Source organism: Hypomesus nipponensis, chromosome 6 (assembly GCF_054491055.1).
Source record: "Hypomesus nipponensis isolate SF chromosome 6, ASM5449105v1, whole genome shotgun sequence".
Classification (NCBI taxonomy): Eukaryota; Metazoa; Chordata; class Actinopteri; order Osmeriformes; family Osmeridae; genus Hypomesus; species Hypomesus nipponensis.
The window spans coordinates 18,237,501-18,291,677 of NC_140366.1; the positions used below are offsets into that span (position 1 = coordinate 18,237,501).

At 48.1% G+C, this 54,177-nt stretch overlaps 1 protein-coding gene and 2 long non-coding RNA genes across 8 annotated transcripts in view; all 3 read right to left on the reverse strand.

Annotated features, from left to right (window-relative positions):
• The window catches only part of lama4 (laminin, alpha 4), a 35,501-nt gene extending 26,883 nt beyond the window's left edge, over positions 1-8,618 (reverse strand). For 2 of the 3 annotated variants that reach the window (XR_014758534.1, XM_084700736.1), the window contains exons 1-2: positions 8,512-8,618; positions 8,333-8,408 (exon numbers count right to left, since the gene is read on the reverse strand). Coding sequence is in view for 2 of the 3 variants with exons in the window: in XM_084700736.1 (XP_084556862.1) it covers positions 8,333-8,408; positions 8,512-8,603 (168 nt within the window). In the remaining variant the exon portion in view is untranslated. Of the gene's footprint in view, positions 1-4,525; positions 4,609-8,332; positions 8,409-8,511 lie in introns of those variants that run through there. The other variant, XM_084700737.1, reaches the window with a different exon arrangement.
• Positions 8,619-20,986: 12,368 nt separating this feature from the next.
• Positions 20,987-25,718, reverse strand: LOC146287465 (uncharacterized). Its single transcript, XR_014758377.1, has 2 exons — positions 22,007-25,718; positions 20,987-21,591 (listed from the first exon to the last, which is right to left on the reverse strand). It is a non-coding gene; the product is annotated as an uncharacterized LOC146287465 (long non-coding RNA).
• Positions 25,719-25,766: 48 nt separating this feature from the next.
• Positions 25,767-35,772, reverse strand: LOC146287466 (uncharacterized). 4 transcript variants are annotated; one of them, XR_014758537.1, is made up of 5 exons: positions 35,037-35,772; positions 26,797-27,968; positions 26,351-26,606; positions 26,151-26,239; positions 25,767-25,938 (listed from the first exon to the last, which is right to left on the reverse strand). It is a non-coding gene; the product is annotated as an uncharacterized LOC146287466 (long non-coding RNA). The 4 variants fall into 4 exon arrangements; XR_014758536.1 differs by having other exon boundaries at positions 26,351-26,975; positions 27,871-27,968; positions 35,037-35,762; XR_014758538.1 differs by having other exon boundaries at positions 26,351-26,975; positions 27,895-27,968; positions 35,037-35,761.
• Positions 35,773-54,177: the final 18,405 nt, after the last annotated feature.

The window sequence follows — 54,177 nt, forward strand, 5'->3', positions numbered from 1 at the left end:
AGCTAATCCCAGAGTGCTTTGCTTCGCATCGGGCAGGATGGAGCTCTCTCCCACGGAGACGCCCTGTTCCATCCATCAACCCTCTGCCACCGCCGCAGCACGCCATCCCAAAAGATGGATGACAAACCAAGTGTGCTCACTGCTGGAGCGCGCCGCTGAGTCGAAGCTCACTGCGCCGCGCTTCAAAGGGATTTGCTTCTGTCTCGTGTGCCGGGCGCTGAGGCGGCAGGAGACAGAAGATTCATCTAATCGTCGTGGCAGAGTGATCAAAGCCCAGCTACACAGGAGCTGCCAGTAGCCTGCCTTCCGCAGACGCACTCTCATCCTGGAGTAAGTCAATAAATGACCTTCGATTTCCTCGGAGGACCGACAATAACTATGTTGGGCTTCGCTCTCTGACTAATGGGAACACCTGCAGTAAAGTATGTCACTGGATTAATGATTATCTCCTGGTTCCTGAGATAACCTTATTCTATCCTATCACATACCTTCATTGCCTTCCAAGTTTCATTTCTGTAAAAAATTGCTACAAAGAAGCATAAACCTCCCAGCCAGGGTTTTGACCCTGGGTCACATGGTGTGAGTCACATCACACACGCACTCACATTCACTCACTCACTCACTCACTCACTCACACACACACACACACACACACATACCACCACTGCTGGCATGTCAACATCTGCATGAGTAAATGAGTAAACAAAACAGTAAATTCAACAGCATGATGAAAGGCCTGATTAGTCATCATCAGCAAACACAGCCTGCTGTCCCAGCAGTGCCAGCCTACAACAGCAGCTCTGGTCAAGCTGGCTGTCTGGCCCAGAAACCCTGTCTCGCCCTGCAGTAACCTGCTAGACACTCTAGGGGGCAGCGTTGCTTACAGATTGACACAGAAGCCGACATGGCTTCTCCCAGAGGCCCTGCCTTTATGGAGAACTAGACAAACCAAGGCAGTCTTCTTATATTGTTTTCCATTTGCTGCATGACGGGAGCTCCTACCTGCATGTTCACTAAACACTAAACACTAGTATGAGAAGGAGCGACAACCTTACAAAGCAGACAAAACAGACCTACAAACTCCTCAGATCGAGACAGACAGCACTTGTCTTTGAGCCTTCAGGAGCCAGGCGCTTTTGAATGCGTCATCGTAAACACTACAACATGCTGGGGGAAGAACGTAGGGGACGGCCACCTACAGAGGACCGTCCCTGCCTTACTGCATCAACGGACTCTCCTGAAGGTGTTCACACGGTGAGAACACAAGCGAAAGAGAACTAGGAGTCGGCGTTCAGGAAGGACGACCAAGACTTAAGATAGATCGCTTTATCTTTGAAGGCAAATGTATGTCAGAGCCTTCACAAGTCAGAAGTCCATCCATCCATCCATCCATCCATCCATCCATCGAAATATTCATTAAAAAAACAGGCAGCATTTCCTGTCTGGTCTCTCAGGATGCAGGGAGCCGTGGGGGTGTGTTGAAAGTGAGGGCGGTGTGCAGGCCGAGGTGCAGCTGTCCTGGGCTGGGCTGTGTGATTGACAGGAACATTTCCATCCATACTATAAGCTGTCCCGTGACACACCAGGCCTGTCAGGGTCCAGATGTAAATCAGACGTCTCCACCCCCTCCTGGATCTGCACCCTGGGATTCTAGCCTTCCTCCCGTCTCTGGAACATAATAACCAAAACGTATTTCAATATGTCACTCCTGTCTAATATTTATTCTAATATTTCAGAGGAGACTGAAAAGGTGAAGGTTGAGGTGAAAGCAACCAGGCGAAGACTGCTGGGAAATCCTGATAAGAATTTATAACTAAGTTCATCAATCATGTTTGGTGAATTCCAAATGAGTAAAATAAATAAATGAATCAATGACTTGTGTGGTTGCAAAAACAAACAAACAGAAGCAGACGCCATACAGCTCCCAAAAGAAATGCTTTGTCGTATAATCATTGGTTTCCGGTTTCAGACCTGGAATATTTAATCTGTAAATGTGTTCCCTGTAGTGACACCTCCTCCCTCTTCACACACACACACACACACTCACACACTCACACACACACTCACACACACACACACACACTCACACACACACACCAACATTGAAGTGTCTGGGGCACGCATGAAGACACTGTTAAAACAAGCAGAGCTGAGTCATCTGTGCACCAGCATGCAGGCTCTGCATCATCAGAGTGATCCCACTCCTGCCTGGAGAAGACCAGTCTGCTTAGAGTGAGACCAGTCTGCTTAGAGTGAGACCAGTCTGCTTAGAGTGAGACCAGTCTGCTCAGAGTAAGACCAGTCTGCTTAGAGTGAGACCAGTCTGCTTAGAGTGAGACCAGTCTGCTCAGAGTGAGACCAGTCTGCTTAGAGTGAGACCAGTCTGCTCAGAGTGAGACCAGTCTGCTTAGAGTGAGAGAGAGAGAGAGAGAGAGAGAGAGAGAGAGAGAGAGAGACCGAGAGACCGAGAGACCGAGAGACCGAGAGACCGAGAGACCGAGAGAGAGGAAAGAGGGAGAGGGGAAAGAGGGAGAGAGACAAGGAGAAAGAGAGAGAGAGAGAAGGGAAAGAGGGAGATGAATGGGAGATGAAGAGAGAGAGAGAAAAAGAGAGCAAGAGAGAAAGAAAGAGATCGGACATCAAAACATCTGCTGCCCTACTTGTCAATATTTGCTCTAATAATTGCGAGTGCGGCAATGTGGTATCCTCCAACCCAGTGTAATAACTCACTACCAGAGCTCCACAAACAAGCAGGTCTGCTTTCCTAGCACCGAGGCAAGTCCTGTGTTTTTGTTTGCAATAGGCTTTAACGTTTCCAGGTTATTCTATCGTCAAAGATTATTTTTTGAAGAGGGAGTACAGAATTCCTCTCCTTCACAAACAGAGAAGCTTGCACGCCTCATGCCTGGTTAGTTTAGAACAGGAAGCCATTATACAACCATTACAGCGTTGCTTGACTATGCCTGCGCTCGCAAGCAGAAAATGGAACCCCAATCTCAAAGGCTAGAAATCCCTTGATGGATAAGGAGACATGACAGTGTCGAACGACCGCAACTCCCCAACCCTCCACTAGAGGTGACACCTTCTCCACTGAGCCAACATCTCTAGAACATGTCTTCTTCTAATGGGTCCTGAGGTGAAAGGACCGTGAGAAGGCACTCACACAGCACGCCAGAGGAGGTGTCCAGATCTACAGAGCACTGCAGAGGCCACAAGTACCACAGCTGGCCTGCCTTAAATCACAGACGTCTCAACACACGGAACTCAAACTGAAAGAATCATGCGGGGGCTGCTTGAACAGAAACAGTGTGATTCTGCAGAAATATTAGCCTTTACGCGTAGCCTTGGATAAATCGTCTGATGGGGTTTGAGAGAGCGCATACTGCTTGTGTGACAAACAGCACTGAGAGGAGGGCAGTTTGGGCACAGAGGAGAGAACTTCAGCGAGCAACAACCACAGATTCATTATTCCTCCTCCTTCTCCCTTTCGTTCCAAGAGACCGTTTTTTGCTTCGGCCCTCGAGGGCTGATCTCAGAAGAAGACACGTCGTAAAATACAATAACCGCAGTGTTGACGTTATTACAAAACACTCGCAAAATATGGAGCTTAGTGATTTATGAAGCCCCTTATTAAATTAGGGATGGTTTCTTTACTTTCTTCAAGACAGGCTCCCCACGGTCCTGACGCTTCTGTTGGCCAGCTCTTCTCTCTCTCGACGCTTGTGTGACACGGGTGGCAAGAACTGTCCTCTCTCTCTCTCTCTCTGCATCTCAGCTTGGACTCTCCTCAGATAACACCATCTAACACGGCCATCTGTTTCTCCACCCAAACTTGATACGTCTTTACCTAATCTGTTACGCCCAGAATCCCTGAACGTGACATAACAACATTCAATATGAGGTGAACTGACATGTTATAAATTCCAATGTGCTAGTCACACCCTCAAATGTTTTCTTTTTTCCTCTGCGTTCCTTCTCCTCTAAAGGAGATGTGCAGTTTTAAAGCAGGAGCCTCTGAGTGAGAGAATGTTAATGACAGTAAATAATGTGTTTCCAGTGAGTGGCCCTGCTCTCACCCCAGCCAGGGCGGTGAAGGGTGAGGCGTGGCTGGCCTGGTGCTGCACTGGAGCGGGGTTCCTGGGGCCCCTGTGGGGGTCCCCACACACGAGAGCACCATTAACACACACACAGCTGCTGGTTATTATAACGCCTCGCTCTCCAGACAAACACCATCGTAAAAGCGAGGGAGTCTGATGGCTGAGCGGTGAGGGAGTCGGGCTAGTAATCAGAAGGTTGCCAGATCGATTCCCCGCTGTGCCAAATGACTTCACCCTACTTGCCTCGGGGGGAATGTCCCTGTACTTACTATAAGTCGCTCTGGATAAGAGCGTCTGCTAAATGACTACATATAAATGTAAAAGCGGCTTTTATGACAGAGGCTCTTAACGAAGCAAATACCCATCCTGGATGATTTCTGAAATAAATATAAAAATTGCATGTCTGGTATGCTCGTCACCGTACTGGCCTTGGTCAGCCCGGACAGTCCAACACAGCAGCACCTGCGTCTGATCATGTCTGTGGACAAGCAACATGACACACCAGCCTCTGAGATCCTGGCCGGGCCTGTGGACAGAGGGAGCAACATGACACACCAGCCTCTGAGATCCTGGCCAGGGTCCAACAAGTTGCACTTGTGATTAGGCCGTTTGAAGGACTCCTGCTACACCAATTCCCTGGCTCAGTGACCCTCTAATGGGATTATTCTACCAGCGCGGCCAGATAAACAGGATCCCCATATCACTGCTGGCAGGAGGGGGCTGAGGTTATTAACACTGACCAATGGGAGGGAGGGAGGGAGGGGGTGACGTCTGGGGTAGAGGCCATTGCCACAGTCGAAGTGATCAGGAGTCAGGTGGCTGAGCGGTTAGGGAATCGGGCTGGTAATCAGAAGGTTGCCTGTTCGATTCCTGGCCGTGAAAAAATGACATTGTGTCCTTAGGCAAGGCACTTAACCCTACTTGCCTCGGGGGAATGTCCCTGTACTTACTGTAAGTCTCTCCGGATAAGAGCGTCTGCTAAATGACTACATGTAAATGATTAGTAGCAGATTAGACTGGTGTTGCATCCCGTCTCATCCCTAATCATCCTGGGATGAGTTCAACAGCGTGGTCATGAGCCAGCAGGGGGACAGACCGTCAGAGATCCATCTGGCTCCCTGCACAGCTGAGTGAGAGCTGCTGTGCACATGCTGAACACAGTCATCACTCTCGCCCTGCAATCACAACCAAACCTCAAGCACAACTACACACAGTCAGGACACATGAGAAAAGTATTAAGTCTTGAAGAAAATCCCAAATCTTCAGCACACAGGACATCAGCACACAGGACTACAGTCTACCCAGCAGAGCCTCACTGGCCCTTAAATGTTAGTCCTTTGTGACATAGTACCAGTGCATAATCCTATTCAACGGTTGCCTTTCCAAATTCTTTCCATCACGGCTCTCAGCTGTAAACCCCCTCCCTCCCTCCCTCCCTCCCTCCCTCCCTCCCTCCCTCCCTCCCTCCCTCCCTCCCTCCCTCCCTCCCTCCCTCCCTCCCTCCCTCCCTCCCTCCCTCCCTCCCTCCCTCCCTCCCTCCATCCCTCCCTCCCTCCCTCCCTCCCTCCCTCCCTCCCTCCCTCCCTCCCTCACCCCTGGACAGTAGAGGAAGTGGCCCTGTAGCCAGGCCTCTCACAGATAACAGGGAGTGTGTCTGCGGGCCCAGCTGCTCCTGTTGTGCCTCTGCACAGCCAGGCCCAGAAAGGCTCTCACACACCCAGTCAGACTGGCCAGTCACGGAGGCACGCAGCCAAACCCTGATCCTGGCCCCCCCGCATGTGGCCTCCTCGCAGACTCCCTGCCCATCTGCTTCCTGGCCCGGCCGATCCTGGAGGCTGACCCCTGGACGGAGGTCGGGGCTGGGATGAGAGGAGAGAAGGGGGCAGCTCTGGGGCTGGAGGCCTGCGATCCTACTGTGATGGAGACAGGGTTACAACTGACCGGAGGCATGGAGCTGGACATCAACATGCAGTGGGGCAGCACAAGTTGCTTAAAAGTCAGTCCTCAATATCTACAAAACAACAGCCTGTCTGCACTGCAGTCTACATGGGAGAGCTTCAAAGAGCCAAACTGAAACGTTGAAAACTCTGGGTTACCCTAATGAGCGTCATGTCACAGGCAGACTGCCAAGACGCAGCTATTGACCGAGTTTAATGAAACTGCCAGGAGCTGTTCTGTGGCCCTGTCAGGGTGTGAACAGCCCAGAGTGACACACAGTGTCCCAGAAGCCGTCTCCCTGGGATACCACGGCAGTGGATGTACACAGACAACATCACCAACACATCAACACACAAGCCAAGTCAACACAGAGCCAAGTCAACACAGAGCGAAAGTGACAAACTATCAAAACGTGACACTCTGGCAGGGAGGCTGGGGGTGGGGGGGCTGTGAGTGGGAGGCTGAGGGAGGCTGAGGGAGGCTGTGAGAGATTGAGGGAGGCTGGGGGAGGCTGAGGGAGGCTGTGAGAGGCTGAGGGAGGCTGGGGGAGGCTGAGGGAGGCTGAGGGAGGCTGGGGGAGGCTGAGGGGGGCTGAGGGATGCTGAGGGAGGCTGGGGGAGGCTGAGGGAGGCTGAGGGAGGCTGGGGGAGGCTTTGGGAGGCTGAGGGAGGCTGTGAGAGGCTGAGGGAGGCTTTGGGAGGCTGAGGGAGGCTGTGAGAGGCTGAGGGAGGCTGGGGGAGGCTTTGGGAGGCTGAGGGAGGCTGAGGGAGGCTGAGGGAGGATGGGGGAGGCTGAGGGAGGCTGGGGGAGACTGAGGGAGGCTGGGGGAGGTTGGGGAGGCTTTGGGAGGCTGAGGGAGGCTGTGAGAGGCTGATGGAGGCTGGGGGAGGCTTTGGGAGGCTGAGGGAGGATGGGGGAGGCTGAGGGAAGCTGGGGGAGACTGAGGGAGGCTGTGGGAGGCTGAGGGAGGCTGAAGGAGGCTGTGGGAGACTGAGGGAGAATGAGGGAGGCTGGGGGAGGCTGAGGGAGGCTGTGGGAGGCTGAGGGAGGCTTTGGGAGGCTGAGGGAGGCTGAGGGAGGCTGAGGGAGGATGGGGGAGGCTGAGGGAGGCTGGGGGAGACTGAGGGAGGCTGGGGGAGGTTGGGGAGGCTTTGGGAGGCTGAGGGAGGCTGTGAGAGGCTGATGGAGGCTGGGGGAGGCTTTGGGAGGCTGAGGGAGGATGGGGGAGGCTGAGGGAAGCTGGGGGAGACTGAGGGAGGCTGTGGGAGGCTGAGGGAGGCTGAAGGAGGCTGTGGGAGACTGAGGGAGAATGAGGGAGGCTGGGGGAGGCTGAGGGAGGCTGTGGGAGGCTGAGGGAGGCTGAGGGAGGCTGAAGGAGCATGGGGGAGGCTGAGGGAGGCTGGGGGAGACTGAGGGAGGCTGTGGGAAGCTGAGGGAGGCTGAGGGAGGCTGGGGGAGGCTGAGGGAGGCTGAGCGAGGCTGAGGGAGGCTGGGGGAGGCTGAGGGAGGCTGTGGGAGGCTGAGGGAGGCTGAAGGAGCATGGGGAGGCTGAGGGAGGCTGGGGGAGACTGAGGGAGGCTGTGGGAAGCTGAGGGAGGCTGGGGGAGGCTGAGGGAGGCTGGGGGAGACTGAGGGAGGCTGTGGGAAGCTGAGGGAGGCTGAGGGAGGCTGAGGGAGGCTGAGGGAGGCTGGGGGAGGCTGAGGGAGGCTGAGTGAGGCTGAGCGAGGCCAGGAGTGGGAGAGTGTCAAAGGGGCTGGTGAGGAGCCTTGTGCGGTTTAGGTTGGACACAAACAAAACAATAAATCACAGAGGCATAAACATCCACACGCCTGGCGCAGGTGGTAGGAGGGCAGAGTTGTAACCAAGCCATGCTGCGGAGAGGGAGGGCAGAGGAGGGGGTTAGTTATGAGTCATGCATGAATGGATGCGAGGAAGGTGGGGGTGTATATAAGCGAGGGTGGGGGTTGAAGTAAAAGATGAAAAGAAGGTAGGGTGGGAGGGTTGTGGTTAAGGGAAAGCAGAGGGTGGTTGGTGGCTAAGGCAGGTGGGTGCGTGGTTCTACATGAATGGAGAAGTGATGGTGGAATATGTGTGGGAATGGAGGGGTGCAGGGGTGGAGGGGGTGAGAGCTGGCCAGGAATGAGAGGCAGTGTGGTTGGGGTGTGTGAGGGTGGGGGGGTGGAGGAGGGTGAGGAGAGAGGGTGGGGTGAGGGGGGGTGGGAAGGGGGGGTGTAGAGGAGAGTGTGAGGGTGGAGGAGGAAGGGGGCCGGTGTTGGACGGGCAACTGGAGGCAAACCCCTCTTTCAGGAAGTGATTCTGCTCTGTCCCCACATTCCTCCAACAGATGTTTGACAGAGAAAATATTTTCACAGCTGGGTGGGAAGGGAGCGAAAATATATGTTTTAAGATATATCACACTAGAAAACAACACACATATATATATATATACACAAGATAATATTATGGTCAATTTACCCCTCATTGTGTCTTCCTAAGTTTGTTCCAGAAGCTTCTCTCTTGCGTTCGGCGTCCCTGCTTGTGTCTCTCCAGGAGCCGACTGAAGTCATTCATCATGTGTCCTCTGGAGAGTCCTGCCTGGACAGAGAACATACACAGTGACTGATTAATGCTCTTTAGCCACACCTGGCCTCGATCAATAACTATAACGATGATAATGATACTGCAGAGAATTATTGGTGATGTCTACAACCCCAGCACCAGAACTGTACACTGGACGTGACAAACGGACTTGGTATGACTATGTAACGTTCTATACACACAAGCGTGAAAGACAAGTCCATCAGCTTTTCCCTGGCTGCTGTGGCCACTGAAAAGCAGCACCGAGGAAGCGGGACGTCTTCATCAGCCAGCATCAGGGAGCAGAGCTGCACAACTGCAGAGCTGCAGAGCTTCCAGAAGGACCTCCTCCAGAGAGGGGCCCCAGCCCTCACTGCCAGCCCAGCCCAAACGGCTCTCCAGAACCCTCCCTCACACTCTGGGAAGAACCCGAGATGTTAGGACGCAAACAGAAGAGGCTCCCTCTCAACCTGCTGAGACAACGCTTGTTCTCACAATAACCTGACTGCTGACACTTAACCACTCAGTGTTCAGCAACCTATTAAAAGTCTGAACAAGCAGCAAAGGAACATCCACTTACTTCCTCAATTCTTTAAACAACTCAAAGACTGAGGTGAACGGAAAGCTGTTTCAGGCAAGACTGTTCTACGTAACATATAAAAAATGTTTTGACATGTAGCTCAGCGTGTAGGTTTACCCCTCCGCCTGATCTGGGGGTGTTGTCACAGCTGTGTCTGAGTTTGAAGATCCTCCTGGTGGAAAGCAAACACGTCCGGGGAGAGATCAATACCCAGCCTGTTATTCCTGCTGGCGTGGCCCAGACGGCAGGGAGCAGGGCCAGAGACTGCAGGTGTCAGTCATCGCCTGAGGGAGAGAGCAGAGAGAGGAAGACTCCTGGCTGGAGCCCTGGGCCTTGGCACACAGGACACTCACCAGGTACAGCCTAACATCACCGCCCTCTTTATGGGGAGAAAACATGTCACAGGGGGTACCGATGATGAGGATGAAGAGGGCATCCTGTATTTGTGATCTATGATATATTTGTGCTGATGCAGGTGCTGGGATGAGTGAATGGGAAGAATATCATTTATGTTTTCACTCGACTGTTAGCTGGTTAACCCCCTTCGACCGGCTGGGAAAGTTGACTCGCCGGGGCAGTGATTCATCCCAGACGGCAGCTTCCTGGAGCCTCCAGCTGCTCACATTGTTTGGCCCGAGTTCTGGTTGCAGGGGATGTGGAGGGCAGACCCCCCCAGTGGCTGTACTCTTGCCGGGGCCAGCCAGACGGCTGAGGCTCCGTGCCCAGCCCTCTGACCTCCAGAACGGACCCCTCAGAGCCAAGGAGAGGGCCTGGAGCCCAGCCCTCTGACCTCCAGACCGGACCCCTCAGAGCCAAGGAGAGGGCCTGGAGCCCAGCCCTCTGACCTCCAGACCGGACCCCTCAGAGCCAAGGAGAGGGCCTGGAGCCCTTCCTCCAAGCGGCTACGCTTTCAGAAACTCTTATCCTGTCTTCGGCTGTGTTCTTTGGCTACGCTAGGCCAATTAACAAAACATTGACACACAACATCTGACTGACTCACATCAATAACGGCAAACGAGTTCTGGGTGTTGCTTTGCACAAAGTCAGTCTCTGTAGTAGAAACAGTAGATGTGTCAGTGTATTGCTGAGACATGTGGGCCAGGGGCCAGTACAGGAACATGGCTGGTAACTCCATTAGCACCAGGATGTTCCCTGTTATAAACCCAGGACACCCCACACCCCTGGTGACGCCCTCCTCTCACCTCACTGTATATTGTTAGACACTGTGCATGTTTATTGGGAGACTTGCGTTTCTCCAGTCGACTACTTCCCCTTGACAGGAAGAGAACTTTATAATTCACTTCCTGTAAATGTACCTCTTTACATACACAAATAATAATGGAATTCGAGAAGCACTGAGCTTGCGCACAGAGTAACGCACGGAAGGAAAACGTTGGTTGCAGTGGTGCTGTGAGTTCACTTTGTAGGATCAGCCAACGAAGCTCTCCTCTATTAGGAGTCACCAAACAGTGCTGACACATAATAACTGGAATACCACAAAAGCAGGATTCCTATCATGCATTCTCAGAGACTTTCAGCCTAAGGACTGTTATTTAGTCTGGTAACAAAACCCAAACAACAGCGAAGGGACTCTCCTTGGTTGGCTGGCTACAGTACAACTCATAAATCAATGCTTGTTATAAATTCAAGAACCGTTACTGGCGATAGCTAGAGATGCTAGGTGGAGTGGAGCCATTTCCATTTCGATTGTCTGGGCTTGTTGAAACAGGATCTCCACCTGACCTGAGGCCAAAAAAACAGTCGCAGAAGAATAGCATCCAGGCAAGGCATCTGAACGCTGCACACTGCCCCTCTCTCATATGGGACTGAAGCAGATTCATACTGTACGCTCCTTCAGGAGGACATAAAAGACTAGATCAAACCAGTTGACATTCAGAACCTAACAACCCCCACGTTGAATCGTTGCCATGCCCAGTCTTCTTTCAAACCGGGCCGTGAAAGCGAAAGCCTCAAACAGGGTTGAACTGAGCCAGCGGCTGTCTCGTACTCATCTCCTGTCAGGGTCGATTCACTGCCCTGCAGGCCCAGACTGGGCTGCAGGCTCCCAGTGAAAAGAGCAAGGATTAAGACAGTCAGAGGCAAAGACAAAAGGGGCACATCACCAACACTGCCCCCCCCCCCCCCCCCTCTGACCCCCCCAGACCTCAGCCAGCCACACAATAACACCGGACAATAGGATGATGGGTTCTTTTTGCCCTCGGCCGGATGTGTCCTCTCGCACTGCTGTGCAGAACTTCCCAGCATTGTGTGCGGGCCTCTGCCATTGTGGCGTGGGCCATGCTTATACCTTGCAGATATTTCACACTGGGTGAATGCTTTCTTTCTGCCCAGGCTGCTTGCCTGGTCTCCCCTGGCTCCTATGCAGGTCCAGGAGACCTGGCTGAGCAGGGAGGCCCACAGTGTGGACTTGCTAGACTGCAGAGCTCGCTTGATTGGGTGAAAACAGGGGCTGTCGGCTCGTGCGGTGGTTGGGGGTCGACCCTAACCCTAACCCGGTCTCTCCGTCCATGTCTTTTTTACTCTGTCGCCTTTAAACGACTGCTGGGTTTGTAGACGTTTGCCTGAGTTTGGTGTGAGATGGATGTTGTTGTACAGAGATCCCCATTGTCTGTCATCACCACAGAGGCGGATGTCGTTGGTGTTGACTGGAGGGGAACTGAATGTGTGGACAGAGACGAGAGAGACTGCAGGGGAAAGACAGCACATTTTTCCCCGATGTCATGGAGATTTCGGTCTCAAATGAACTGGGCCCATTTTCTCTCCGCCACTGCCAAATACAGCAGGGGGGTCCTGCATTTAGTTAATTCTATCAAGGATCATTTTGCGGCTTTAATTCAGTGAATGTGAAGCACTATGAAACTGTTAGTGTGAATTCATTTCCTCGCGTCCTTGTTTGAGACGCTACCGTGGGCTCTGTGAAAGACCACACTCCAGAATAAAGTGATTTGTTGAGGAAGTGTCAGCAGCGTTTCACACTTCTACGATATCACAGGCCCTTGCAGATGAGACGTGATGTTCAACCAGCTCATTCACAACCGCGAAGCTAGATGTTCTCCTTGGATGGATGTCTCCATTATAAACACCATCGACTGTGGTAGGACATGTAACTCCACACCGTTGAGGAAAGACAGTCTGTAGCCCACAGGCACTTAACATGATACATGAGCTTAGAACAATGCTTTGGGAAGGGTATACAGCTTGGCAGTGACCGGAGGGTAATATCTGTGGTGACTGTAACGGATTCTTGGGGGAAACTGGAGACACGTACAGTGAAAACAGGGAGGGGTCAATATCCTGGTGGAACAACCACAACAGTGGGACCGTAATCCCTCTTCTTAGCCCGGTCCTTCCATAAGAGAGACAGACAGACATTGACAGATGAGTCAGAGCACTTTGACTCATTATCTTTCATTCATTCTCCCTAACACACACGCACGTTTGTGTGGATATTCTTGTGGCGACTTACAATTCAGAATAAAGAACAATTTCAAATTCAAAAACCTTTCTAAACTATTTGTTCAACCTTTAGAAAAAGTTATTTTTTCTAATTTTTTTCCAACTCAAAAACCCTTCTAAACGTTTAAAAAAACTAATAAATAATAAAGAATGAAAGTGAAAAGTTGTCCAAAAAATTAAAAGTGAAGTAAAGTAGGGCCTACTGATGACAGAAAAATCTACTCAAGATAAAGTCTTCCCATCTCTGTTGGTTTGTATCAGGGAGCTCTGAGATGATGAAAAGGATTTCCACATTAAGCATCACCAAACAGCTGTTTTAACAATGCAGACGAGTTAGAATGCAACTTTTTCATGTTTAAAGCCCTCAAGATGAAAGGCCCCTTTCATGGTGCTGGTTGCAATAAAAATGGCCACTCACAGCGCACTGGAACTTTGAGGGAAATGATTCCAGGTGGCCAGGGCTGGCACACAATGAACAGGAAAAACAACTTGTTGTGGCGGTGTTCCGTGAGTATTTGTGTTGGGTGCAAATCCCGTTTTTTTCAACCTTGAGAACAGAAACTAGTCCCTGCACAGGTGCATTACATGTTTAACAAGCCAATTTCACAATTCCAATGGAAATTCTATAATAATTAGAGAGCTCAACAGGTGGGCCAAACTTCTCGTTTTAACGTAGCAGGATGTGATGTTTAGAAGTGTCTCCAGAGTAGCTGCAGTCTGCAGTCATAACGTATGAAATGCAACGAAAATATATCTGCTTGTATCTGGATCCACGTGCACATGAGACAAACATAACAGAAGCGTGTCGGAGCACAGCCAGCCTGGTCGCACAGCTCTGCTCCACGAGCAACAGAGAGAGAGAGCAGAGCTGCTCTCACAAGTTCAAAGTGCTGTGCTCCCAGGCTTATCTCTCTCCACAAGGGACCTCATTTATGACATTCTGAAACCTAATGGGGCTCATATCCACAAAGAACACTCAATCCAGATTTTGAAAGAGGGGGAAAAATAATATATATATTTATATTGCTTTTTTATTCTTTTTCCTCTCCATATTTCACTGTACCGAATCGTTGGTCCCAGTCTGTTCCACAATCCCATACCTTCTCAGATCTGACAGAAAGTATTGCAGTGGAAAACATCAAGTTGTTGTGGTTGTTGTGGCACATTAGGAATGAACGTTGGCACAGTAGCGAATGGAAATAGTTCCTACTGGCGGTTGTGCTGCTAACACCGACCCACAGTACTAGGAACCCTGGCAGTTGGCCTAGCTCTACAGTGGCTCCTGCTCTGCAACATAGCTGCAAAGCAGGGCTCCAGTTTAAGAGGCAAGGCTTTGCTAACACGCAGGTTATTACCTCTCTGTGTGTTTCCGTGACAGCGAAGCTCCTGTCAGTGCCTGCTAAAGCTGTCGGATGATACGCCCGCGCACGCGACTCACTCTCCCACTAGCGTCAAACTGTCTCTGGCAATCCTGGAGCGAGGCGTAATGAGCTTCAGAGACTGTCTTCGTGGTGGGAGAGGGAGGGCGAGGAGGAACCCTCGTTAAAAAAACGAGCGCTAAGTCGTCACAGAGTAAGATGTCCACAGTTTGTGTTTGATAGGATTAACCGGATTGCATCGCCGTATCTCAAACTTGATAGTGTGCCAGTGTGTCTTTGATGTGGAATATAGGAGGTACTGTAGGCCCTGTCTGTCTACAGTTCTGTATTTTGATTTGATGAGAAGAAAAATGTTAAGATAAGGTCCCACATCTTTTGCTTCATCTTTACTGGGTCTTTATTTTATTTCTGAATCTCCATGTTTGAAATGTTTGCTTTTCATTTCCTCTCAACCGAGGAAGGACAGAGATGACATCTGGAAAAGATATCGTCGGCATCCACTTGCTTTGTCACTTGGTTACAGTGGCCATGGAAACAGTGTGGTTTGGACAAGACGGCAAGTGGACTTGGGCAGCTACATTCCTGAGATTTGACAGCAAACAAAACATTCAAACTAAACAAATGGAAAACTGTAACTATCAATGAAGAAGATAACACCTGAAGTGTGCAGGCATTGCTGTTTTCAGAGATATCTAGCATTTCAACACCAAATGAAAGCAGAAAACAAACTGCTGTCAGCCTCGGTAGGCTTGTGTCTTCATACAACCTTTTTGAACAGTCATGGTCAATTCTCTTCTTGTGTGTGTGTGCTCCCTCCCTCCCTCCCTCCCTCCCTCCCTCCCTCCCTCCCTCCCTCCCTCCCTCCCTCCCTCCCTCCCTCCCTCCCTCCCTCCCTCCCTCCCTCCCTCCCTCCCTCCCTCCCTCCCTCCCTCCCTCCCTCCCTCCCTCCCTCCCTCCCTCCCTCCCTCCCTCCATCTCATTCGCTCTGGCAGCCATCTTGTTTCCATTCAGAGATCTCTAGGGACTGGTTTTCTGCATACTCAATACGCTCACAGCTCCTTCAGCCCACACGGTCACCATGGCAACCGCGGACCACCTCTGGTTCCCGGTACATCTCTCAGCGCCCGCCCCCCCCCCACACACACACACACGCGTGCACACACACATACACCACGCTTCTGCACAGGCTACTTTCGAGCGTGGGCACTGAGCTCCCGTCAGCGTGCCAAGTATATTCGGTAAGACTCATCAATATTAAACAAACAGTCCAATCCTAAGCCCAGGGTCAAAACCTTTACATCTACAGGACACGGCACGAGATACTCGTACTTCCTGGACGCAGAGGATGTGCCTGGCGTGGTCCTTAGGGGCATCGCACCCCGCCTGAAGAGGGCAGGCTTGGTCCTCCGTCCCACAGCCCTGTTGACACTTCCTCAGCCAAACCAGGCGAAGCTGCTGTGTCACCACCAGCCCAAGACCACCCAGCTGGAGGAGGTTTCCTGCCCTGCTTCAGACCCTCACGACCCACAAGCCCTCCAAACATCCATCCCCAACGGAGGGATGGGGGTAGAGAGAGAGGGATAGGGAGGGGGAGAGAGAGAGAGGGATAGGGAGGGGGAGAGAGAGAGAGGGATAGGGAGGGGGAGAGAGAGAGAGGGATAGGGAGGGGGAGAGAGAGAGAGGGATAGGGAGGGGGAGAGAGAGAGAGGGATAGGGAGGGGGAGAGAGAGGGGGGTATGAGGGATAGAGAGAGGGGGTTAGGGAGGGGGAAAGAGAGGGTTATGGGGGAGAGAGAGAGGGGGATAGGGAGGGGGAGAGAGAGGGGGGTATGAGGGATAGAGAGAGGGGGTTAGGGAGGGGGAGAGAGAGGGGGTTAGGGAGGGGAGAGAGAGAGAGGGATAGGGGGGGGAGAGAGAGGGTTATGGGGGAGAGAGAGGGGGTTAGGGAGGGGGAGAGAGAGGGTTATGGGGGATAGAGAGAGGGATAGGGAGGAGGAGAGAGAGAGAGGGATAGGGGAAGAGAGAGAGAGAGGGATAGGGAGGGGGAGAGAGAGAGGGGTATGGGGGAGAGAGAGGGATAGGGGGAGTAAGAGGGCGAGACGGATGGGGAAAAGAGCGAAGGATGGGAGGAGAGAGAGAGGAGGTACGGGGGGAGAGAGAGAGGGATAGGGGGAGAGAGGGATGGGGTAAAGCGTGAGGGATGGGAGGAGAGAGAGAGGGATACGGAGGAGGGCGGAGCAGCGTAAGAGGGATGGGGAGAGAGAGAGGGATATTGAGGGGGAAGGAGCAGCGTAAGGGAAGAGCAGTTCTTCCTTTCTCAGTTGTGTTTCACACCGGCTCGGCTCTCTGAAGGGGCCAAACAGCACTGTGCATTGAGCTGCGGCAAACATCTATTCTCTGGTCGTCTTCATGTCTTTCACAGAAGAATTGTGTCCATAGTTGCGGCGAACTCCTCAAAAGACCCCCCCCCCCTACTCCCAATACATGCACACACGCCCCTCAAGAAAAATAACAAGAGGGTGGTGGGTGTGGTCTGATGACGGGGGAGGGGTGCAATGCTGTTGTTGTAATCTGCAATTGTTACAGTCTGTGGCCTAGCTACGCTGTCACCATTCCAAATTGATTTAACCATCAATGCAGCATCCATTTAAGGCTGCTCCAGGTCTGCCCAGGCCGCTGTAACTCAACTGAATGTGCAATGAGCCCCTTACTCCCTTTCCCACCATCTGGTATCAAAGACTATTGTGTCCTAAGAAAAGTGGAGGGGTCAACCATTCAACCCGCTCCCTCCCCCCTCCCTCCCTCCCTCCCCCCCACCACCCCCGGTCAACAGCGATAGAGGGAAAGTGAAAGAGAGGAAGGGAGGCAGGGAGGGGGGGAGGCAGGGAGGGAGAGAGGGAGGGGGGGAGGGGTCTAAGTCTTTCAGACGGCAGCAACACCGTGGAGAACTTCCTGCTCCGAACACGTGGAGATAACCGGCACTCCTGACGTCAATGGGGGCCATTCGATACAGCAGACAAAAAATATTTGGAATTCGAGGCATTTCTCTCCCATTATCAGTAGGCCGTCTGTATGTTCCTGTTTAATGAGTCCCAGTCTCCACTTCCCGTCTGGAGCCTCGGTCCCCGAGGCTTGTTTACAGGGACCCCTCACCTTCACCCAGGACGGGACAAAGACAGGCTTCAAGAGGACACACTCAGCGTCCGCTTGGGCTTGCAACATTTCATTGTTTCGTACACACACACACACAACGTTCATCTCCAATTCGCTTTCATGCTCGGTTGCCGTGCCTCAGCCCTGATTGACTGGACCAGAGCATGAATACGTTTCTTGTCATAATCGCATCTGAGTCCTGGGTTGTGGATGGTAAACATGATCTTAATCCGAGCATTGAATGTGTGGTAAAGGGAGTGATCAGGGTTATAAGATGTGAAGTCTATGTAGCACATAACAGTTACCCCAGCCCTCAGCCTCCATACTCTTTCTCCCAGCCCTCTGCCCTCAGCCTCCATACTCTTACTCCCAGCCTTCATCCCGGGCCTCCATACTCCAGCCCCCAGCCTCCAGTCTGTGTGCTATAACTCGTACCAGCTAAGTGTGTAAAAAGGACTGGGGCTGTTCTCTGGGTGACACCCGTGTCCACATCAAAGCGCCCTGCCCATCAGCAAGTACAGTCACCACCGCTCCACAAAGCCATGTCAGCAAGCACAGTCACCACCGCTCCACAAAGCCATGTCAGCAAGCACAGTCGGCAAAACTAACGACTCCAGGCGCCGAGAGGGACATCTCGTCATTAGACGACTTGATGGCTTCTGTCCTGAAGGCGGGAGTGAGTTAGGAACGGTACTGCGCTTTCACATCAATGGACGTGTCTACCACTCTACCTCCAAACTGCAGAAGAACAGGCCCGTTAGAGACAAGCGAGCTCAGACGAGTCAGTCAAAGGAGAGAGGAGAGAGGCTCTTTCCACAGTGCCTTGTGAGACAGGTAGCGGGCCCGGTGTAGATATCTCCAGTATAGATATCTCTGGGTTGGTACAGAACTTTGGAATAGACATGTGGGGGACTTTCACAGTCCTCCGCTCTGCAAAACAAAAGTGTGTCACTCTCTCTCTTTCTCTCTCTCTCTCTCTCTCTCTCTCTGTCTCTCTCTCTCTCTCTCTGTCTCACTCTCTCTCTCTGTCTCTCTCTCTCTCTGTCTCCCTCTCACTGTCTCCCTCTCACTGTCTCCCTCTCTCTCTGTCTGTCTCTCTCTCTCTCTATCTCTCTGTCTCTCTTGTCGCTCAGAAAAGAGGTGCTGCTGAACTCGTTCCCTTCAACTCAGTTTTGCTCTCCACGCTACCATGGTAACCTGGATACTATTCAGCGCCGGCGAGAGCGAGGCAGTGTTTGCAGGTGGCCCAAATGCAGTTCCTTCGTAAGAACCTTGCAGTGTGAGACCCGTCATTATTCTGTCAATCACAGTTGGTGGACAGCCAACCATTGTTTGAAACCGCAACAACAACAAAAAGAGCTCAAACAATGACACATCTGTAGTTTAAGTCTGTACTCATAAGACAAAGCAACAACAGTTTGTTAAAGAACGATCCTCTTTAGTCATTCATGGCACTGCTGTGTCAAAGTCATCCCTAAGGGAAGCTGATCGATGACTAAAATAAAAACTGTATGAAATACTGCATGCAGGCTAGGTATGTGAATGTGATGAATCAATTTGCTTCGATGTCACAGACCTGGCTTGGCTCATGGCCCATTTAATGGACGGTTAAAACACGTCACGGGTTTGGGTGTGTGCTCTGTGATGTGAGGACAGAGAGGAGAGGGGGGCGGGGCAGAGATGGAGTCATAAGATTGATGTAATATGAAGCGTCGCTTGGTGTGCCGCACTTGTCGCCGAGTAACCAGGTTGCCACGGCAACCCCCCTCCCCCCCCCCATCCCCACCCAGCCGCGCCTATCCGCTTCTTCTTCGGTGGTATGTGATCTTCATTAGCTTGGGATATTTAGAGGCTGGCTGTGGAGGCTGGGGATGACTGGCTGTAATCCGTAAATTACCAGTGTCATGGGGGGCTACCATGGGAACCCTGGACATCATTGCCTGTCTCTAGGCAGAGGGGGTTGGCAGTGAGAGGGTTCTGGTCAGGGATGGAGGGGGGGGTGGAGGTTGGTTCACAGTGAACGTCTCTCATTAATGATGATGAATCTCACATTCACTGTTGATACCGTAAGGCTATTAGTCAGCATGTGTCCACAACATTTTTTCAATATTGCATTGTTGCACATCTGATTAATCTGAATTCAGCTGTTGAATGCTGCAAGTAACACAGATGACAACATACTGTATGCACAGCCCACTGCAAACACAAAGACAGTACACACACACACACACAACACCTGTGATAAATGAGGCTTGTTGTTGAGAAGACACTGTGTGTGTGTGTGTGTGTGTGTGTGTTAAAGTGGTTTAACACCAGAGTGTCTGTGAATGACTGCACTATTCCCCTGCATGGGATGATGACGATCAACATACCGATGCTGTCATTCATACCACCGCTGAGGGATTGGGATCTGCAAGAGACTGTGGTTTCTGTGCAGAGGAATATGCTGCTTGTTGTTTACCCAAAGCCATAAATCTCCTTTATATTGTATCCTGCCACAATTAAGACCTAGGGTAACAAGGACACACTTCATCACCCCAGACAAGAAAATGCGTCAGAACTTTATGCCTCAACCATGAAATGGGTTGTTTGTTCTCACAAGGGGTAATGAATCTCTACCCCCCTTCCAAGCCTTGTACTGGGAGCTCTTTCCTTTCACTGTCTACACTGTCTGATCACACTGTCTACCATGTGCAATCAGAATCCAGGCATTTTATTGCTTTTATCAACGCTACGAATTTGGCAGAACTCCTTATGCAATATCCCTTTTCTCTTGAATGGACAATTATCCATTTCAAAGTGTAAGAATAGAATCCCACTAACTGTCCTGGGTGATGTGGATGACCTCAGAAGAGCGCGTACCACATGAGCCAGCTCGGGTCATTTCCTGCGGGTCCTCTCCTCTCCCTCTCTCTCCCCTGCAGAAAATGACCCCCAAAAGTATGACTGAGAAAAATAGCAGCCCAAGGCTTCTGATGAGGTGAGCAGCAGAGCTTGGAGTGAAGACGGCAGAGAGATAAAACAATTCTCTGGCTCACATGCTTCCTCGTTAGCGTGGACCCGCTGTCCAAGCAGACCCAGTCCTCCTCTCCCGTGTAAACTGATCACCATCCTGGCGGGTATATTAAACAACTTCCAGCTCGTGAAAGTGTGTGGCTCTGTTCTGTGTCTGTCTGGGAAGTCAGTAGTGGGGTTGGAGCCTGGCAGGTTTTGAGCCAATGTTGAAGCTGGAAGGATCCAGTCCATTCATCTTCGATCGTCTTAAAAAAATATATATTATAGTAATAATTCCCAAAGCAATTGGTGCAACTCAATGTCAATTGTAAATACTTTTTACTAGTATTTCACAGCTTTCAGTTGACCCTGACACACACACACACACACAAGAGTTTGGTCAAGTTACTAGGCTTTACTCGAGCTTGGTGGGTTTGATGTGAAAGGAGACCTTGATCACCTCCCATTTTCTTCAGTCTACAACAACACACAGCTCCCCTCTGTGTCCTGTGTTTGTTATGGAAGTGGCTCCTCTTCAGGAGTCGAGCAGAACTGTGCTCTGATTAATTTATTCCGGGCTCGGAAGCCCTCCCATCTAAACTCCAACCGTACAGGAACCGAGGAAACTTCGATTCCCTGCCCAAAATCCTCCCTAACACCCCAGGACCCTGAGATCAATGGGAGAGCTTCACAGTGGCTCGCCAAAAAGCATTCTAATGTCATGGACATTTTCTTAACAAGTGCCTCAAAAGCAATTTTATGTTTGTAGGAAAAAGGATATTCCACTATCGTTAGTGACGAAAGTTCATTTATTTCAAAAGGTTTTTATAACATCTATGAGGTTCACGGGGAGGACATTGGAAAATGATTGAGTGTAACATCTTAATCTAAACAACTTAACCGAGTATTTGAACCCCAGAAGCCTCTCCACCCCTGACTATAGAAGACTCTAAGAGAGGGGAACCATGGCTGATGAGTGGCTGTTTCCCTGCAGGCCTTGAGAGGCTACACAACAGCTACGTGTATGACCGACAACGTCACAAGCCAGAGCAGCTATGTGCATCTGGAGCAGACAGCTAGCATGGGAGAGGGAAACAGTGCCCTGGAAAATCAGTTAGGGGTGCATTACAAAAGCCTGCTTGTCCTCCACTTGATACGAATGTGCAGCTGGGGGGCCTGATTTACGGCCCCTAGACCCAGTCTTAGAGCTGGGCTCATCCCAGAGCCATGGAAGCCTCCAAGGCCCAGGGCTGGGAACTGTGTTTGGGGATTACTGAGGAATGAGGGGCTCAACCACAAGGTCTGCACCCTGGGAGAGACCCCCAGTCCTGGTGGGTGGAAACAACAACTGGAGCGGGTTGGACTTGGGACAGGACAACTGTGCTGTCCTGGGGCCCTGGACACATGCAGAGGACGAAGGGAGGTTCAGCATTGAACAACGACACCATGAGCAGCAATGCACATGTTTTAAACGTACCTGTACTTAAATGAAAACAAAAAAAACTTATGTAAATGTTTCGTAAATTGTAAGTAATAGTTGGTAATGGTTTGTGAAAGTTACATTTTAATTGCCACCACAACCCTAACTCTACCAATGTGGTGGTCATTTGAACATTCTTTCTTTTGAGGCCTTTCACAAACCATCATTTACATAAAACAAAGATGATGTATGTATATTTATGTATTATGCACATTTGAGGATGACTAAGTGGGAGAGGGAAAAAGCCATTACCACACAACTACTTAAGTCATCAGCTTTGCTACTTCCACTATATAAAGAATGGTGACCTTCTTTGTATTTGAAGACAAACCTTGTATTTGTCACGTAAGACAATGGCGCTTTTACAGTTGCCGTCAGAACATGGAAAGTAGTCTCTACTTTGTTTGTCTCAAGTACTCATTGAGAATCCTGGGAAGAAGTCGGTCAACTTCAGCAGCTCTAACATCTAGGCGCCCTGTATGTACTGTACACATCACCACAGAAACAAACAGCAAAGTCCCACACAGGCAGAAAAGGAAATACATTTGAATCAGCCTGCAGAAGAGTGCATTTATCAAACACCTTTTTGAGAAACCGGCCTGATTTTCTTCCCAAACTCTGGTCCCCCTGCATCCGCCTCATTAGATGGTTGTGCACAGGAGCCTGAACTTCCAATCATTTGCTCTCATAATCCCCTTCCCAGCTCCCACTGAGCACCGCGGTCTCCAGGCATTTTGTTTTCTGGGGCTGGTTACTGGAAGAGAGCTTAATTAGCATCTCAGGCTGCCAACATCTCAGTGCCGAAGTTGAGACCAACGAGAACTAGATGGAGGAAGTCCATCTAGATCCAATCAAACCTTTTATTTGTCGCGTAAGACAATGGCGCTTTTACAGTTACCTCCAGAACATGGAAAGTAGTCTCTACTTTGTTCTTGTCAAGTACTTATTGACAATCCTGGGAAGAAGTCATTCAACTTCAGCAGCCAATGTGAACTAGACGGTCTTTCTGGACCATCCTGCTCCATCGCTGCACGGCGGAGGATATCCTGTAACTACCCCGCTGAACCCAAGTCACCGGCAGACACGAAGGTCTGAAGACAAACACACAAAAGGCCCCAAGAAGTCCTACCCCAGGGTGTCTTGTTCTGTTCAGTGACTGTGTGTCCGAACTGGATCAAACCCCATCGCAGCGAGGCTGCCCCAGCCAGTCTGATGAGCGACAGGTAAGGCATGGATGGTGTCCCAGACTCTCCCGGAGGGGTTCTACCCAGAGCAGCTCTTGTCTGCCTGGCTGTGCAGGCAGCAGGGAGGGAGGCTAACCTGCCAGGCTTCAAAGCTCGCGCTCAGGAGGACGGACAAAATCAAGAGGGTGGCATTGCATACAAAACACATTTTCTATTCTACTATCTGTTTTTCTCCTCTCCAGACGGTACACCGAGTGTCTTTTGGTGTTCTAAATTCCAAGGTTCTTTTCTATTCCAAGTTCCGCGGTTCCGGTCAGAGGTGTCAAGGTCCTGACACCCATTCAGACTTATTAGGAAACAATTTCCACTCAATTGGAGGTTGACCCCCACGGCAGCCCCGACTACGAGCGTGTCTTTCACCCCTCGTAGGGTCACAGTTTCTGATTGGCGATGTGTTTTCACTTACGCAGTGGTCATTTACCCAGGCCCTGGGGAACGGTGGGATTTGTCGCTATAACCCCATACTAAACACATCATCTCACTGATCCCTGGAGTTCACCGTCGTTAGAACAAGATTAGACGGAATGTTCCAGAGCACAGGCAGGCCATGAAGACCTGCACTGGGGGCCCAATGCTGCCATATAAACTGCGATTAATTGTTCAGTGAGACGCTAAGTGATAGTTACAGAGAAGAAGTGAATAGAGAGCTGGAAGAGAGGTGGTGGTGATCAAATATTTATTTTTAAATACAAGACACAAATGTTAAAAAGCTTCTGGGATAGGGTTTATTTTAAGAAAGTGCTGAATATTTCACTTCCAGTAAGCAGGTGTCCTCTCTCTCTCTTTCTCTCTTTCGCTCTCTCTCCTCCATCTCCCCCCCGCCCTCTCTCTCTCCTCCCCCCTCTCTCTCTCTACCTCCTACTCCTGTGCTTGTTGTGTGTAGATGAGGTCAGCTTCATGTTTTTCTTCAGTATGAACTGGCCCCAGTCAAACGTTATGTAATATTATAAACCCATCCTCTGAAGACACTTCCTGGCCTGTGTTGCTTCTTTAAGAAACACGGTTTAGTCACAAAAGCGTATCCATCAAACCATATATGCTTTTCTGAATAAGCTGGAGGTGTATTTCTTTCCTTGTACCTTTGTACCTAAACCAGACGCTTCTCCCTCCCTCTCTCTTTGTCTCCAGGCCTCTGGAGCTCTGTTCACCCACATGCATTCATCAAGCCTTTCAGAAAGGCTAATAAAGAGGCATGCATTTGTTCCGTTCTGTCCTCCATTGTGTCGGTGTGTTTATCTGGCTGATGTCCATGTCATGGGCAGCTCCGGGTAAAGAAACCAAACAAAAATGGCGGCCAAGCCTGCCTGAGAGCAGCAGATGGCTGTCGGCTCCGGGCCCTGGAGGGGCCATCAGCTTGGCTGGTAAACATGCTCCATGTGGACACACTCGCTGGACGAGATTGATTGGATTTTCAGAAACCTGGCGTTATCTCTGGTCTTTTAATGCACGCACCCAGAACTCTAATTGGATTATAATGATGTGGGAGAGATTATGTTTTTCAGTCTTTCTTCCTCCTGTCGTTCAACCAAAATATGACATCACAGTCTGGGTAGGAAAGGGGGAATGAATCCTGATTCGCCGATAAGAGGGAGACGGTGAACACCCTGCCAGAGCATGTGGTGATTGGCCATGACTTCACGCTGATCTCTCACACACTCCATCTCAGAGACCACAGAATGGGAAATCCCAACCTGAATTCACCACACTGCAGACAGGACAAGCCTTTTCCTCCTCTTCCTGTGTTAAGATATCATAGCCCACGTCTCTGCTTTCTTGAGGCCCCAATTATATTTTCAACAAAGCCAAGTTTAAGACAAGTTTGTCAGGTTTTAGGGTATTATGGGTTTAAATGACAAGGTATTAAGTCACTAAATCGTAGACATTCGTCTTGATTCTCATCTTTCATTTTATTTGACTGATTAATTTTTGGTTTCTCCCCCGATGACTTATTGACCTTTCAGAAAGCTACCGTACCCCACCTCTCCAGGAAATACATCTAGCTTCTTTTTAAATTAAAAAAGTGGGCGAGATAAAAACGAAGCACTCTTGTAATGCTCCGAACCTGTACTTCCTCCATTAAAAAGTCCAAACAGGAAAGCCTGGTTTGTATCCAAAACATGGTGTCAAATGAGGTCATCCAGTTCCCTTCACTGCCTATAGAAAGCCTTCTCCGCGGGGCTAATCACTCTTCCAGAAAACGGATGTCTACTGTTGTGTTTGTACTACATCTCAATCCAATGGAAATCCATTGATCGCATGGTGTGATTTGCCTTTTATAAACAACCATCATTACACGCCAAGTGACATTATTGACTGGCTGGCTGATGAATACAAAGACACATAGCCTAGCGCTTAGCTTGACTGCAGTGGCAGGCCTTTGATTTCTCGCTTACATGGGCCCAAGATTGGATGCAGTGGTCCTTACCCTGGATCAATACAATTAAGCAGGCAATGTTTTATCTCCATGAATGAATAAGCAGGGGGAATTTGTAGCTTCATTCCACGGGTATGGAAAACCCTCTAATGGTTGTACGGTTTCAGTGCCAGATTCAATAATGTCATCTTCACATTCACCAGGGGAGGAGGGCAAGGCCTCTTGTTTTTCACTGAGATTTATGCCTGACACACATACCGTTCAAATCCTGACATTCTTGGCCCTCTCATCCCCTCGTGTTTTCCTCCTTTTTTTGCGTGGAATCAGACATCTGTGACATGTCTCACTGGGCAGGTTTATTGGTCGTTTCGCTCGGCTTAATGGCTCTTTTGACAGGTTTCTCTGGCTCAGAGAGCAGGGCAGCTCCCCCCTCTAACTCACCCTCCCCCAAACCCCCCTTTTCGACCCCCGCCTGGCTCCTGAGAGTGAGTTATTACCCCCTCTACGCTGGTAGAGCTGTTCATCTGCCCTGGCTCTGGGCTGCTGGTAGGACCCAGACAGGCTGCAGCTCCAGGCTCCTCCGTGAGGGCGAAGGCAGTGTGTCCTATGGTACCTCCGGAGACGACCCCAGATGTCACACGCTGCCTGGCAGAGAGGGAGTCATCCGTCACTCTGGTGACATGGGTGGATGAGGGCCACTTAACGCAGTGAAAACAAAAGCTCTCTCGCAATTAGAAATAACAATACAGATTGACTGTGATTGGCATGTAAAAAAAAAAAAAAGGGCTTGAAAAACTGGATTCCCTTTGCTGAAATGGGTGGCAGATTGGGCATTTCTCCCCTACTGTTGTACTTACGGACTGTTGAGTGCATTAGCTCGTTGTTGACATCTGAGCTCTCTTGGGAGAACACACTCACTAACTAATCATCAACCGATGTAATGGAGCTGTAAGAGAGGTATTTACACTACATTACCGTCCTGCCAGTGTGAAGCTGGGGTGTTTGCAGGGGCAAGGTGGTTATGTTTATCTGCTTAGTGTAAACTTGAAAAGCTTACCGGTGAGGGTGTAGTTGGTAAAATACAGGCTTGTTCGCTGACCCGAGAGAGGGGCTGCTTGGTTTGGGAGAAAACAGCAGATTCCCCGTGTCAAAAGTCACCCCCTGTGCCCCTCCTCCCTTCCCTCCCTGGACAGAAGGGAGATGGGGAGGGAGAGACGGTAACTGGGTCCTTTTCAAAGCCAAAACAAAAAGCAGCCCTTTCTCCTTCAGCCTCAGAGGCTTGATCTTCTACCCAGGAGGCCATCTTAGTCAGGCTGGAGATTAGAAACGCACCCAGTTTGGATTCATAGTGGGAATCTGAAGTTACCATATGTCCCCACCCCACCCCCTCTTCAACGGTTCTACTATAGAGGCCTAGAATATTACGAAATATTTCATTAGTATCAGAGGTCAGAGATTAAATGCATCGACCAGTTAAAAACAGTCCAACTGTGTTGAACAAACCATCATACTGATGGTTGCCATTGCATTAACATAGCCGTCAGTAGCGTCTCCATTGATCCTGTTGGTCAGTCAGTGTGAGGGAACATATTCAGTCATTGTTCGTCAGCCCAGACCCCCCGGGCAACGCACTGCAGGTGCTTTGGTTTTGTCTCTCTGAATTTTAACCTCTGGACATGCGCCTGCTTAAATCAAGACAAGAAGACATGGTCAGTGCAATTAGACAGATGGTGTTCATTTAAGGCAGGCTTTTACAGCTCATGACATTCCGTAAGTGTGTCAGCTGATTCAATTACTCATTCAATTACTACCCCCAAGGCTCTGGCCTGAAGTGACAAGCCTGTTCATTTATGTGTACAGTTGTGTCGGCCCTGCCCATGTATAGGATTCGAAGGTTCCTTCCTCCATAACATCCAGTATTTCTAAGACAGTATGTGCATACGGAAAGATATAGTTCTCTGCATTGACAGACGTTATATTTTCTCCCTCCTAAGTTGTTTCTCTCTGACACCAAAACCAGCACAGCTTTCTACAGAACTTTCTTCTGAGAGTTCCAAACTCCCGTATCCTGACAATTTTAGTAGTCAAATTACAGCTCTGCCTCTTTCCCTGCTTTACCACAAGCTTCCACAGATTTGCCACGGCTGCCGTTTTGTAGAAAAACTTTTTCCTGTCCCCACAATGACATTTTGTCAAGCTGTTGGTATGGTTTACTGTTAGCACTCTGCCTGATGAGGAAGCTTTGCTTATTTTGATGGGACAGGAAGTGTGGGGGGAAGTGGGGTGGCAGACATTCCAGACAGCTCAGACAGAGAGAGAGATACAGAGAGAGAGAGAAAGATACAGAGAGAGAGAGACAGAGAGAGAGAAAGAGTGAGAGACAGAGAGAGAGAGATACAGAGAAAGAGAGAGACAGAGAGAGAGAAAGAGAGTGAGAGACAGAGAGAGAGAAAGAGAGAGATACAGAGAGAGAGAGAAAGAGAGACAGAGAGAGAGACAGAGAGCGAGTGAGAGAGACAGAGAGTGAGAGACAGAGAGAGACACTCGCTATGGGCACACCCCTGTCCCCAGACTGACCCTGTTAGCCAGCTCTCTCGTTACCGTGGCATTGGCAGCTCGTCTAAAAGGCCCACAGCAGAAGCACGAGGCTTTCTCCACGTCCTCCAGGAACCAATCTGAAGGCAAACAACACACGCAAAACAAACAGGGTTGCAGATATATTGTTCATGTGGAGTGGTCTAAGGTCAGCAGGGCCCTGTCTGAGGCTTCTGCTGTCAGGCAGGGTTTAGAGTAGCAGCTTACATTTTTTTATGGGAAAGTGGGTTAGTTAGAGGGAAGTAAAGTCCTTATGTAACTGCAGCCCTGGCCAACGTTTTAATAATGGCAAATGATCCACCTTCTTCGTGCCTTAAATATTGCAAGGCCGTATTTCTGGATTTGAAAACCTTAATGGAGGAACACATTAAACGGATCCTCTAATAAAATATACCGTCCAGCTTTCATGAACAATCTTTTGTTCAAAAAGTTTTGCGGCTGAAAAGTTGGATATCGGTGCCTTAAAACATGCAACTTTCCCTTAAATCTGTAAGGTTTGCTTAACAGTAGCCAGTGTGTAATGTATGTGTGCAGTGCAGGCTTCACTGATAACATGGATGGCTTTCGTTCTCCCACAATGACAGTGGGAATTTGAACCAAGAGGTCGGTTGATATGTTCAAAGGAAACATCAGCATTAGTATCATCCTCCATGGACGCAGACCATGTTTGCTGTCGTCAGATCTCTTTCACTCACACAATCTCAAGGGTTTGATCTGCGGTAGATGAGCTGCATGTGTGAACGTTTCTCTGTTATTGTTTAGACTTAGTGATCCAGGAAATCCCACAGAATGTTTTCTTTGAGGGCTGTTGCTTAGTGACTTTGTCTGATAAAAAAAAAAAAAAAAAACTATGCCGAAAACCTAATTACAAAAACACATAGAAAGACCTGAGACATTCTGACTCTGTTTGTCCTTGGTATTTGTCTTATGTCCTTGGTATTTGTCCTATGTCCTTGGTATTTGTCCTATGTCCTTGGTATTTGTCCTATGTCCTTGGTATTTGTCTTATGTCCTTGGTATTTGTTCTATGTCCTTGGCATTTGTCCTATGTCCTTGGTATTTGTCCTATGTCCTTGGTATTTGTGCTATGTCCTTGGTATTTGTCCTTATAATACTGCATTATTATATTGTATGGAATGAAAATGTGCTGCACTAAAACTTTGTTCTGAACCTCTGGGGCACTTAAAAACCTCCTCTGAAACTCTGCCATCACAACGACGTTAAATGATAAATGGTGAAAAGGTCCATGACAAAAGTAATCACATGTAAACAGTGTCGTCAATCTAGGTGGAAAGACACAACTGTCTAGACTTGAATTAGTCATTCCTATTACTGCCTGTGAGGGTAGTCCAGCTAGCAAAACCCACTTCTAATCATTGATGACCCAGTTCAGGAAATTCCAGTCTGCCCCTCAAATACGTCAAGCAAGCTGGATGAAAACAGCATTCTTATTTCGTTCTATTTTAAAAGGGCTTTTAAAAGAGTATAATTTAGGCAATGATAATTGCTGTTCCTTTCAAAGGCACCTTCTTGTACAGACTCCATTCAAAAATGTCAGTCAACAACTTGTACACCCATGTTCAAGCTGTAGAATATCTCCACAGTAATGTAATCCCCATGCCTTGTTGCTGTAGCACACCCAGCCCAGACGCGGATGGAGCGACTGTTGCCACATGAATAATGGATTGGCATTCAGGCCTGATTTATAAATCAAACCTTTTGAACCTGCTACAGTTAATCAGGGCCGGGCGGGGTCGGCAGAGGAAGTGCCTGCATTGTGTGTCCGACAGCAGAGCATGCTGGGTTATCTCCCTCACTGGGTTACGCAAACAAACCCCTCTCCCCCCCCCCCCCCCCCTCCCCCTGTGAGAAGGGTGCATGCTGTAGCAGGGGCCCTGTGTTAACATGGCATAACTGCTTCTGATGAATGACTGCAGTCCTGCATTGTATGCTATCATCCATATATGTCCAGTGATTCTGTGTGACCTCTACGCCACACATGCTCCACAAAGGCTGGAGAGGGATGAGGTGTGGTCCTGTTTGGGGAGCCTTATCTTCCTGCGAGGGAGTCTAGTGGGTTGTTTAGCATGCTAACACAAATCATACCGCAAGAAAGGCAGCTATAACTCAGTGTGACAGGCTCCATGCTACATCCCATAATATTTCCTACACTGCCTCCATAAAGGGATCTTAGGGAGACATATTGAATCATAACTAATGTGTATGAGCCCAGTTAAACCTAAATGAATATTGTCGAGGCTAAATAATTCATACATCTGAATTATGTTCAAGAACTCCCTGTGTGAAAATTATAGTCCCGGGCAAATCATCTCCTCCATGAAATGGCTGTTCAAATAAATACAATTAACCAATCTAATAAAAACCTGTGATTGGCGTAATGTTATTGCTTGCAGAATTCAATAAAGACAGTCTGTTTTCAATTGGAAATCATTAAAGACATGAACCATGCTGTTGGCACGGAGGTGCATTGTGGGAAAAGGGAGATAACTGAATTGAAAAGGTCACTCATCATCGTAATAACATGAACATTTGTTTACGTTAACATTTTCCCCTTTTAATTTCTCTCTTCCTGCACTCAAAGAAACATAAGCCTCATCTGAAACTCAATCCAGAGACAGTGGAATGTCTAGACATCAGTACTGCGCTAATCCTTCACAAGGATGATTGCAGAATGTGGCAGGACCGTCCAAGTGAGCAGTGGAGAAGGACACGAGCCCAAACGAAGAGACCGAAAACTGGTTTCCCAGGTATGTCAAACTCATACTGGTAGGACGTTTGGTTAGGGAGCATAACCAAGTTCAAAGCAAAGATGTGTGGTCATCAACAATCCACCAATCAGGTATAGTCCTACTTCCTCATGAAGCCCCCAGGTCTTTTTAGCTGTGCTTTCTTTACATGTCAGGCATTGTAGTAGATGTCAGTTCAGAGGGTAAATCCAAGGGAACCCTTGGCCTCCGCTGATGGCTCTGAATGGTCGCTGCGCCCTGTGAGACTGCGATGGCACTACATCAAATCTCATTAGCGCTGACTAATATTCTTTTCATCCTTCACACAAGACCTGTATTGTGCTGTCGGTGAAGTGCATTCCTCAACTCCCACTAGTCTCGCTGTCGGTCTCCCTGGGCTGGAGGAGAGGAATAGCGGAGAGGAGAAAAGGATCATGGCGACGGTTGAATAAGGTTCACCCTCATCTTCTCATGTATGTATGGAGGGACTAGATGACTCATCAGCTATTCCCTTTGAATGGACTGAAATCCCATGAATCTAATGTATAAAACGCATTACGTTTAGCGTGCGATAACTCAATAAGCATTTCTCCTTGAACTTGAGTGGTTAAATACATAACCTCCACGTCTACTGTATGTAATTACCAGCCAAATACTCCCTACGAAAAGATGTTCATATTGTTGTAATATACCGAACTTCCAACGACATTGTATGAATGTGATCAACATAAATATGAAAAAGTTGCGAACAGACTTTGAAGACAGCCGTTTGAACAAAGGCAATGTCATCTGCATTGAATGAAGCTTGTCCTGTATGCTAAGGTATGCTAAAGCATGACATAAATCTACAGGTTCGGTTGAAACTCCAAGGTCAGATAAGCCCTTCTCGGAATGGAGATAAATATCTCATAGCAGGCATGCTGAACAACCGCAGAAACTTGTGGTGTTTGAAACATCCCAAACAGCTGGTCTTTACCTCGTAGGGAAACGGAGGAGACCATAGCATGGACAGACGGAGACGTGAGGGGCCAAACAGCTCACTGGCTTTGTTTTGAAGTCTCCCTCAACACACGCAGATTGACACAGACAGGGCAGCGTCATACAGGAAAGCAGCAATTCAAACGCAATTACATGCACAACTTGTAAATAGGGCACATTCGTCCTGGCTGCAAGGTTGAGTAAACAGAAGGAACTTTGAGAATTTTCCAGGATATGATGTAATGGTTTAAAAGCAAAGAGAAGATTACAGTGAATCTAAAGATCCTAATAGAATCTGACCCAAGACATGGTGGGATACAGTAGGCCTATGTGATGGACAAGGTTCGTCAGTCAAACTGGAGCTGTTTGATAGGATCTGGTTCCTAAAAAACTCTGATTTGGGGAACCTCATTGCAGATGTCATCATGCACCCAATTATGGAAGGGAAACAGGGGATTATAAACGTAAAGACTGGATTTTGTTAATGCAGAGCTGACCTAATATCATTCTCTACTTTTTGCAGTCTAACTGGTTCGTTTTAGGCTAGCTAGCTTCACTAGGACCACTTGCTCTAAATTATACAGCATATTTAAATACATTCAATTAAAAAACAACTTGAATTACAACTTTAATCAGATGTGGACCGCTGCTAACTACGTCGTCATCGCTGCGAAGCTCTCCGGGAATAGAGAAAGCAGAATTGGAAGCTGATGTATGGGGAGATGCTGGGCAATGAAAAATCAAGCCGTGTCTGGATTATGTTGTGAAAATGAACACAGGCATCCAGCGCATTCCCAAACCAAAGGAAATGGGGGCCCCGCCTTTATGTTTTTCCACCTCCTGTAATCGGATGTGTACCCCCCATGTAAAAAGTGCTGACCTGTAAAATCCCAGCTGTGGGCCCAGTCCCCAACAACCCTACTAACAGGGGTTTTCCCATCATGGAGACTTAACGGTCAGAGTAACACATGCCATGTTTCGCTGCAGAAAACCAAGGAATGTTTCTGTGCCTAGCCTGTCGTCTGTCGGCACATCGTGTCCTTTTGAAGTACTCCCTTCCAAGGCTACGGCCAAAGTAAATAAGAGCAGACTACTCTCCCAGCCTCCATCACACACATCACTCCTTAACAGCTGTTACCATTTAGTTGGAAAAACCACCAACATTCCTCCCTCCTCAGAATCTATATGTGACATGTGAGATAGCAATCAACACACAGTCTTCCAGTGTGGTTACACTCCAGAGATTTCTTCCCCTTCCAAGTGTAAACATACAAGAACGCATCGCTGACCAGGTCAGAATTATGACTTCAGGATATTGTTTTTGTGTTTCTTCTGCTAACGATCCTATGCCATCATTATGTCTCTCCATTCTTCTTCTTTTTTTCATTTCATAACTGAATCAGAGCTCAAAATTATTGCAAAATAGCCAGTTAGGTTCAAAAGCAACCTGTTTTGTTCATTTTAGATGCTCAGCAAAGTGGAAACTCCTATACTCCTAAAATGTTTCTAGTGACCTGCTATCATGCAAGCATAAATACAGTATTGTTAATGTAAATCTAACCCAGAAACACAGTCAAAACAAGTCATACAGGACACACGTTTTCTTAGAGAGAAATAAACACGGTTGTTTAGTCATACACTTACAACTGCCATGTGACTACAGTGGCAGAGGAGAGAGAGAATGTTTATAGTGCACAGTCCAGTTTTTCAGCTAGGCTACACAGTGGACCACTTTTGCATAGATTTACCTCTAGGAGTCTGTGGGTGTTTAGTAACAAGACAGGAAGCATATGTCATTGGATGATGTGGAGCATGACTAAATTGTTGGCAAAAAAGCACCCTCTCACAGTAATCTTAAGAGAAAATGACATGGATAGTGAGTCAGTGAATTAATGTTTATCAACAAGCCAGCGAGGAAATGGCCGGATGCCCACTCGCTGCCCCCCGTTCCCTGTACCTTCCCTGTCCGCTCAAACACCAGGATGATCTCAACAAACAAAGCTTACGGTTCCTTCCGGATCCATTGTTGGAGCCAGGGCCGAACACCCAGGAGCACAGAACTCCTGCTTTGACTAGGGAGCAATGGCGAGACAGTCTCCATACTAATGAAGCTTCAGGGGATGATACTGTGTGTACCTCACGGGACGTGCAAGCAGAATCAGTAGACCAAAATGAACTTCTTTAGAAGCTTCCTGACGTCCCAGTTTGACGATGAAACACTCAGCCATAGCCCAATAATTAATGAGTGTTAAGATCTTGAGACATATTTCTTGATGCAACACCGCTTTGATATGGCTTTCTGACCAAGATGCAAGAGAGCGATTTCAAGGCTAAGTCACTTGCAGGCTGGAATAACACAAGGAGCTCTGGTTAAAATTCACGGTCTACTTGACAAACACATTTTGAAGAGGGGGTTAATTAAAACCACAATAAAATGATGTGTTCTAGTGATGTATTTAATCTTTCAACTTGCATAATTTAATTCGTTTGGAAAATGAATTGCAGCTGCTTAAATCAGGACCTTTACAGACTGTAGTCAGAAGCACCAGACTGAAAAGACACAATAATTTGGTTGTCAGGAAACCTCAACACAAAGCTACAATCTCAGTGCAATGTCACAAGCAGGCCAAAGTTTGCTCCTTAGTAATTCCTCAAAATCTCTGGCAATGCTGTCCATCTTGATTTCCTGCATGAGTACTGTATTTCTGAGCGTAGGGGAACTATAGGTGTTTGTTGTCAGTTTCTTCTTGTGTGTACTGTTTTCACAAAACTACATTCTAGCTAGCTGGGATGTTTGGTTAGCTTCCTTCCTTCACTGTAAGGCTTCCTTACACAGCCTTAGGGGATTGTGGTTGTTGTGTCAGAAGCACACTAACAGTTTGGGGGGGATATTGATTCAGTTAGGCTACTGCTCGCCTCAAATCGTCCTTTAATGAGTTACATTAGTCAACACAGACACACAATAAAAACTCTGTTTTAAATGAAACCATATGAGGAAGTCTAGCGTGTGACAGCAACCAACCTTTGCTTCAATAATTGATCAGTCCCACCACGATACTAGCTGAGCAACAGCGCAAAGACAGGGACAACAAAAGCTAAGTATTTATCTAACTGGCTGGTAGCTACCGTAGTAGATGTAATCCGCTGCTTTGGACAACTAGAGCTAACTTAGCTAACACTAACAGGATAGCAGCTACAAGCGCACATGCTCGCAGACAATGTACCATTTTGCTCATATGAGTACTCCATTTTGTTTGTCGCTTCAAACCTGACCCCAACCCCTATAAATATATGAGAGAGAATATCTTACACAACAACAAGGGCCCTGCGAGTAGGAAAGGGGAGCAACTATAAATTACCGTACATCTGGTAGGTTAAAAACAACACTGACAACATTAAACAGACTAACAGAGGTCTACTTACTGAGTTTCAGTAGAAATCTACAGAGGCTTAGGCCTTGTGCTAACACAATGCTAATCGATAAGCAGGACTGGAAGCGGACATAATTGACCGGTCCAACGCCTCCTTTCTCCCTAGTTCCCTCGCTTTCTGGCGGGCCGATACTGTCTGTGACCTGCTGCACATTGGCTGCTTCAATGGTTGGTTGAGCAGGGCACTGGGTTATAACTGGTCTGCTTCAGATACAGGCTGACAAGCTTACGTAATGATACTGTCGCAACACTACTGCCAGCTTGCCAGGACCCGATCGCACACAGCCACAACAAACTGCAGGGGACAGGGTGGCCTAAATTACAGTACAGGCTACATCTGTCTGACTCTTCAAGTCATAACCTACTGTCCTGTCAGCAAAGCCAGTAGTTGAACTCTGTTGTTGCGCTAGCAACATATCGTTTTGACATGTCTGCAGGCCCGTTCACACCAAGAAAGATAACTGTAGCCTACTATGAATACCGTTTTAAGATATCGTTCTGTTTTTAAAACAATCCGAGACCACACCACAACGGCAACAATATTGTGGAACAATATCGTTGAGATCACTTTCAAAACTATTTTATTTCCAGCTGATAAACGTTAAAACTTTGACAATTCATCCGAATTTAAAGCGCCTGCCTATTTAAAATAGAAGATAACATTCCGAGAGCTAATCGTCGATTTTTGGTGTGGGTGCAAATAAAGTTTTCGTTTTAGTTAGCTCTAGCTCTATTTCGCGTTATTGTCCTTGGTGTGAACGGGCCATTAGGATGACAGTTGTGACATCACCTTTAGAATTGACTGTACCTCTGCTCACAGTCTTATGACGTGTAGCCTGTGCGTGTTAGCACAAGAGGGCTCTACAATGAAGACAGGTCGATGGAAATCCGTAATGGATGCACCTGTATGCTTGACTTAAGTCTTCATAAATCATTACATGGGACATGGAGTGAGCAACAGTCGCAGCATCACTCATGATTCTGCTGCACAGCGAGGAGCATCGCTCACATCGTCGCCTTTGACCTGCTACTCCCTTTTAAATACTAAAACTGAGTACCGCAGTTCTCCTGGGTTTTTTCATGTTAGCAGCAGCCCTGGAAAACGTCCTAGCACACCATACCATCCATTTAGCATTCAGTCATCTCAAGACGCAGACCAAACATTTACACTAGTGGCAAAATTACAGAGTGCAAGATGCCTTGCCCTTCTACTTAGAAAATGTGACGTCAAAACAAATTCCCAAGGCTACAAATCTAACGAAAATGAGATGCTCTCAGCCTATTCAGAACCTTGTGCGATGCTAATCACGTACTTTGATGTTCTCCGGTGTCCCTATTTCCAAACCACTTCCCTAACAGCCTGCAATGGCTGTTCAATTATTGCCCATTACGCTGCTAACCACAATGCTCAAGGTTGCCAAGGAGCAAAGGGACCCCATTACTGCTCACCAAGATGTAAGCAAGAAGTAGGAAAACACATGGCCCCATTTATCTTAGTATTGAATATTTCAGACACTTCGCATAAAAACTAAGGCACGCATCTGTTAGATATGATGTTACTGCGTTGTGTTTCCTTATGAATACTTTAGCATAAACTCTCTGATTAATCTTCTCTCCTCTGCCCCTCTCTCTCTCTACCCCTCTCTCTCTCTACCCCCCACTCTCTCTCTACCCCCCCCTCTCTCTCTACCCCCCCCTCTCTCTCTACCCCTCTCTCTCTCTACCCCTCTCTCTCTCTACCCCCCCTCTCTCTCTACCCCCCCTCTCTCTCTCTACCCCTCTCTCTCTCTCTACCCCTCTCTCTCTCTCTACCTCCCTCTCTCTCTACCCCCCCCCCTCTCTCTCTCTACCCCTCTCTCTCTCTACCCCCCCTCTCTCTCTACCCCTCTCTCTCTCTCTACCCCTCTCTCTCTCTACCCCCCCTCTCTCTCTACCCCTCTCTCTCTCTCTACCCCTCTCTCTCTCTCTACCCCTCTCTCTCTACCCCTCTCTCTCTACCCCTCTCTCTCTCTCTACCATATTTCTCCCTGTTTCCACCACTCTTCTCCCTGTCTGTCAGCCATGGTCTGAGTGCCACATCATGAGAATCTGCCGGGGGCCGTGTGCAGATCTCTGAGAGGCGCACACCAGGACGTAATGACACGCTGCATGGATGTGGTTTCCTCGACGGAACGGAACGAAACGCAGGTCTCCAAGTCAGCATCGGCTACTGGCTGCCTGCCTGCCTGCCTGCCTGCCTGCCTGCCTGCCTGCCTGCCTGCCTGCCTGCCTGCCTGCCTGCCTGGCTGGCTGCTTCCAGACATGGATGCGAAGCGACCCTTCCTGGCCTGCCACTCAGGGAGCTTGTCGAGGATGAGAGAGGGGACGACCCACAGTCCTGAAGCTGAGCCTCCGTGTGTAGAGCGATCCAACCCCAGGCCCACAGACATGCAAGGCATAAGCCTCAGTGCGTCTGGATGATTTTACGGAGAATTTAGGGCTATTCCAGAGTAATGCAGTCCTTACACTGGGGCCTCTAAAAGGAAGACCGGGATCAAGGCACACATGACTTGAATGAGCTGCATTATGGATGCAACTGCCGAGACCAACTTCTATTCTCAGAAACTCGACGGAGGGATTCATCTGAAGACCCAGAATGGCTGACGGGTCCTGTTTATCTTGAACGTGCCTCATCCTGCTTAGCTGTGTTTGGAATGCCGAATTTCTTCCTGCTGCAGGGTTAAACTAACAGTGCTTTTCAACAGTGCCTCTGAGTGATGATACTGTAGCTGTAATTCCGGCAAAGGGGCACAGGAGGACGTGCTGTAGAGGCACAGGAGGACGTGCTGTAGGGGCACAGGAGGACGTGCTGTAGGGGCACCGGAGGACGTGCTTTAGAGGCACAGGAGGACGTGCTGTAGAGGCACAGGAGGATGTGCTGTAGAGGCACAGGAGGATGTGCTGTAGAGGCACAGGAGGATGTGCTGTAGAGGCACAGGAGGATGTGCTGTAGAGGCACAGGAGGACGTGCTGTAGAGGCACAGGAGGGCGTGCTGTAGAGGCACAGGAGGATGTGCTGTAGAGGCACAGGAGGGCGTGCTGTAGAGGAACAGGAGGATGTGCTGTAGAGGCACAGGAGGATGTGCTGTAGAGGCACAGGAGGGCGTGCTGTAGAGGCACAGGAGGGCGTGCTGTAGAGGCACAGGAGGATGTGCTGTAGAGGCACAGGAGGATGTGCTGTAGAGGCACAGGAGGGCGTGCTGTAGAGGCACAGGAGGGCGTGCTGTAGAGGCACAGGAGGGCGTGCTGTAGAGGCACAGGAGGGCGTGCTGTAGAGGCACAGGAGGGCGTGCTGTAGAGGCACAGGAGGATGTGCTGTAGAGGCACAGGAGGGCGTGCTGTAGAGGCACAGGAGGATGTGCTGTAGAGGCACAGGAGGATGTGCTGTAGAGGCACAGGAGGACGTGCTGTAGAGGCACAGGAGGACGTGCTGTAGAGGCACAGGAGGACGTGCTGTAGAGTCCTTCCCATCAAGCACAGGAGGTTACCCTCACACAGTGAATGCGTGGGATGATCACACTAGCTTTGTGTTGGCAGACAGCCAGCTTGCTGTGATGACACACACCAACATCAAAAACAAATAGTGGCATTGTGACATCACAGCGCATTGTCAACAACACTTCTCTTTCTTCAATCACACACACACACACACACACATTGCTCAGTTTCCAATATCGGAGAGAGAGAGAGTTCAGATGGAGGGCTTAGAGAGGAGAGTCTCACCCTCGGGTCAGCGAGCGCCTGCCAGTCCTACTTCTCCCAATAACCATGAACACATGTTGAGGATTTTTCCCTACGAACCCTAACCCTTGCATTCCGTCAGCCTCCAAGCCCTCCTGAGCCTCATCTTAGAGGGGAGAGAGGATCCAAAACGCAAACAGCGATTCAATTTGCTCACTAAATACTCTAGAGCCTTCTAATATGACCCCTCAAAGACTATCTTCTAGCCCATGGTTGACATTTCATTACTGTGAGGATTAGGTAATGGAGTATTGAAACAGGAAATAGGCCCTGCTTGAATATTAATTATTATAAATTACAAGTATAAACATACTGGTTTGTGATATCGAGATAATCTATCATTATCATGGTTGTTTTCCCCAGATGGGAAAGGCAATTCCCCACACATTGGATCAATTATAGTCCGATATGTTATTATAGGCCTGTGTATGATATCTGCAAAACAATCAATACAGTCAATGATGCTGTATATAAAACAATCATTGAAACTGATACATCACAGCCGCAGGGGCTAAACAAGACTGTCCACAGAAGGCTCTTTCAAAACAATCAATTCCATGCTATGAATGAGACAACAGCAGTCGAAGTTGAAATAGGAAATGGGAGCTTTCGACAATCCCTATACCGTGCCAAGGACTCAAAGTGAGCCTAGATAAGTCTCTGTTATACAACTCAAAACCCGCAATGTCCCGCTGTGATAGTTGAAATGGTGTTTGTGAAAAGCGTTCTGATGTATTGTACCCCAGAATTCGCCCAGGCTGCGTGTGATCCTGACAGGCGGTCGTGGGTTTTTTTTTTTGGGGGGGGGGAAGCGAGAAAGGCATGATTAAATCCCAACCACCAACAGAGTGGGTTTGTATGCGTCTCCAAGGACACCTGACTTGTATTTGGAGAACAAACAGCCGGCTCAGACAATAATGGGAAGTAAATGAAGTTCCTGGGGATGGAAGAGAAAGATTTCTCTCTGTATGGATGCTTAGATTCAGAGTAGGCAAATGAATGGCATATTTTTGTTGCATTGAGACATTTAACCCTTGTTTTTTTTTTTTAAGCCAAGGCACTCTGGGTTACTGTTCATTGAATGACCTTGTCTCGAGTCGACTGAAGGCTTGAATTTCTTGTTTCTCTGTTTTCAATCCTGGCTTTTGTTTGTTCCACCATCCACTTTGCAGTGTCAGAGTCTGAGCATGATGCACCTCCTATGTTCTCCTCAGCCTCGCAGACGGGTGAGTCAGGAGAGACAACTGAAGCTACATGGGCACTGATCCCTGAGAGAGAGATGGGGGGGGGACAGGGAGAGAGGGGGAGGGACAGGGAGAGAGATGGGGGGGCGAGGGAGAGAGGGGGAGGGACAGGGAGAGAGATGGGGGGGCGAGGGAGAGAGGGGGAGGGACAGGGAGAGAGATGGGGGGGGGACAGGGAGAGAGGGGGAGGGACAGGGAGAGAGATGGGGGAGAGAGGGGGAGGGACAGGGAGAGAGATGGGGGAGAGAGGGGGAGGGACAGGGAGAGAGATGGGGGAGAGAGGGGGAGGGACAGGGAGAGAGGGACAGGGGAATCGGCACCCACCGACCTAGGGGGGGACTTTGTGCTGTTTTGCCACCCGACGCCAACACAGAAGAGGCACTGTAAACACGTACCCCCTTCCATACTGCCAGCTATTTAAGCTCTCCAAAAGAGTGCCTGTCCTGGAACAATAGGACTGGCTGGCTACATGCGAGCTCATTATCCAGCCCCCCACCCCCCACCCACCCCCTCACACCCCCCTGTACGGCCCAGGCTGCTTGTCTAGTCGGGCTTCGTGTGGAGGGCAGGGCTCCAGGGCTTCGTGGCCCCACACACCAGCCCACTTTCAGTTCCACAGACTTGATGCATTCGTGTGTGTGTGTGTCCCCCATCCCCCCCGTTGTTGTGGATCACCGTGTGTAGGTCAAGTTGACATTGTTTTCAGTTGACGGGAGAAGGCCGGATGGGGATAAGGGGGTTCCTAAATGGTGGGGAGGGATGAAAATGTGTGTGTGTGTGTGGGGGGGTTAGGGTTAGTGGGGGGGGGGGGGGGGGTTTGAGAGGGGCCCGGTGGAGAAGACTGCACTTAGGAATATGGACTAATAGATGAATGTATTTGGATGATGTATCACATTTTCACGTAATTGATTTAAGTCATTCCAACTCGAACCAAACCTTGTTTCTAATGGTGTTACGTCGTTTCACATTATTTAAATCATCTAAGTGGTAATAAAATCCGGCTTTGTGAAATGTGTTTTTATGAGAGTGAGGAGGGGGGAAAGGTGAAGAGGGACCCAGGAGGAGGGAAGGATGAGGAAGTGAGAGGAAAAACGATTTTGGGGAGGGATGGAGAAAACCTGGACAGAGAAGGAGAGGGGAGGGAGGGGGGAGACGGAGGGGAGGGGGGAGGTGGGTGGAGCAACGAAGAAGGAAGGGGAGTGCCAGGGAGTTTGTTTATGGAAGGTTCAGAGTTTTGTTTTAGAGTTTATACACTCTAGAGAAAGACTGAATGTTGATGATGTGTGAAACGGAGAGTGGAGATGCTGGGTGTGATAAGTGTGGCACTTGATCATCTGACTGACTGGAGCTTACTGCAGAACGTTAATACAGCTTCTGATCTGCTGGACTTACACACTAACAACCTGACACAGACCTAGGACCAGTTACAGTTACTTCAAATGCTACGTTTCCCTATTTCAGACCAATTACAGTTAGATCAATGTTCTCAACCACTAGAGGGAAGAAAAAAAACTACTCCCAGAAAAATCTAAAATGTTCAGCTATGCCATAAGATGTGTGAATTTCCGAGGAATGGCTAGAAATGGGGGTGTTTACGTAACGTTTTATACAGAGCATCATCGTAAAACAGGCACACAAACTTCTAATAATGAGAATTGATTGATACTTCCATATAACCTTGGAAGAGATTAGCTGCTGCAATCATGTAATTAAAAAGTCTGGCCTTGTCTGGTGAGTTTGCTGAATGTATTACATAATGGCTAATCGTACATGGGAATAATCAATGAACTTAATTGCAAATTAAATCATAAATGAAACAGCTTACAAACAAAAGCATGATTTAAAACAACAACGCAACTCTATCACATACTTGTGGGCGTGTGATGAAAAGGGGAGGAACTTTACTTGTTTCCAGAAAACTGTAGTCCTCATTTTAGATGATAATCCCTAAAAGCTAAATCAGAGAAGTTAGGCCTCGGGGTCACGAGGATCTCTGCCTCCATCCCTCCTATCTATCCCCTGGATGACCAGACAAAGGCAGCAGCGATCCACGTCCAGCTCCCTGAGCAGACAGCTGCATAACATCTGACCACAGAGCTGTTTACACTCTCCCACAGATCCTCTACCTCTGTCTCTGATTAATGCTCAACGCAACATTAACTCTCCTGCACTGCTACATACTGGCTTTGGGGATTGACCCTGGCCAAGGATCATGGCTTGTTACAGTTATGAAAAATTGTACACGTGGAACAGATAGTCATGATTATTAGCATACAGATTTTGGCTTGACTGATCTGTGCTTGTTTGTACAGTAATTGCATATTTGACATAAACCTAAACATTCAATGCGTGCAAAACATATCTGAAGTAACCAAACACCAAACAACGTTGAATCCCTCATTTATATTTCATTAAACAAAGCAAAAAAACTTGTTTGCTTATGGAGAAATCAAAAACTGCATGAGACACTGTGGAACGTTTGTTTTTCCACTGTTTGGTTTGAATAATTTAATCGGGATTACAAATAGGCCGTGTTCCTTGGTTACAGCGAGAGAGACGCGCTCCTCAAACTGCTTCAGTATTGTCCGGATGGTAGATATGAGGCCTCCTGCAGGCACCAAGAGTCTCAGTCAGCAATCTGGACGTGTGTTTCAGGCCGGGGAAGTGTTGAGATCTGTGCATGGTGGGCTAGCATATGCTGGGTGTCGCAGATGTAATCAGCTACTGGGGGTTTCGCGATGGAGTGCTTGTTTGTCGACCGCAGGTTATAGAGGTTGGGTAAGACAGGACATGGGAAAAGAATCCTAGATGGGGGGTTGGGGGAGGGTACACGTCTGAGGGTGGAGATTCAACTCCATGCCCATATCCCAAACCCTTCCCATAACCCCAGAGAGGAGAGCCGACACTGAACAGAGATGGACTGTCAGATTAGTAAACACAGTTAAATCTCACAGGCAGATGTTTAAGAACCCTTTCTTCTCCTGGCTGAAGGGTGACCGTGGGGTATGAGATTGAAATGAACAAATGACTCCATGTGGTCCGAAAACATGTTCTGCACACAATTCATGCTTGCAGTGCATGCTGTGTTGGTTTTAGTATTAACAGGTTGCACGCTAACCCTAACACCACACAAACATACGCACACTCTGATATTTTCACCTCGTCACAACCACAATGACTCACATCTCCAGTTTGAATACCATATTTGGGCTCAAATTGGCTCGCTACCTCAATTGTTTGAGCAAATGTTGCCATAGAGACGGTGCTGCTACCTTGGGTATCCATTGTGATGCTAGTGTGTAAACAAACAGATCAGAAACCTGTTTATGTTATCGAGTGTAACGTTTGTTCTCTCTTCCTCATCTTTCTCCTTCCACATTCGTACAGCTAATACAATTTAACATACACTTTCAAGGACATTTACAAACATTCATCTTAGTACACATGCCAGGCCATGCTAGCCACTGTAAGCGAGGGTCAGGTGGTTCCTTTCAAATGAACACAAGCTTAGTCTTTTGTGTTTTATGATGGTGTCAAACTGTAAATGTTTCTTGTGTTATCAACCTGTAGCTAAAACATTAAAGAGGCTTTATGTACCCCACACTGAGTGTCTTAAATACCCAGGTGTATCATTCTACAGTCACCGGAATACACCACACCCCTGATGTAAACAGGTATCGATACAACCGAATTACAGTACGTCGACTGGACTGGTGTCGTTTCTCCCTGGCAACAACAAAGCGTTAATACGGTCTCTAGGTAACTGCGGAATCTGTGCAGCGAGTGACATCAACACAGGCTTCTCTGGTATGCTGCAGTCACACACAGCTGAGTCTGCAGGTAATCCTCTGAAACCCAGGGGGCCGGAGCCCCCCCAGGGGCCGGAGCCCCCCCGGCGTACGAGGGTCTGGGTGTTAGCGCTGATCTGTGTGAGACTAAGCCTGTGGCTAATCCAACTTGAGAAGCTGTTGCGTTTGGGTGAGTGCAGGACATAATTACCTCTAAGTTGCCGTCAAGCTGTGTAATCGCAAAAAACTTCATGGCCCGGCTCTGGGGGAAACACCTGGAGTTACTGACAAGCCCAGTAAGCACTTTCTCTCCAATCAGTGTTATACTCACTCTTGGAATGGTGGTCATCATTTACCACCAGCGGTAAAGCGTAAATACTACTCTAAGCAGGCAATTTGTCTCTATTTCCATCAATTACTTTTCATGTGTGTTTAATGGATAAAGTCAAATATTTTCTCTTTTATAATCACATACATTCAAAGTACTTGATAGTAGAGCACAGCAGAGTGCATGTAAGGGATAATGCCCGACGAGGTGTACAATATCACCAAATAATGGACAATGCAGAGGCGTGAACCGTCAGACGCACAGCGGAGGATTTCAACCTTTCAAAACTTTTCACACATGACATGATGACAACAACACGTTACATTAATCTCTACAACAGCTGTACGTCCTGTACTGAGTCACGATGAATGTCGCGGATTCAAAATGAATTGAACATTTGTGGGTGTTTAAGTCGGTGTCACACCCAGGCAGACCCTGGGTCTCTGGAGGAGTGAAACCATGCAGGGGCTGAGAGGGTTTTCTCTCCCGTCCCTGACATGACCACAGACCCAGGCAGCCCGCTGGGATGTGGAAACTGAAAGACCAGGCTCAGCACTGGAAAGCCATCAAGCCAGGGTCCTGGAAGGAGCCTGTGTTCAAGGTTTACAAATGTGCTGGTGTCATGCTTTTAAACAGCCACGTTTGTGCAAGAATCTGGCCAAATGGGAAAACCAGAGGATAGGCAATGCCAAGACCAAGTCTGATCCCAGAGGCAACAGCTTGAATGTAGCGGTGCTAAAGGACTGACCTCTGGTTTACCTCTTTAGCTTCCTCGGGTCATCTGAGGACACCACAAAGGATCCTCGCTAGACAGTAAACCCAGAGGGGAAACTAGGCACTTAATGTCACGACAAGAGACGGGTCAAGGTTAAGATGTCCTGTCTTGGTGATGAACGTTAAAATGCAAGATCTTTGATACAACCCCATCAGTGAATAGTCAAACCTGTGGTTGTTAAGGACAGTTGTGAGGAAGGAGGGCTGGTGGGTCTGTGATAGCCTGTCTTCATGACCGCAGGCATGGCTTCACTCACTCTGTCTGAGCCTGAAAACAATCATCCTTCTGTCGTGATATTGTTGAAATGGAGAACGTGAGAGTCTTACAGAAAAATGAATAGATAAAAAAAAGCAATACGCTTAAAAGCTGCTCGGTCTGCTTGCTTTTGTATTGTCTTCCTGAATTACATGGTGCCATTAGTCTCAGGCGCAGTCTTGACCTCGAGAGGGGCTTGCTCGTGTGTTTGTGGTTATTCCAGAGCAATTTCCATGTATTAAAATCTCCTGCTTCTTCGCAATATGTCACAAAATATAAGATTACTGCTAAAAGCATGCACACTATACACCCACTCACTCACTCAGACTCACTCACTCGTGCCAGCATACACACTCACGCACACACACCCACACACACACACACACACACATTTTTCCTGAAAGCTTCACAGACTGAATAACTGTCCAGACTCCTTCTCTGGATACAGCTGGGTAATAGCCAGCTTCCATTCCTTCACTAGATGTTTCCTTGGAGACATAACTCACACTGTCAGTACTATCTGTTTCATTATGGAACATCTCAACCCTGTCGGACAGCACAGACTGCTAAACAGTCAACATCCCACCGGATCGCCCTGACACCATACTGTAGGTACTACATGACATACTGGTGGTATGGCTTCCAAGGATTTATGGTCAATTATGCATAATCATACCTAGATTTCAAACAATGTTACATCGTAGATTGTAAATCAAATTTGACATGCCTCATAGCCTGACTAAAGCTCTTACTAGTGCTTCAAAAATAGAACAATCTCTCTCTCTCTAGCTCTCTCTCTAGCTCTCTCTCCCTTTCTTTCGCTCTTTCAATCAACTCTCCTCAGTTATGAAGCAGAGGCCTAGCCTGACTTCCTTTATATCAGACAAGCTTTTCTAGCAGAGCAGAACAGTTTGTTTAGGACCGTTTGATTCGACCCGCACCCATGCCCCCACACCCTACCACACACACATCACAATCTAATCATCTGAGATGAATTCAGAAAGAACTCACAGGTGTTTATGGTGCTGTCCCTTAACATGGTGTTGTCAGGGAAACGCCCAAACCCATGAACCACGTGCCTGGTAGTGAACCAGACCGCCCCATTCCTAAATCGTCAAGCTTTATTGACAACAATAGGAAGCTTCAGGGAGGGGAAGTTGTAGAACACGAGAGAGTTGATGAAAAGGAGGACTTTGGATGTGATTTATACATAAAATATTAGATTCTCATAAAATATTCAGCTTTACCACAGCCAACATGCATATGCAAAGGCAATAAAAAAGTAAAGCGTCACACTCTAACGTTATGTAATGGTCTAAATCCAGCCTTTTGTGTAGCTCCTAAGCGGCGCTGTTTAGCTTTGTATTATCGTAAGGATAAAATGCCGTTTGTGTGATAATTCTCTTGCAACGTACACCACCTCCACCGAGTCACGTCAACATTTATCAAGTCAAACTAAGACTTAAAGAACTTGTAAGTGGCCTGATGGGGCATGCTGCTGACTACACTGAAGAACTGTGACGGGCGCTGGGATGGCGTCCATGGGGAACCAATCACCAGAGGGAAGCACACTGGAGAGCTTCCCCTGGTGCACCACAGCTTGGTTCCGTCTTTCGAAACTCTGGTGTTCCCCTCCCAGCACAGTTACTTGGAACTCCCAAAAAAACCAACATGAGAAGATTTTGTGCTGAGGTGCACAGAGAGTTTCATGTTCCCCCTGGGTGTTTAACGATGGCCGTGGGGTAGATAGATGCTAATGAAGGGCTGAGGAAAATCTGGGCCAGGACAATAAGCACTGTTGCAGCCTGTGGGGTGAAGTTACTGCAGGCACGGCTAGATCTACCACTGCATTCTGTGCCTAATTAAGCTTCGACTTTCCATCTGGCAAATATAAATTGTCTAGTCATTGCTTGGTCTGTTGCTTTCTTATTTGTTTCATCAAGTGGTAACTGATCCAAGCCTAACAATCAATGCTATGAAAATGAAGACATTGTTTTGGTTTGAGGGAAATGTTTTTGTTGTTGTTATGGATACTGCAGCAAAGCAGATATGGAAATAGTTAGGTGTGTTTGCGGATGTGACTGTGATGACTGCCAATAAATGAAGACTATTGAGAGCAAAGGTAGTGAGATTCTTTGGAAATTGAAATGAGATTCTTTGGAAATTGAAATCACATAGCAAGACGATATGTTATGGTGATGCATCCTGATGCATCCTGTGGAGAGAGAATGAGAACACGATAACAATCCCGCACATGTCTGGTCCATTAATAACCAGGACATAAATGGCAGTGTAAAATCATGTAAACCACTACATAGCAGTTTAGTTTCAGTATACTTGAGAATCCACTAGATGAATGGCACTTTTTGTCAATATTTCTGTGCGAGAATTGCATGGGAGTTACTTTGATCCTTCTGCTGCAAACCATTGAATAGTTTGTGGTTCTCTTATCACAAAGAGACCCTTATTCCTTGAAGCACATTATTGGCCAGAACTCGGTGGACCTACAAGGACATAGGAGCAAACGTTTACAGGGTGAAACAAGGACCACCCTCAAGCAGAACCCCTCCAGAATAAAGAAAGAAAGAGATGAAGAGTGAGAGATCCAGGGGAGAGAGTGCATGTGGAGGAGGGCGAGGCAGGGCAGAGAGACAGAGATAGACAGAGAGAGACAGAGGGAGAGAGTGCATGTGGAGGAGGGCGAGGCAGGGCAGAGAGACAGAGATAGACAGAGAGAGAGAGGGAGAGAGTGCATGTGGAGGAGGGCGAGGCAGGGCAGAGAGACAGAGATAGACAGAGAGAGACAGAGGGAGAGAGAGAATCAGAATCAGAAGGGATTTTATTCGCCATGAATGTTTGCATAAACAAGGAATTTACTTTGGCAGGGAGGTGCATACATTAAACATATAGGAATATTTATAATATTATTATAAATATTATTATAATTATAAATATTTATAATATTATTATAAATATTATTAATAATATTTAAAATACAGAGACAGAGAGACAGACAGAGAAACAGAGGGAGAGAGACACAGAGAGAGAGACAGAGAGAGAGAGCAGGGCAGGATGCATGAAGACAACTACAGATGCAAACAGAAGACATTAGTCAGGAGTAAGGAACGTACTTAGTCATATAAGCTCAACATAATTGCTCCCCGTAGACCCCCCGTTTTAACACAGTTATCACGTTGCTGACTGGATAACCACTGGATAACCATACAGCAGTCACACAGACAATCACACAGCACAAGACGTGATGCCTGAGCAAGCGAGGGTTTAGAGAACGCCTCCTCAAATAGGCTTTGTGTTGCAATAAAATGCCATCAAGCTGTAGTCCGGTACAAAACCATATTTCAAGCCTGGCAGATTGCCTGGCTAAGGATGGAAAACAACAAGCCAACACCACAAAGATTGTCATCAGACATATCTGCTATATGTGTAGACCAATTGTGCATCCATGCAGGTCATCGCTAGCAGTCCTGCCCAGGATGCAGCCTGACGACCAGGGGATGAATCACCAGCTGGCACTGGTTGTTAGCCTGTCAGCGGCCGGTCCCAGAGCGTTGGTAATGACAGAGCAGTGGGCGCAGCAAGGGACATTGATGATGGTGTCACAGCGCAAACTAGGCCCCCTCTAAGGAAGACTGTAATTCAGTCAACTAGTACTTTACACGATATGTCATTTGCTGTGATCGGAGGGTATACATAGCGGATGCTTCTGGTGTCCTTGCTCACATCGTGTCATTAGGAATGCTGCTGGGTATGTTTGGCATTCTGTGTGCATTGTACTGTGCAGGCCTGTGATTGGCTAACTGTGCAATGTTCAATGAATGTTTACTCTACGTATTACTGTAAACACACAGGAATTGTCTATTTTTTGGAACCACGCACCACCAGAAATTCATCTGGTTATAAAACACAAATCTGACATACTTTTGAATGAGAAAAAAGCGTATTTTTATAGATACGTGCTTCCACTAAAATGTGACAAGCCTTTAAAGTTATAAAAGTTGTTTTGCAACAGGCCTAAATAAAATATGAACAGAGACAGGCCCAGCAGAAAGTGTACTATTGCATGAAAGCAGACAGTGGCCCACTTGGTGTGTGTCTTGAATAAGTGAGAAAACATTATAGAAATTGCAAATGTTACCACCTAAAAAAAAACATCAAATACTGTTTGAATAGACAGGCTGAAAGGGTTTAAAAAAAAAAAAGTATTTTCTTCTGCATGAAATCCTACTCCAAGTACACAGGTAACCTCATTCGGCAACTTTCTCATCTTTCACAAATCTATCATTTTCCGATCCGTGAACTTTGGATAATCACACAGCCCAGCCCTGTACACCAAGGCATGTCATATTCCCTGTCAGATTCAGACCCGTTTTAGCCCGACAAACTCAGAACGGCGCTCCGTGTACAGCATGTGGTTGTCATGGCGACCTCGTGAGTCAGGCCTTGGTGAGTCCGGGCCTCACACTGTGATGAGGAGCTTCTGTGAAGTCATCCTCAGCTCCTCCAGGGAGACGCTCACAGACGGATCTCCAACACACCAGTACCACAACAATTGGTGCTGGATCATCTCAGGTTTTCAGATGAAGGAAGTTTTCTGGAGAGAAGACTGTTCTCCCTGAGACACACACAGCCTCTTCTTCACGTGGACGCTAAGCAACCACAAAACATGGTATGATTCATTGATGTCACAAATCAAAGCAAGTATGTCAAACGTGTTTGTGTTTGTTTGTTTTTTCCTGGCCATAGTCTGCATCAAGCCCTAACAAGCCTATATGCTATAAAAGGAAAGGCTCTAATGTAAATTAACGTCAAGAATGTCAGGGACTATCAGAAGAAGACTTCATCTAACAGACTTATAATATAATAGACTTTTAATATAATAGACTTTTAATATAAGAGCAATGAAAGTTGGTCCTGGCTTCTTTTTTTAATTGTTGCCCCTGCAGAGACAAGCTTGTTTCTTAGTCTCAGGGCAGGGCACTCTAGTAGAGTGTGTATAAGTGCTACCAGAACTGACCTTGGACACCCCTGCCTGTTATTCCAGAATGTGTGAAAGCGCGTCTATCTTCCCCACAACGAGCCTGTTAAGATGAGCCAGGCTCCACATCAGTAGCTCCTCGACTATCCACGATGGACGCTGCCAGCGAGGAATCTTTGCAGAATGTTTCCACCATCTCTCCTTTGCGAGAGAGGCAGGCAGGCAGGCAGACAGGCAGACAGGCAGACAGGCAGACAGGCAGACAGACAGACAGACAGACAGACAGACAGACAGACAGACAGGCAGACAGACAGACATACAGACAGGCAGACAGGCAGACAGGCAGACAGGCAGACAGACAGACAGACAGACAGACAGACAGACAGACAGGCAGACAGGCAGACAGGCAGACAGGCAGACAGACAGGCAGACAGACAGACAGACAGACAGACACAGGCAGGCAGGCAGGCAGGCAGGCAGGCAGGCAGGCAGGCAGGCAGGCAGGCAGGCAGACAGACAGGCAGGCGACAACACATTCCTGAGCTGGATGGAAGACATTAGAACTCCAGCAGTGTATTAGGATGGAGAGCCACTGTAATGTGTGATTAATTATACGAGTTTGTTTCTCTTCGACGTCTTTTGGAAACCGTCTCCTTTCAACTAGACGCGGATTTCTCTTGAGGTTTGGCAACAGCAAGAGATCCTATTAGTTCTATATTTCTGACTCACTGAAGTTCAGACAAAGTTTACAGACAGACGGTCTGATTCGTCAGGGTGTATAGACTCCCTTGGGCTGCTGACACAAACTATGTAAACTTGCTCTGATTTAATTTCAGAAGATGCACATAGAAAGACCTTACCGGAGATACTCTAACCCTAACCCTCAAAGAACTCAATCATCTATAGGGCAAGTGGTTTTACTGTGTCATCCAACTGTGATCCTGCCAAACAGTGTGTCACTGTGTTTCTCCTGTTTGACAGTCACCTGATGCTTCAGTCTCCTGACAGATCGTTGTCATGGCAGCTCTGTTTGCCGGCAGACTTCAGTCTTCTCGACCATGTGGCAGATTACAGTGGCAGTGATGGACAATTTGACAACACAGCTCCTGTCTTCTGGGAGAGGATGAGAACAAACAATAAACTGCCACTCCCAGGATTCCTGCCAAGTCTGTCAATTTACCACCAGGGAGAGGATGACAAGAAGTTCCTTTTTGAAATTGAGAATAGACTCAGTGACATTTTTTAAGTATTTGGTTGTGTAAGCTTCACGTGAGCGTCAACATGTGGTTACAAGTCAAAGACCTTGATTTCTTCCTTTTTTCCATGTGTCAAACCTCGTGAAGACGGCTTAAAACAGCAACGTTCTTAAAATAACCGATTTATTTAAAAATCTTGCTTTTCAGTGGAAATTTCCATGTCTGCCCTGACCTGACTTTCTACAATCAGCCGACCACTTTCATTTCTACATTCTGGTAACTTCTGGGTCTGCATTCTGATGGCGGGGCAGAAACTTGGCAGAGGCGACGGTTTCGATTGAAGAGCAAAAACAGGAAGTCAATTCAGTCCTTCCACACCGTCCCCATTCAGTGGTGCATGAGAGAAGCTTCTGATCCGCAGGAAGAGAGCTGGCCTCAGCTGCTCAGCTGCTCCTCTGGACCTGCCAGGGAATCAGCATTCTGACGGCATTCAGTCACCGTCTAACCCCGGCCGCAGTCGCCCTCCCCTGTGTCCTCCATCCTTAACGAGTCCTGTCCTCCGACTCCACAACGAGGACGCTGAGCCTTCAGAGGACCTCCAGGAGAGACGGACGGTCATCTGAACGGGCAGGACTACGAGCCCCGTTAGCACGGGCAGCGAGGGCTCCTCTGCGCGCACGTGGAAGAAAACCCACTTGAATGGCCCTGCAGAGCTGCTGGAGGTGGTAAAAATAGTTCCAGAGAGATACGCAGGATTTCTGCACAGGAATGTCCTGCAGATCGACATCTCACCCTTCCTGCCGAAACCTAAGACCGAGGCCATGTATCCACACCTGCCCCTTTAACCCTGACCTCCCTGGTCCCTAATCCGGCGTGTGTCGAACCCAGACAGATTGCAAAATGCTGTTTCCAGTCAAAACACTCGCTAGAGAAAGTCATCTCATGGTTTCCTCTTTCCAACCAGTATTAAAGAGAGAGCTTCTAAAAAGGACAAAGGGAATGAACGCACACTTATATCTTCACAGTGTCCCAGTAGGCAGCGATGACACAGTGAAGACCGGCCTTCTCGTTTTATCCGGTGAACTGATGGCAGCTGAGGCCGTGTGTCTCTGCGCCTCGGGAGGGCCCTGCGGGTCGTTTAACCTCGTCATCCTGGGCAGCCCCACACCGACTCCCAGAGGAACTCAGAGCAGGACATCCTCCTATTCAGAGCTGGTGTCACAGTTGGGAACTCGGTCCAGCTGCAAAGAGCTTCCTGTGACGAGGGGTCACAGCTTCCTGTGACGAGGGGTCACATCTGAGAACAGGAAGAAGAGCATTTGTGGCCTGCTCATGTGTCAACATTGTCTTCGTGGGATGACGCTAAACTCTCATAACATTTGTGTGCGTGACTGTGTGTGCCTGTGTGTGTGTGTGTGTGTGCCTGTGTGTGTGTGTGTGTGTGTGTGAACTACATCATAACAATGGAATGCAGATATCACCAGCTCATCTTTTCCTTCTTTGATAACGCTGTTTGCAAAAGGGTCGAGTATTAAGGGATTTTTTCCCTCAAACTTGATCATGTGTGTTTTTTCTTGAATAAAACGGTGGACTATCATCTAAAAAAAGTCTACTATAGGAATTCCATCTGACAACCATCCACACTGAATGAACAGCGCGATGAAAACAGTCTTTTAATATTACTGTTGTGCTGAAAAGCATTAACGTGACTAAGTGACTTTGGAATCAGGGGTTGCGCTGCTGATGCTGAACATAATATTTAAGCAGAGTTGGAGGAAGGCTGAATAAACAGGATAAGATAAGTGATAGAGAAAAAATTTGTCATTTGAAGTAAATACACTGCTCAAAGATGCAACTGGAAATCAATCATCAGTGACGATGATGAACTGAAGTATGCTGATCGACAGCACTATAAGTATTCTCTTCATCTAAGCTGTCTTCTGACACTAATGCTTATTTGCTCTTCAAGCACTTTCATTGGCTGTCAGTTAATTGCCTGAGTGAGTGCCAGTCTTAAAAAGGACAATTTATTAGAGCGATGAACTGGATGAAAGACAGTTACTTACATGTCCTTGATATAGATTTTGAATCACTCTCACATCTTACCAACATTGCTGTATAATCAAAGACAAAGGAGAGGAACATGTTGGAGATGTTCTTAGCGGTGGAGTTAGAACGAGGGGGTGGGGAACTTCTGAGACAAGCAGTTGAAGCTACAATAGCCTAATGTACAATCATTGCGACAGGCAAGCTCTGGATGAGAGCTCTGTATAGGGGGGCGTTCACCCCTTCAGCCGCAGAGCGAAGCTTGGAGAGACGTTTTAGTCTCAGAACGGGCCTTTGTGAATGTGGTTGTCATGGCGACCGCGTGAGTCAGAAGCCCATCTCCTTGATGAGTCCGGGTCTCATACAGTGTGATGAGGAGCTTCTGTGAAGCCATCCTCAGCTCTTCCAGGGAGACTCTCAGCTAGTTTCAGTACGGTCGCGCGCACACACACATACACGCGCCTTCACGCACGCACACATAGAGAGAGAGAGAGGACTTCAGACCAATTACATTAATTTGGAATCGTGTCGGTATCGGTTACAGATTCTTCAAATGTCATTCCAACCTTGGGTGCATTTTCCAACAACAACAAAAAAGGTGTTCAAAATAAGTGGTTTGTTTGAGCCTGACAAGAACATATCAGCAGTTGACATTCCTGAGCACCCCAGGGTTGACAGTTGGAGTTGCACATTGGCTCGTAGCCCAAGTCACATAATACAACGGT